We start from the raw sequence: 62,879 nt of genomic DNA on the forward strand, positions 1-62,879 counted from the left end.
GCCCCATAGTGCCAATAAATGGTGAGGAAAGGGCTCACAGACAGGGACAGAAAAGCTACTTGAATACTGCCCAACCTCTTCACCCCTTAGAGTAACTTTCCTTTCTCCACATAGGCCATGATCTGCAAAACTCTGAAGTCCAGTTATTTCCAACCATCTCTCTTCTTAACATCCAATACAAGTTACTTGAGTACAAGCCATGTGCAAGACACAATACTGAAGGCAATAAGAGCAGTGAAGGGGCTACGGGAACTAGTATTATACAAGTATAACACTAGTATAATGTATTATAATGTAGAGTATACTGATATTATATCTCACGGTGCCTACAAACTGGTTGACGTGATTAAAACATCCCAGAAAAAAATGAGTGATCAATACAAGACAGACTTGGCACCATGCGATTTAACATCCTAACATTCCATCATATATTGAGTATGGTGGGTGCTCAGAGAAGAAGGACCTGTGAGGAGGAGGAAATCCCAGTGGCCTGATTTTGGAGCCACGTTACACATAAGACACCAACACAAACTCTAGCACACACATCCCGAGGCCAATACCTGCACACTCTGACACTGATAGACATCCATGCCCACACACAGACGCCCATCCACACCCTGAAAAGAGTTATGCTCCTGGCACACCAGTTCGGGGGTACATTTTTTTAAGTTCCTCTCCTAAACGAAATGAGAAAGAGGCAAAAACCCAGGGCTTCCTAAAGAAATTTGATGGCCCAAGAGGTAACCTGTGGCTAAATTTATAGTATGTCATCATCCTTTTGCCCCTTTCCAAACAGATTTTTGTGTGCACTCCATAAGAAAATGCACCCCCAGTTCCTGCAAGGGTTGGGTTTTTGAAAGAGTAATTTAGTGTTCACAGGAGGCGGTCGTGGAAATCTCAGGTGAAAGAAGAGAAGAGGCAGCACGGGGTGTTTATCCCAGAATTCCGAGTGCTCTCTGTAGACATATTTGTTCCTGTAAACAGATGATGGTCTTTCTTTTTATGTACTCTGGCTTGTTTTCAGCACAGGTCAAGTTCAAATGCTTCATACTGCCTGGAAAGTGACTGGGCCGTGAGGCAGTCCAGGTGGTTCTGATTAGGTCTAGAAGCACATGACTTATCCAATATAGAACCCAATCGATTCCAAAGGTCTATGCTCCTGTCCTCTCCGTCCAAGTTTCATTCCCGATGGAATGCAACTCCTGGTTCAAAGGCAAAAACTGATTTCTTCTTCCCACCTACCCTGCTCAGAAAAAGCCATAAGAAAAAGAAAAAAAAAAAAAAGGCTGGCTTGGAAGAGGCCCTAGAGGTTTGTTTGGACATCACTCGCCCTTTGTAAATCAACATTTTAGTGAGTTAAGTGCACATGAATCAGAAACACAAGGGTCACATTTCCTCTGAAATACTTGGGGTGGGGGTACAAAACGCACTCCAATTTTAGCCTAATCCAAAATCAGGAGGCAGGCCAGGTTCTTGTCAAATCTCCCTTGTCCTGATATTTGGCCCAGCAACCAGGAATGGAACCCCAGCTGGTTGGAAGGGAGCTGGAGCTCACAGCCCTGAATTCCTGAGGCCGTTCCTGACAGCCCAGCCGCCTGAGGGCATAGCTGCCCGAGGGCCTGTATGAGAGGGGAACCCCATCGGGCCCCATAATTGGTACCAACCATACCAAAGGCGTTGTGATGAGACCTCTCTGGCAAGCAGAATATGAGGCAAGCGATAATGATAACAATAAATGGGTCTGACATGGAAATTTCAGAAGGAAACAAGCAATTACATGAGAACAAACATGCCCAACGCCACTCACGATCATCCAAACACACAACAGTGATTATGAAAACGAGAGCAACAAATGCAAACTTGGAGCAGTCTCCCCCTTGGAAAAAGAGTCCCCCTGGGGCGGAGCCGTGACCTTCCCTGAGCACGTATATGTGTGTGCGTGTGTGTGCGCGCACGCGTGTGCATTCATGTGTTTGTGTGTGTGTGTGCGCGCACACGCGCATGTGCCTTTTGAAACACATGAATTTCATTTGACTTGATTTAAAAGCTGGATCTCTTTCCCCTGCATTTGAAACCACTTCTCCTGAACAAACACATTTCCATCCACCAGGCAGGGAGGAAAGAGTGAGTCAGAGAAGAAAGGACTTTCTCTGGACCTGCTGTAGATTCAGCCTGAGGCTTGCTGAGAAATGCCCTGGAGAAAACAGTTCCTCCCGTGGAGAGCTGGGCTTTTCAGCTCAGGGCGAGAGGTAAGATGGATATAAGGAGGGTCTAGAATGCAAAAATTTTGCTAGGAGCCAAACCAACCAAGACACAACAGCTGTCCTTTTTCGTCAGGATTTATGGCACAGTCAAGCCTTTTCCGAGGGTTTTAAAGGTGAGCTCTTTCTTTCCAACCCATTGAATGGAAATAAACGCAAGTCTGGGTTCTGGTGTACCTCTATGCTGTCTCTACCTTGTCTCCATCGTGAGATGCCTTCATCACTCTAGTCTCCATATCATAAGAAAGCTGTCAGTCCTGGCACTGCAAGGGAGAGGCATTTGAAATAAGGAGGTGGCTTGGAAGAATAATGAGAGGACAAGGAGAGTCTACATATGGTGGTAGCTGGCAAGTCGGGGCAGAACTAGTAAGGCTTCATGCTGACATTAATTTCAATTTGCAGGCTGGTGCTTATTTTTTCTCTTGCCATTGATAAGCTGCCTCCTCCTCCTGTGTCCTCTGCACGAGCCTTGGGGCCTCCCCGAGGCCTGGCCAAGGTCAGGGCCTGATTTGCCATGCCGGAGGGATGTACTGATTCTGGAAGTCACTGGGTAAGCAGCCAAGACCGACAGCCAAAACTTAGATTCCCGGTGGCCTCCGCTGCCAGCCTTGGGAGGCAGTGCTGACCCTGGAGGAATCCAGTAAATTCTGCAGAACCCACCCTCGCTGTCCCTGCGCCACATTGTGAAATAGGCACGTGGATTTTGGCCTGTGATGCCTTTATTCCTTCAGATTATGGGCTTCATCTTCTAGGCAGAGGCAAAATTACCCAGATCTGCATAAACTCTGCAGAGAACTAGAGAGCAAAACTGGAAACTGAGGCCCTTAAAACACCTCCTACTCCCAATACATTCCCAGGTCCAAACAGTAATGGTGGATGAGAATAAAAAGCACAACAGAGATGGGTTCATGCACATAGCATTTCAGCAGGTTCCCCTCTTTTCTTCCAATTCTTTTCTCTCTCTCTCTCTCTCTCTCTCTCTCTCTCTCTTTTATTTATTTATTTTTTTTTTTTTTATATTAAGGAAATCTAATGTGCAGTTCTGGGTTTTGATTGCTATAAGTCCTGACATCTACAGAATCTCAGAGAAGCCCTGGCCAAGGGCCCCACCTGCCTAGCCAATGAACAGGCTTCCTGAGAGTGCACAGTTCTAGGGCCCAGGCCACAGGCACCCCAGGGAAAGGAGAGGTAAGAACCTCTTCTTGGTGCTCACAGTTGCCCACAGCAGAGCCTAGCCGAAACCCCAAGGAAGAAGCATGAGAATTCTGAGTCCTTCACCCTGGCTCCCACCCAGTGATTCTCATGCTCAGGTGATGGGAAGGTCATCCTAATTAAAACCACGTGGTGGGGTTTCAGCCATGGAAAATTGCTGGATCCTTTCTTCTTCCTCCCACCTCTTTTTCTCCTTAAACACACACATGCAACTTTCCCTTCGTGTATTTAAGCAAACAATTCTCTCCATGATTAAGTACAGCCCCTTCTTATCTAAATAGTCCACAGATGTATAAAGACACAGGAGCTTTCTGCTCCTATTTGGAGCTTGTTCTGGTACCCATCTTCTCCAAACCTACAAAAGGCAGCCTTCCTTGGCCTTCGCTGACAGAAATTCCTAACGCCTGTTCCTCCAGTAAATCAGCCCTGCTTGGCAGGCTGTCCACAATTTATCAAAGAGGTGGGATTTCCCCTCCAAGTGCTTCAGTTCCCCCCGCCCCTTTCTTGGCCTCTCCCATAACCTGTGCTTGAAACTGCCCAGATGTGAACAAATGGAACATGAAAAGTCCCAATTCTGTTGTCAAATTCTGGTATTACTTGAGCAGTTGAGGTAAATGCCACCAGTTGGTTAAGTCCAATGACCCCTGGTGGTCCAGGACGCGGGGCCGGAAAGTTTGGTGAAGGGCAGAGACCAGATTGCTAAAAGTTTGCTGAGGAAGAGGGATCTGTAAATTTCCAAAATAAATGGAGTTTGAGGGAGAAGAACCAACCCTGAAGGTCGGGACACAAGTGAAATCTAATGGACAGGTTGAGAGGATTAGCCCCAGCTGTGGTTCTTCTGATTTTTCTTTCCAACCCAAATCATGGTTAACATTTTGAGTCCCTAGAAGACAGGCTCTATATGGGAACCGCGGAGATGGCATTATTATAATAGGGAACTCGGTTGAATCTTGTCAGCACTTCTTGCTTGCCCTTTACAGCCCACTACTCAATGTTCTCCCTTCTCCTGGGAGCCTGCCCTAAATGCAGAACTGCAGCCCCCCCTCAGACCTACTGGGTGGAATTCTGCATTTTAACCAGGTCTCTAGGTTTGAGAAGCACTTCTGGGAGAGCCAGATATACCCAGCTATAAAGAAAAGAGGCTCAGTCCTTCCTTGGGTATCTAACTGACCTCTATTAACTAATACCTAGCAAGAATAGCTCACAGAACTTCAGAAAGGGCTGCAGCAATATGAAGTATGTGGACGGGGAAAAGGGAGATACCAGAATAATATCCTGCCTCATTCCCAAGCCACCTATGTCCTACTAGAATGTTTCGCAAAGTAAGATCTAGTGGATTGCTGGCATCTGGGAAACCTAGAATGCTAGTTCTAAGTTCAAATCCTAGGGCCCCATGGCAAACCTTCCGAATATGAATTTATAGGAATGAAAGCCAGAAAATGCACATGAGCAAGTTCGCCTTGGTGATACATACTAAGATTTAAGAATGATTCTCCCTATTTCCTTTGATTACTATTGGAAGATTTCTCTTTCTCAGGAATAGAAGTAAGACCAACCTAACTTGGATAATACAGTGACCCTTCGTCCCTTTCTGCCCCTGGGTAGAAAACCACCTATGTAATTCTTGGAAGAGGTGCGGATGTTACAGCGCTTGAAGGCAAAGCTGCCATTTTTTGGTGCTGCCGGCCTCTCTTAGGCGACATTCAAGTCGTGCTAACCCTTAGACACTTCAAACTCCAGGGCAACTCCGACAGCTGAAGCCAAAATGCCTTTGTACATACCTCATCAACCTTTTGCTGATTGGTTAAAAGAAAATTCCAAACAGCAATGGGAAAATATAGGTCATGGTGGTGGGGCTTCAGTGGTGGTGACAATGACATCTACACCCAGCCTAAAATAGATTTTTCTTCTTATTAACCTCAAGGGAACTAAAAGGAAATGCCAATATTTTCCTTGGCTGGGTTAGCATACCACTGGTTCACCAGTCAGGTACACTAATATGGGAAAATCTTTCCACACTGGAGCACAACTTTAATGGAATTTTTACAAGTCCTCATTCCATGCCTGAAAAATGGTGTCTCTGTGCTTAGGTGTGGTTTTGTGTGACTTGGGAGTATTTGCTCACTTCTAGGTAAAATTGCCAGTTGTCTGAGGTTTGGAAGTGCCTTGTTAATCAGGGAATGACATCAACTGAAGTTGTCATTGTAATTGCTTACAGAATTAAAAGTCACACTGAATAATTCCTTAGGCAAGAAGCACATAACCTAATAGGAAACAGCCTGGGCTTGGCAAGAGCCACACTCTGGGTCCAAAGGGAAGTTCAGTGGTAAGTCAGACATTGTTCCCACATGACTAGGACTTGGGAGCCTTGGATTCTAGTTCCAGCAATGCCATTGACCTGGGAGACCCAAACTCTGGGAACTCCTAGCTGTCTCACATCTTAAGTTCTTCTGTAAAGTAAAGGGGCAGGCCTACTCTTTTCTAAGGTCTCATGTGGGTCTAAGACTCCAGATACCAGAGAGTTTTCAAATTTTAGTTGGTAATTTTAACATTGAATTGGCCAGAGGGGAAACAGCATCTGAAACCAGGAAAAGAAACTCAGGCAGGGTTGAAAAATACATTCTTGTAGAGCAAGTATTTAACCTTCTCTCTGATCTGAAACACATACGGCCAGGAGAAACACTCCTGGAAGTTATTTGTGAGAGCAGATGGTAAACGTGGGATGGGGGTGAGGGTAGCCTGCAGTGCCTCCAGGTGCTTCTCTAGCCCACCCATGCCCAGTTACCCTTTGAAAGCTATTAAACTGAGACCAGAATACATCACTGGAAAAAATCAAGAGACGGGTATGTGTACAGTGGGACAAGGTGAATGGTGTACCATTGGGGGGGAGGGGGAAAAGTCACAACTCGCATTATCATTGATTAATTGAGTGATTTTAGTCAAGTGAATATTGATACATGGCAGGAGAAGCATGAAAATAAAATGAACACATACAGGAATTATTAACATAAGTGATAACATCAAAACATCTGGTAAAATGCAGTTAAAAAAAAACAACACAAATGAAATGGAATGTAAAACATTTTCACAGTATTCAAAGCTTTTGTAAAAGATTTAGACTCTAAAAGGAGTGCTACATGAAGGAACTAGAGGAAACAGGAATTTTGTCTGTGTCCTATGTATCTGCTGGTGACAGATCAGAATGGCCAGTACGTTATTCCATGGGAGTTACCTAAAGTGTGCTTCTAAAACAGATCGTCTGAGCCCACCATACTTACAGAGTGACAGCAGAGAAATTAGTTACCAGAAGACTGATGAAAAACACATATTCTGGGCTTGGGCGAAGGTATTTCTGTAATTTACAGATGCAAATGAAAACTGGAGCTCTGATTGGATTCTACCTTAGAGAGACCTTGGTGCTAATTCAGTGGCACCAAGAGCCAAGTGTTATACGGGATATTCTAAAAGTTAAATGTTCTTGGAATTTTCACCTCTCTTTTTCTATTAGATAACCACTAATATTTTTCAAAGATTGAGCTGAGTTCTGCCAATGACCTCACAGGATTCTACCCAGAATGATTATTTTAAATCTTTGCATATATGACTTTTACACTAGCAATAATTACCAAATCACACACAGACCTCCTCTTTTGGAAACCAATGACCAAGCCAATGAGTCTGCACATTGGTTTTGTTGTATCCTTTGTTGAGAAAAACAAAGGTTTGTAATAAAAATGCAGCTTTGGTCCCTGAAATTGCCCACGTGTTGTAGACAAAGATGTCTCAAATCCACAGTAAAACTCAAAGCCTTAGAACTCTGTGCTCGGGATAAAACCTGTAGCTGCAATTCACATTTCCAATTTATTTTGAACTTTTTCTGAAACTGTCACCTTCTACCTGAGAATTCCCATTTAGAGAGCTGCACAGCATGGCCACCAATTCTTTCATAATCTGTCTGCAGTAACTGCTAATACCCCACTTAAACCCCTCTCCCAAGGCCCCTGCCATGGACACACAACCCTGTTGCATGACGCGCTCTGTCAAAACAAGCAGATACATCAGACACACACGATCACTGAACTCTTGAGTTAATCAACCAAAACTAAGACTCAGATCCATGCACTCATGAAATTGCTCTGAATTTCAGTTGACAATAGGAAAGTAGAATATTTCTAATTAACTAATATATATACACATTTAAAAAAAAAAAAAACATCCAAAATTACAGACAAATCACTTAAGTTCCCCAACACTTTATGATTAAAGGTCAGAGAGAACCAAAAAAAGTTAAAATGATGGGATCACTAATTGTGGGAGGTTAATTACATCAGTATAACCCTCAAGTAGGTAATGAAGTTGGCAGGCTGTTTTTTCAAACTGGAGTCTTGAAAAGTTAACAGAATCTTCCACTCCTTCTGTGTCAGGACAGGGCCACACTGCAGCATCCAGACTGGGTAAAACCATTCTCCCAGAGGTACACTCACTAAAGTCCTATAGGTGTTACAGAGAATTAAGAATCAGGCTTGGGGAAGAAATTAACATCGATCATTCAGAATTACTTCCTATACACCAAACAAGAAGGATAAAGTTGCTTAAGTGAACAGGGTTATATACACCACTTATGAAACACAAGAGCTTTGAGAAGTATCTTAGGGCACTCAGGGAAAACTGTACAGATGTGTTGTCATTGAAACTCCCTCCCTGGATGGGGACACTTGCAGCTTAACCTTCCCTCTACAGAAATAAAAATTTTTTAAATGCAGGAGGACAAGGAGGCTGGCTGTTCTGAATTTCTTTGACCTATAGTAATCAAGTTTAAAGGAACCCATTTCTTCACAGGAAAGAAAAGAATGGGAAGCACTGTGAGTTTTGATTAGTGTTGCTGCAGCCAGAACAATCCAGAACTCAGGAAGGAGGCCCATACGACTATGCTACCAGGCCAATCCGCCTCCCACCCAAAATGCCTAGCGACAGTACTGCTCTACTAGAAAGTAGCTTCAAATGCACCAAGAGACACTGGTCTTAGTACACCTTTCAAATGTTCACTGTAGACATTTTTTTAAGATCTTGAAAAGTAAATGGGCTTTTTGTTTTATAAAATAATATGAAATGAACAAACAGATGAAATTAGAATACTAAGCTCTTTACCCTGACTAGCAATTTGCTGCACTACTCTAAATTTATTTTTTCTTCTTTAAGTATGTTTTCGAAAACCACTAACCATGGCCTTCTCAGTCTGAAAATCATCGTCTCATGCCATGGGTCTGGTACCCACGATGTTTCCTTTTCCTCACACAAAGGTGGGCATGCAACACCCTCCATATGTCCAGAGGTTAGGTCATGCACTGAGGCCAATGTCAACTGCCACTCACATGGCATGTGAGACTGGGTGACTCATAGCAAAAGACAATCACACATTGTAACAACTTATGCTTTTCTCCCTGGACCTATTACTTTCTGGAAGTGATCTTAAGTTGTAAGTATGGTGTCTGTCTGTTTCTGTCTAAAGCAGACAGAAAGAGAAATTACTCTGGAATTGAAAGCAATGCATCTTACCAATAGTTAATTTTTTTTAGTTCTGAAGGCACAGATTAGCTGATTGACCTACAAGCAATTCGTAATGACACAAAGAAAGTTGCAGAATTTAGTCTTTGCTGCTGTCTCTTACTTTTTGCCTAATCCTTCTTTTTTACCAGCAAAATCTTTTTTAGTGACTATGTCTCTGTTTGAAAAGGTTTTGCATCTCCTTTTACTCAGTGACACACTGTTCCACACTATAGATCTTAAAAGGCGTCCTAATCTAAATGGTTTTCCTTACCTGGTGTGCGGCTTTAAATATTGGCTACATTGGGGTATGGAGTGTGGCTATGGAGGGGAATAGTGGGGATGCTGCAAGGGGAAAGCCAACTGGATTACGAGGTCCTCTACCCATAGAAGGAGCAGTGAGTTCCAGGGTTGTCTGCTCAGCCCCAACCCCTCACCCCAACCCACCGCTCCCTCTCCAACCTGCCCAGTAAGATTCACTTAAAAACCGACTGAAAAGTAGGACATTCATGATTTTTCATTTTCTTCATGAAGTTTTTGAATTCCTTGTTTTTCTTGTCCCACTTGTGGATGGCCGTCAGCAAATACTGGCTCTTCACTTTCCGGCCCATGATGAGAAAATGGTGGCTGAGGTTGTCCAGCTGGTGGCAGGGGCAGTCGGCCCCGTTCTTCAGGTATAGGACGAGCTTCTTCAGTTCCTTCTTCTTGATGGGCCCCAACTTCAAGGGCTTCTTCTTCTTGGGGACAATCTTTTTGTCACCATTTTCTTTTTTCACTTCTTTTATTTTCATCCTCAGTGCTAAAGATGACGAGGGCAGGGAAGGGAAAAGAAGAAAAGGAAGGAAAAAAAGCATTTTAGAACACAGCTTTCCATCTAAAATGATAACCCAAACTTATGGCTGAGAAGGAGGGCAAAATAAAAGGCAAATAACAACCAGAAGGAGGCAGTTTTATAAATAAGAATCAAGGTCTCCATAACTTTTTTGTGCTGATTCTGGCCCCCTCGTTTTGTGATGCCTAACAGTATCTCAGTAGTTACCACAGGGAACCATACGAGTCTCAAATACATTTTCAAAACCAAATCATATTTCTTTTTAAAATGCAGTGAGTCAGACTATAACACAATGCTTAAGAGAAGGGGATCATATAATCCAATATAATTCATATACTCTAATGCTATAGACCCCCCGCCTTCAAAGAAAAATTTACCCTGAGGGTTTTTAAGAGAAAGTTATTGGTTTAGTTTTTTAACATCCAAAAATCCTAAAATTCCTTGAAAATTGTGTCCTGTAAGCAAGACAAACAGACACTATCTGCGCACACCAAGCAAGGGAAAGTTACCGGATGCTTCAAATTGTCATGTTCAAGTGCATTAAACATCAACGTCTAACTTCAGCACTGGAAAATCAGAGCCCCCATCAACATGCCAGGCCCTGCTAATATTCTGTTTTGACAGCAGGTCCTGCTAATATTCTGTCAACCACTAATCAGCCTCTAGCCAGTGCCACGAATGTTCTACGCACTGAGTAGACTCACACAGAACCAAACTCTACTTTGACTTCCTCATACATTAGAGCAAGTCCTGGTGAAGTCTTGATAGTTAAAACCTGGTGACAATCTCCCCTAAAATCCAACACGGTGCACGGGCTTCTTCTGTTCTCGGCATGTCTCCCTGCAGGAAAGTCAGTGTGTCCACCAACTCTGCCTTCTCTTTTCTTTGTCTCTGTAGACCCTGAGTGAACATTGTTTAATGTTAATGTGAGGACCTGATACTATAGTGATGGCTATACAGGGTCTACTGGTGAAGATAAATCAGTGTGGAGGCATTCTATACTTTCTAAACATATTAACACACAGTATCAGTTACAATCAATTCTCCTTTAAGACCAGCCAGCCCCAGATATTTCTAAAGGAGTAAGATGTCATTTTCTAGATGCTAGTCACCATATAATTCATCCATCCTCTGAATCCTTCTGAATTCAAAATTACTAAGCCTCCTCTTTTAAACATCTCAAAGCTTCCACCCACACTCCATGGGGAAAGGCTTGAAACTGAACTCAATAACAATAGCTAACAATTATGAAAGCATACGGCATGCCAGGAAGTGTGCTGAGTATTTTCCATGCTTTTCCTCAATTAAACCTAACAATTCCATGAAGAAGGTACAATTATTTCCCTCATCTAACATATGAGAAAACCGAAGCATAGGGGTTAAGTTTACTTGCCCAAAGTCACTAATCCTAAATTGAGACCCATGTCTAAATGTGTACTTTTAATCACCATGCTGTCCATGCTTACTCTATGGTTACAAAATTCTTTATAATGAACCCAAGACTTAGAGTACTAAGTGGACCAAGAAAATAAGAAGGAGTTGCTCAGACTCTTCCCAGTTTCACTCACATCTCAAAATGATTTTACTTAGGAAATGGTAAAAGAGTTCCTCCTGGTTGAAAGAGACTATTCTAGTAAAGGAAAAACTATATTTGTAAAGGTTTTATTACCTAACATTTAGTTGATTAGAAAACACACTCGTGCCTAACCCAAGAATGAAGAGAAGGAAAAATCCTAGGAACAAATCTTTAATGAATGAGTCAAAGTCAATAAATTAAACATGCTCGCACTGCTTTTTTTCTTTTCCTTCCAAAAAGAGCTCTAGACTTTGCAGCCCACTTCACTCCATCTAATCCCTAGGCCTGGTGCCCAGTAAGAAATGCCTCACTCCCAAGGGTGGCAGGAAGTTCCAGGCACTAAGCAGCAGGTGCTCTCGCTGAGGGTTAACGCTGACTCATAGGCTGGTCCAGGCTTCCCGACACACATGGGAGTGAGCTGAGCATGGCTTCCCCCTGAGTTCCTTTCTTTAACTCTCCCCCAAGCCCAAACCAGCCGTTTCCCAGCACTCCTGATTATGCTTGACTCCCACCCACTGTGCACAGAGCATAGTGCAACCAGCAGTGGGGGTGCAGAATAGAAGGCCCTCACCCCAGACATGCCCTCACCCTAGACATGCCCTCACCCCAGACATGCCCTCACCCTAGACATGCCCAAACAGGCCCACACTGGTTTAGCTTCCTTTATTGGCTTACAAACCTTGTACATGGGGCTTACTTGAGAAAAGACTTCAACTATTCTAGTCTGTGGCTCACTGAATGAGAAAAGTTCTCAGTAAGGTTGAGTGAGGGACCAGGAGAGGGACTCACTGGCCAGGCCAAGGCAAAGTCAAGTCTCTATCTCTGCCTCTCCTCTTCCAAAGAGAGCAAACGGGACTGGGAGAAACCCCAAAGCAAAGCAGCAAAGCGTACTGCAGGGAAGCAGGGCAGTCAGAACAATTCTGCTCCTTTCACAGATCTTCTAAGAAGTGGCCCCATGCTCAGATGAGTCCCAAACTATTTCCCAAAGTCTAAGTCTGGGAACCAAGCTTTACTATAGGAGTGAACGATTACATCACCAAGAGAAGCGAATGTATGCCCCAGCTGACAATGGGGGCCGCCTCTTTTCTGCAGAAAACTGAGCCATCATATTTTGAGTACCCACCACGTATCAGGCTTTGTCTATGAGCGCAGAATAGTTGCCTGTAGGTATGGCTCCTGATTTAATTCTCAACAGCAACTATTGTGAAGAATCATCATTATTATTTACTACAACAAGGAGGACTCAAGTTAAATAATGACAACATGAGGCCACCATTTGTAAGAGAATCAGGATTAGAACCCACACCTAACCCCAAAGACCATGTTCTTTCCTAGTGTACCATGACTGGGTTTAAAATGATATTGATTTAGTGGAAATTACTTCACTCTTTTGATTATGTTACTTTTAATCACAACTCAAATCAAAAATTAATGGTCCTTTGCCATGACCGTGTAAAGGAATTTAGTTTACATAAGTGGGGGGACAGCAAGGAGAGAAGGGAAATCAAATGACGGAAATGTGTTCTGCATTAGACTCTTTATTTCTTGCCATTTGGCTCACTTTCTTTTTTGAGGTGGGGAAAGTAGGGAAGGAGGAGGCACATATGGCCAGAAATTACTAACATCTTTCCACCTTTCAAGGGTTTATTTTAGGGATGCAGATTACCAGCAATGTTTGGACAGGCGATTAGCCGTCAGAGGTTGATTTCATTGTGCCTGTGGATACGTGGGCAACCCCCCACCATGCCTCATCCAGGGGCTGCTGGGACGGGAGTGGATGCTGGCCCAGGAGCAGCCTGGGACTGATCACCACTTCCTCCCCACCCCCAGCTCCCACCGCACTAACAGGGCCTGGACCCCAGGGGTTTCCCCCCTGGACTGTGTTCACAGTTTGTAATGCACATGGCGGTGGTGGGCAATGAGGAAAAGCCCCAGGAGGCAGCAGCTGGTGCAATGGATGGAGTCCTGGGTCCTGAGTTCTAACCGTGTGACTACAAAATCTGGTTTTGAGCTCCCCGAGTGTCAATTTTCCATCTGTAAAGTGTAGAGGGCAGTCTGCAGACCTAGCAGTACTACCATCCAAAGGAACCATGTTGGGCAATACTGGGGAGCCAGCAAAGCTCATCTCCAGAACCCCCACCCTGTGCTCATTCTTCTCTTCCCTCACCACAAGCCACCATGGGAGAGAATGCCATAGCCTCAGGCCCTTGACATCAGCTACTGTAATAGCTGACCCTGAACTAAAACAAAACAAAACAACAAACAAAATATTTCTTTGGTTTTTCATGTTGTTTGTTTTGGTTTGGTTTGATTTGGTTTGAGGGGGCCAGTGTTTAGCAACAACTTATTCTCCAAGAGTAGAATATACATACTCCCACCTCTCACCTTACTGGTCACTGTCAGCAAGAATTCAGAGACCTAGAAACTTTGAAAACCCAAAAGTTAAGGTCACCATTAGGAGCTGTCTAGGTATTTCCCTAACAGTCTTAAAATAAATCATCCCTTATATTCAGGTAGATCCCTAAAGTTTCATTCCACTTTCAGTCACCTAAGCCATATTTTTGCTCACAAATTATACTTCCTTGGTAGCCTCCCCCACAAGGTTTGGCCATATTTCTGAGGCTAAAATAAGAATAGGTAACTCATTACACTGGTCCCAAACCCACGCTCTCTTTACAACCATCTCTTCCTCCTAACCTGCTTATACTAATGGTGCCACCATTCTTCCAGTTTACCTAGACAGGTGCTTGGATGTAGGGTAACCATTAGCTAAAGGCCAGTCATTTATACAACCAACAACATGGAACTGCTATAGAAATGCAAGAAGGATCTAATGGGAAAGGTAGGAATGGGGCCGAGTCAATAATCAGATCTGTGTTTCATCTGATTACAGATAATAGTTACAATAAAGAGTAAAAGTACAGAGAAGAGAAGAGAATGAGGGATCTGGAGATGACAAAAAGTCATCAGAGGCACAGATGGAAAACCAGGCAGTCCAGTGTCTCAGAAAGCAATAGAGGAAGGTATTTCAAATGGAGAAAATTCTCCTCAATCCCAGATGCTGTAGAATTTAAAAATGAGTGTAGAATAGATCACTCGACTTAACGACGAGGGGGTCACTGATGACCTGTGGGAAGCCAGGACCCAAAGGGGCGAGAGTGAATTCCAGAGAGCTAAAAATCAACAATAGGTGGAAAGAAAAGGTATGCCATACTGACAACCATCGAGCTCCAGGAATGTTTGTCAAGAATTGCCACTGGCCACTTCTAGCCAAACATATTAGACTGAACACACACAATCATTTCTACCCCATTCTGAAGTCAGTTTAAAACTGTAGTTAAAAACAAGAAGTTATAAACACATGCGAGAAAATGGTAAAGGAAACAAGAACATATCAACATTTAGTATAATAGAAAGCAAATGGATGGTGGAACCTGACTTGACGGGGAGAAGAAAAGCTAAAACCTAGCTGCCAGTAAGAAACAAGTAAATCCACACTGCAGGAAAGGCTCATGAATTAGGGCCACTGGGTGCTTTTGCACTCCATAACAGGGGATGTATTAAATATATAGGAATTGGTAAAAAGTCTGTATAAAGGCATTCAGATCCACTGCTCTGGGCCATAAATCCACGTGACTGTCCCTCACCAACTCCAGCAGCAGCCAAGAGCTTTATTCTCTACAGAAGGTTTGAATCAGACTGTGAGCTTCAGTCCACCAGACACTTAGAAGGACAGGATGGTGAGGTGCTGCACTGACACCAAAGGATAAGTGAAAGTCTACACAGTAAATAGTGAGACCCTCAGGCCTCAGAACACTACATTTATATCTCCCATTTAGAAGAGTGAAAGATTTCTATTTAAAGAAACCATAGCACAAAAGAAAAGACCTACAGTTCCCCACAACAAAACTCTAAAGTGAGGCCCAACAAATCACAAGCCATGCATATGCTCACAAGCTTCTAATTTAGTGCTCTGCTCTTAAATACAAATGGCCAGCCAAGGATCAGCAGGCATTTAAGGAAAGCTTCTAGATGTAAACCACAGAGACCAAAACATAAAAACAAAGGAAAAAAAGGAAGAATTTGGAGATAACAGAAACAATGTAGGGAATATAAAAAACTTTTTTAAGAAGATAATATTAGAAATTGTATTCATAAATCCGTAACAGAACGCTATTAAGAGGAATGTTTAAAGAACAGAAAGAGTATTTGGAAATTTAAAATATAAAAGCAGAAGTAAAGAATGCAATACAAGTGTTTTAAGATAAGATTGAAAAAATTTCCTGGAAAACTGAACAAAATGACACAGAGATGGGAAAAGGAGAAAGATAAGATAGAGGATCAAGCCGGAAAGTTTCAAGATGTGAATAAGTGTCATTATAGAAAGAAAATGAATGAGGAAAAAAATCAGAGAAATAATACAAGAAAATTTCCCAGAAATGAGGAACACGAGTTCTCATTAAATAGTGCCCAGAGCTCAATGAATCACGACATTTAGAAGCACCAGGGATAAAGAGAGCTTTTAAAATCCTCTGAAGAAAAAGAGAGTGTACATCTAATACAAAGGGTCGGGCACCAGAATGGCACTGGATTTATCAGTGGCAACACTACAAGCTGGAAGATAATGGATCAATGCCTTTAAAATTCCCACACTTGACAATGAATCTAACTATCAATCAAGGTGAGAGTAAAATAATGACATCTTCAGACATTCAATGATTAAAGAAAAATTAGCTCCTACGTATCTGTCCTTTTGTAGAATCCTACTCCAAAATGTATTCTACAAAAATGCAGAACAAGAAGACAAAGGATTCGGAAAACAAAAGATCTAACTTAAAATAAAGGCAATGGAAGTCTTAGAATGGTTTTTCCAGAACTGTGTGCAGGCCTATATCTCAACCAGTCTAGACAGAAACAGGAGGAGAGGGGGCTCAGGCAGATTGCCTGCAGGAAATTTGGGGCCGAATTCATAATACAAACATAGGAACTGGGAATGTAAAACGAGGCAATTACCAACTCAAGGGAAAACAAAAAGGTATACAAGAAAGGAAATACAAATGGAGTACACTACATGGCTCAGCTGCAAATAATATTTACATAACTAGAATAAATTAAACATTGAATATTAATGTTTAATGGGAAGAAGTGGGGAGATGGTGTAAAACAGAAAAATCTTCATCCTGAATAACAGAAAATAATGTCTAAAAATTAAAATTAAGAAATCAGATTATAACCATGTTATTTTGCTATATATCACAAGAAAGAGCTAAAATTATTACCTCAGGGTTGTGGAAGTTAGTAGTAAAAAGGCATGGGGCAGGGGAGTGCAGTTTTTCCTTAAAAGGCTTTTATTACTATTTGACTTTTTTACTGCATTTATTTTGAAGCAAAAAACTTAAATTTTTAAAAAACATTCTAGTAAAGAACTTGAATGTGTATGAAATATACATGAATCACAAAATGTGAGATCTTAAAAGAAACACAAAGTTTACATTTCCAGGTCGTCCACTGTCCCTCCTATTAGAATGGTCTGGCATTAGTTAGGACTCACGGGTTATATATGAGTAAGAATTCTGCTTTTTCAGTTGCTCTTTGGGGGACGGGGCATAGCCTACACATCTAGTCAATCTCCATTATTTTTCATATAAAAAATCAATTAGGTTAGAATTTGGATTATTTCTTTTGAAGTGGAAGGGATGTTAAACGTAATTCAACTGATGCTCAAAATTAACCCGCCCAAGGTCATACAACTGGAGGTTCCCACAGCTCTCCCGGGACCTGCTTCCCCCGCCTCTCCAGCAGAGCTCATTGCTCTATTCCACAGTTCCTCTGAAAAGCAAGAGGGACTGAATGGGGTTCTGGCAGATTCTAGGGACAACTGGACAAGCACGTGGATACATTTTCTCTAACAGGTGCTCATGAAAATTCATCACTCAGCAGATAACAGCACATACCCAGATTCCTAGTGGCTTGCCTTGTTCCTAAATTACTTTCTCTTGCACAGAGAGCTGAAGTTCCCAACAGATAATTTGAGGAGGAAGGTAGTAAGACTGGCAAAGTCTTCACAAAGTGGCTTGTTACTGGCCCTTTGGATCAGGAGGGGCCCACAGATGGGTGGCATCAGCCCTGTGGCCTCAGTTCATGCCTATCATCCCACAGCCTCCAGATGAAAAAGGCTATTTAGATAACAAGACCTCGCCAAGCAATGAAGACAGAGAGGACCCAATCTTCTGCCTCTCGCCCCATTTTCGCAAACCTCTTGGAGGGGCTTCCCCGAGGCAGAGAGCACCATCCCTAAATCTAACTGTGCAAATGAGACTTGGTAATAGCACTGGGTAAGGGCTGGATTGTGAGAAACTGCAGCTTCCTTCCAACACTGCGCAAAGGGTTTGGGCCCCATGGCGAGCTGGCTTTGAGGCATTAGGGCCAAGTGAGTCCTACTGACAAAGGGCTTGCAATGGTAGCTTAACAGACCTCTCTTTTCCCAGCAGGAGCCAGTGTTTGGCATCATTAATTCGTTTAGCAAAGAAAGGAGCTCGCACTTGGTCACAATAACTCAGACTCTCTCCCTTGACCACAAACCACATGCTGCATACTTACATGCATTTACTGACTACAGGACATATATTATGAGAGGAAAGAGAGGGAGAGGAAAAAGAAAAAGAGAAAGAAAAAGAAAAAGGAAGAAAGCAAAAACAAAACCATCAAAAAAAGATTAAAAGCAGCTTTTTCTCTCATTTACAAAAAACAAAAAAACAAACAAACAAAACAGCAGAAAATGCTCCTGAGTGACTTATTTGGGGCAAATTACTTATTGACATTGTTTTGTTTTCTGGATCCCAGACATCTTGGGGAGGTTGGGGGGTGGTCAAGCTGCAGAATGTCTTTGCCACTTTACAAGCCCCTCCCCAACACACTCACACATGCAGTACAGCAGCACTGATGTCAGCCAGCCCGGATCCCGCTGCCTAATTGCTTTATTTCACGGACGGTGTTAAGTCCCCACTGATTTAAGCTAACAGTGCAAAATGAAAACCCCACTTTGAGAGCGAAAAGCTGCCTGGTGTGGTTTTATTTAGGACGACGTGTGCATTGGCAGCCCTGGCAGTAGGGGCACGGGCCTCAGAGTGGGACAAAGAAGAGCTTCAGCCCCCACCTTCCCCGTAAGCACTGTATCCCTCCTCCCCAAGCAGGAGACAGAGGAAAAGAGAACTGCTTAAATAAAGTCAATCATTAGGATTGATTGAATCTTGGCTCCAAGTCCAGGCAAACCTGCCAAGGCAAACAGTTCTTCCTGCCGCGGGGTCACTGGTTTTCCATTCCTTTCCATCCCACCCCCCAGTGTTTGCCCAAATGGCAAGCTGGAGTGTGGAATGGCCTCTTGGAAGGAAAAAGGTGGGGTTTGGGTTTCACAGCCAATGAACCAGAAAAGCCATGAGCTATCCCTAGCTCTGAAAGATACTTTAAAAAGGGGTTCTCAAACTTTAGTGTCCTCAAAACCATGTGGAGGACTTGTTGAAAATTCATATTGCTGAGTCACCCCCAGAGTTTCTGATTCAGTAGCAATGGGATAGGGCCCAAGAATCTGCATTTCTAACAAGTTCCCAAGTGATGCTGCTGCTGCTGCTCTGGGGACCACACTTGAGAACCACCGGTTCAAAGAGTCTCAGGGTGGGAATAGGGTAGGCTTTTTGATTTGTCACCTTGGTTATTCAGAGTGGTGCATACTGAAGACTCTTCCTTGGGTGGTGTTTAAATGTCCTAGAGGCCCAAGACAGCCCTCCAAACTTGCTGAAGCTCAGGCTAAGTCAGCAAGATCAATATGGGCATGTCCAAGACCCAGCTGGCCTCGGGCGACCTGGTCCAGCACTGTCTTCAAAATCGTTAAGTTCTGTGGGCCCCTATCCCTCAGCAGTGCATTCTCGCAGTCAGGAAAACAAAGGCTTTGATAGCAAGAGGCACACATTTCAGAGGAAAGGACTCTAAGTTCAGAGTCAGCAGACTCCAGCTTCTGGTTCAGACTCCATCACTAAACATTTGTACAAACTTGGGTAAATCACTTTACTTCTCTGGGTCTCTGTATACCCTTTTCGACCAATGAATCTCAATGTCCATTTCAGCACAAGTGGTCTTTCGGAACCATCATATTTCCTTTCTATGTCTTAAAATCCAATATAGAATCCCTAATAATACAAGGGAAAGTATCCCTCATCTCGTGGTCACATCACCTAGGGACCTCGCTTACACTTACCACAGCCCAGGCTTAGTGAACACACTGGCACGAGAGTCCTGTCCTGGTTGCGAAGCTGTTTAAACTCAAAGACAGCCCCAGAAAAGCATCCAACACACTCCAAGCATAGAGGAGTGTGTCGGGAGCTATCCCATTTGACAGATGGGAGAAGAAGTGTGCCCCGGCCCCTTGGCTGGCTCTGGACTCTAGGCTGGACTATCCCTAAAGAAGCTGTAAGTCCAATGCCTGAGAAATGGCAGCAGAAGCACCTCCGCTCTTATCCCTTTATCGTTTCTTTAGTTGATCCCTCTGAAGACTGAAGGTACATGTCAGACAAAATGTATGTTTTTCCTACCCACTCTTCCGGCCAAGCTACAGACCAACTTCTCCCCAAAGTGTCCCTAGCCCCGTCCAGCCATGCCCAAGGAAAAGGGCATTCTAGGTATAAAAGGAGGCTGAGAGGGACGCACCTCCCTGAGTCATCATGGACTTCTCTAAAGCATCAAGCTAAGAAAGCACAGAGGAAGAAGCCTGTGTCCCAAATCGTTCATCCTAATCGTCACAGGATTCGCTCTGAAGCAGAAACAGAAGTCTCATCTCTGGACCTGAGCCAACACCACCCCCGATATTAAGGTTCTTCTCATTTGAATTTCTGACCTTACGTATCTATCCAACTTTCTGCACCTGCGTTTTCTGTTTTTCTTTTTTTCAGGCTTTCTGAGTCAAGGAGACTCAGAAAATGCAGTCGCCTTGGCAGTCTGCCCGACTATGGCCCTTGGCAGGCACCAAGGTCCAGCACGAGTCTGGGCTACAATGCACACCTTCCCTGTCCATTGGATTGAGCAGTGCCCAGTTTCACTACAAACTCCCAGGAAGAGGAGACAGAGAACATATGGTTCTCCAGGTGGGAGAACTTGGCCAAATCCCGCCAAAACAGACCTGTATCTGGTTAGATTACAATGTACACCAAACAGGATGGCAAGGAATGCTGGTCTTCCGAAGGTGACATTTGTCTTGGCCTGAGGTACTTTTGATTGATGCCGAAATCTAAAATAATGAATGGGAGTCAGCACTAAGTCCTAGCTTAAAGCTGGCCCGCTATTTCCTAGGGTTTGCCCTCTCTGCTGAGTTCAGTTGTCACACACTCATGGTGGCTGGATGGTAGTGGCCTCGAGCTAGATGTTCTGACTCCTGCTTCTAGGTCCTCTGATCTTCACTGACTTTTCTTTTTCTCCACCCATTTGGAGCCTCCCATACAATAATGGGGCAAAAGTTCTGAGAGCCTAAGGGGAGAGGTGGTACGAGGAATAGAAATGGAGTGGGAATGCCTACGTCCTCACTCTATGGTCCTGCTTTTTCGGGAAAGCCATTTATTAAAAAGAGACGAAAACAAAAATAAATTAATGAACAAGCAAAGAAACTTCCCCATGGCTATGGAGGCCAAGTTGGCCCCAGAGGAGAGACAAACAGCCCCAGCCCCAGAGGAGAGCCACATCAAGTCTGGTGGAAGAACAAAGACGCGGGGTACTGAAGAGACAGAGTTTGGCAGGAAACAGGTATCTGGACCACATTCTGGGGTGCTGCCCCCAACTCTCAAAGGCATTCCTGCCATGCAGGTGGCAAATGCTTTCTGCGTGTTTACCAAGTTCCTGACTCTAGAACTGGCAGGTTGTCTTTGAATATGCCCCAGTACTCTCCATGTACAGTGCATCCCTTCCCACTAAAGGCAGTCACAGTCCCAAGGGTTAGGGGTGATGGCTCTGGCTTGGTGTGCCACAGGCAGTCCTGTAAACATGCAGCTCTCCCAGCAGGTGTTCCCATTTCTGCAAGAGAGCCAGTGGATCCGATGCTCAGAGCAGACACTCACATTCCCCCCGTTCCTTTCTCCAGTTCTCCTGCTACCTGCCAGGTGCTCCTACTTCTCATTCATGGGCTTCTGCCCCACCCAGGGAGTGAGGGGATGTCCCTCTCCTGAAGCTCCTCTCCAATGCCTCAGTTATTGCAACAGAGGGCACTCATCACACCACCACTGCAAAGGCCTCACCAGCAAGCTTTGCCCCACTACGAACCTAGAGAAGTCCAGCAGGCTGAGCAGGTCTTTCCCAGATTTGCTAAAGAAATGGGGACAAAGCATCCCTCACTGTCTCAGCATAGGAGGATTGATGTGACAGCCACAGACAGGGGAAGATGGAAGATGAATGTCACTTTGCATATGACCATAGCTAGAGCAGCAGCACAGTCAGTTCAGAACAGAAAATGTTTGAGCTCATAGCTACCATCCGAAGATTTCAGAAAAACTGGTAAATGGGAAGGTAAGTGTCAATTGTCAGGTGCTATACAAACACCAGGACGAGTTTAGATCTTTCATGGACAGATGTGTATAGAGAGACACCATATAAATAACAGCCACAGTACCAATTTGTCAAAAATTGAGGGTTCGCTGTGAAACCACCCTTAATATGGCATTCACACCACGGCTAATTATGATCAGTAGCCTGAGGGGCTGTGCGCAGTGTTCAGAGGAAACTGACACACCCTCTGTGATACAGAATTTCATGTACATGTCCAGTCAAGAAAGATGCAGTCTCAAGATTTAGCATCACTGTGCAATGCTGCCGGCTCTTTTCTGGAGAGAGGCATGGAACAGACCCTCCCTTAGAGCTCCAGAAGGAAACAAGATTTTTCCCTTCTGACCTTCTCAAACTGTGAGGGAATAAAGTTCTGTTGTTTAAAGCCACATGGTTTGTGGTCATTTGTCATGGCAGCCCTAGGAAACCAATATAAGCCAAACTCAACCCCACTGCATTACTGCCTCTCAACAGGTACAGCCAGTCGGCTATGGCTACGGGAAACGGGAAACGTAGCCATAGTCGACTGGCTGTACCTGTTGAGGGGCAGTAATGCAGTGGGGTTGTAATGCAGTAATGCAGTTTGCTGACATGCCTGATTCCTGAGGCCTGCCCAGCCTGCCCTGGGTTTGACTCCCAGCTCTGCTGTGTGACTGTGGGGAAGTCATGTAACCTCTCTGAGCTTCATTTTCCTCAACCTAAAAGGAGGAATAATAATACTTTCCACACATCACAGGGTCTTCGGTAGGCTCAATATAAAAAATAAGCTCATGTAGGAAAAGCATTTTGAAAATGGCAAACTCCCCCTTACTTTTAAATCTTTACTATTTTGTACACTTTTTTATTTTATACCATATGAATATATTGCTTTTCGAAACTAAATTATATGTTCAAAATTAAATTATATATATGTATGTACATAAAGATTTATGTTTTTATTTACGTTTTATTCATTCATTTATTTTATTCATCTAAACTTCCATCCAATTTTTAAGTACCTCTCTGCCTTCAGGAGAAGTAGAAAAGTACAAATAAGGTTACTACTGTGTTTAAGCCAAAATAACTCTAGCTTTAGAATTTGGGTTCATTTCCCTATGGTCTTTCTAGAAGTTTTCTGTGACTACCTATGATCTCATTCTTCTTCATCCCATTCCCAAAAGAGTAAAGATTCCAACTATTTCACAGATAAGAACACTGCTGAATTTCAATCCTTGTTTTTTATTATGTGACCTCTGACAACACATAACCCTTGCCTTATTAATATCTCCCTTTCGTCACTTAGATTTCAATACCTTTATTTCTTGAGCTCCAGGACACAGCCACATCTTTGCTTTTTTCCTTTGCTATAACAAAAAGTACATTTCTCTGACATGTGTTAGAATTAGAGAGACTACTGGGTGGCGGTCACATGTATCTCCTCCTCGTGTCCCTCTTCAAAGCTTGTAGATTCTCCCTTTGAAATGGGAATGGAACAATCTAGGCCTTTTCCTGGGAATATATCAAGTCTTCCATATCAGACAGACCTGGTTGGTGATGGATAGAAAATCCAGTGAAACCGTTCTTGGAAAGACAAGGTGTTGGCACCAGGTTGCTTTGTAAGCCATTCTCAAGACTTACTAAAAGACAATCCAATGGAGGTTTTTAGTAGTTGAGCTAAAAACCTTCCAGATCAATATCATTCTAGACAGAAAAAAAAATTCATTCCTCCAATTTCCTTATATCTATTGATTACATCAAATAATAATGGAGCTGATTAGAGCTTATTCCTTTGCTCAGACTGACTGCTCTACCCAGCCTATCCCTGGATACAGGTGTCCTAGTGGGGTCACAGCACAACTGGTAGTGATGCCCACCCAGCCTCCAATGCCACCATTATTATCTATGAGTGCAGAATAACTTTAGGGAGAAAAACTTAACCCTAAGATTCTCAGTGATTGGGACCCATATATATGCAGGAACATCTAGAGGAACTGCCAAGAGCCACATCACTGAGAGGATATGAAGCCACTGGAGACATCCAGGAGGGATAAAAATCTGGCTCATTAGCCCAGATCCAAAAGCAGGACCTGAGGGAAGGAGAGAATCGTGGCTCCGGGTGCAGCACAGTGGTCGTTGTGGACTAGCCACACCATGGGGAGAATATGTGCTGTGGACAGACATTAAAGAGCTGTTTCACTTGAGGCTATAACACACTGGAACCCAGGTACCGTTGTGTAGAGCCCTTCCCCCAGAGAACCCCTTCAGGGCCGAGCAAAGCAGTCCTGGGGCTCTCTGAGTATTGGGAGCCCCAGCTCAAGCACAATCTCCCACAGAGACTGCCACCAAGCCTTGGGTGGGCAGAAGAAGAACTCAAGCAAGGGCAGGCTAGCTAGCTAGCACAGTTTGGATGGAAATATCATCATTTGTATCCACAGGCTGCCGGGCAGGGGCCATTTGGTAAAGGTCCCAATGTTCCATCCAGGAAGAAAGTACAAGTGAGTATCTCATTGGATAATTCAGCCCTTCTTCCCTAAGGTCACACACCCTTCCACATGTCCCAGCAACTTAAAAGAGTTAGTATCAGATGTGCCCTTAGAATAAAAAGTAGCCAAGCCAACCCAGCTACAGGTCCCCTCCTCTTCCAACCCAGTGGCCTATGTTGACCAGATTTCTATAACAGAGTTCAGGGTAAGATTTCCATTGAAGAAAGATTTTGCTTCATGGCACGTGTGTGTTCAAAGAACAGTAAGTTAGGTAGGGCACAGGAGCACAGATTCTTACAGAGGAATGGGATTTAAGAGGCCATCTAGCCAAAGTCTCATTTCAGAGATCAGAACACCAAGATGGGAGGAAATGAGCGCCACAGTCTCAGCTGTCAGCAGCTGATCAGGAGCTGGAGCCAGGACTCTGACTCCCCATGGCCACCGTGTTCCCCCTCATTCCCCAAGCATATCCCCCTCCTGTTTTTGTCCTTCAAACACACTCTGTCTCAGAAAGACAATTCCCCCAACCCTCAGGCTCCAGCCCATGTGATCACACAGCCTCCCTTCTTCCTTGTCCAAATGCAAGAAACCCTCTCCCTATTTCAAAGCCAGAACAAAATGCCCCAAACCAGGAAACTGAGCTCCATCTAGGCTGAAGAAGTACAACCCTAGTTTACTATCAGATAAGTCACTTCCTACAAAAAAATGTGGCTGTGGTGAAGGAGGAAAATTGGACCAGAAGACCCTCTGCCAGCTCCCCAGCCCCTTCAGGGAGAACCTGAGAAGTGCTGCCCGGCCCCTGGCCCCTCACTCTGGCCCAGAACCATGGATCAGATAAAAACAGTGGGCTGCAGCCCCATACTCAATCCCCTCCAATTCAGGGAAGTCTTACTGAGCAATCCTGGGGCCTGCCCAAGTGAGTCTTCAACTTATCTTCCTCTGAGGAGCACTCTGGAGTGCAATAGGGACGAGGACAGAAGGATATGCTCCTGTGAGCTCACTCATTAGAGAGCAGCCCCCAAAATAGGCTCATGGACCTCACACCACCACCAGATAATCAGACCTGGGGGATCCCAATCTTCCCTCTCAGACCACTTCAGAAGGAGCTCTCTGTCAGTGTCTTACGTCAACTTCTTGCGATGAGGGCCCCCAGGAAACTTCCTTGCTGAGGGCTCCAAGGAAGGAACGAGCAGCTTCTCAATTACAACCTGGGTTTCTCACTCTCAGGAACCGGGAGGGCAAGGCAGGAGCACAGAGAGTTTTCTGCTGGCCCAGACCATTCAGCTCACCAACCAACTCCTAAAGAGTATCAGGACAGGGGACTGGCATGAGACAATGAGCAAAAGAAAGGGAAAGCGCCAAGCTCTTTGCAAGGCTTGCCTGTTCTCCACTTTGAATAATCATTCAAAACAAGGAAACCTGCCAGAAGACACATTAAGTCTGTAAGAAAAGAAGGCTACAGGCAAAGAGCTGTCAGTCACGCAGAAAAATCAACACAATCTATTGATTCTTCTCCTTTTCCAGGGAAGGGGCAGCTTCATGCTCAACCTTCTCACCACCCTTCCCCCATCCTACACACAATTATACAACTGTGAAGGCAAAAAGAGATTTTTTTTTTAAGTCACCAAGAAAACTGATACCAAGGAGTGAGGGGTAGACCAGATGGTCTTACTTGTCCAAAGGAAAGGGCAGGAGAGGGAGGCAGGAAAAGAGGGAGGCCCAGTCTGAAGCCTGCACTTCATTCCAGGTCCATGGGGCCCCCTCTCTGGCAAGTGGAGGACCATTCCCCAAGAGTCATGACCACTAGGATGCTCTAAACCATCTGGTCTTCATCACAAAGACATACGACTGGGAATGAATTTGAGGTTCTGTTTTCGCATGCCCAGGAGCCAGCCCTTTCCTCACTGAAGAGTGGGTCTATACGGAGGTTGGAAATGAACAGGCAACACATTTCGAGGATGGCATTCCATGTTGCTGGGTGATCTAGGGAACCAGGGGCCTGTCAACCAATGGTTGTTGGTGCCACCTGAATGCCAATTTGGAGTGCAGTAAAGAAGGAAATTTTGTTCAGTGCAATCGGTTCAATTGTGATACAGCATGCTCTGAGAACAGCTCAGTAGTGTTAAGAGAACAGCTCAGTAGTGTTACTGCTCAATTAGGAAGCAGCAGGGCTGTGAGGCAGCCCTGGCGTGAGGCAGCCGCAGGGCCAGGCCCCTCTCCAGCTAGACAGCTCTGCTCTGCTCTGGTCTGCTCTACCTGCTCCAGTCTGTTCCGCTCTACCCTGAACTGGTCTGCTAAGCTCTGCTCTGCTCCAGGGATACATCCTTGGTGTTTTAGCTCCAGTGTTTCAGCTTCAGCCAGGGAAATCTTCAGTCTTTGGTGGGAAGGAAACGTGCACTCTCTGAGCTCGAGGGGAACTGACTTCTATAGACAGAAGTCCCCACCCAAGCCCCTGCTTGGTCCATGTTCATGCAAATGAGTGCTCCAAATCCTCTCAGTTGATTGGTCCAAAAGGCACTCTCTTGATTAGCCAGAACAGAGCAGTTCTCATTGGTCAGTGAAGATGCTGATATAGCTGTGTAGCTCCAATTGGACAGGGAAAGTCTCAGTCCGATTGGTTGAATTAGGATTCCAAGAACTCCTCTATAAGGGCTGGCTCAGAAGGCAGAAACATAGTGCAGGAGGCATACAGCTTAAGGCAGGCTTCTTCCTAAAGTACGGTTTGTGTGAGAGACCCCTGTATAGAAAAGGCTGCTAGGCTCTGTTTTTGTTTTTGTTTTTGTTTTTAATTTGAGCCCATTTAGCCAGTAGGAGCCCTTCTTAGTAGGTATTTTCTTTCTCAGGGTCCAGAGGCCCCAGTTTATTCCTCCACCTTCCTCAGGAAAATCATCTGACATCTTCATGAGAAGGAAGGTTCACCCACAAACAAAGCCACCTCCCAGGTGTAAGTCATCAGCAAGAAAACAGACAGCAGGTGCTCCATAAACCACTAAATCATGGAATCTGCAGGACTGGAAAAGACCATAGTGTTATGCCTCCTGGCTTTCTGCCAAACACAGGTCTTTCGTGTATCACAGGCAAAAAGCCAGCCAGCCAGCTCCTGTGGTGGGGACCCCGCGACCTTGTTGATCAAGGTTTTATTTCCTCACCAAGCCAGATACTACCGGATGGACTAGACAATCTCAGTTCTTTCGACTACTGGCACTTGTAGTCCTGAGAGGCAGAAGTCATCAAACACATAGGCTCATCCATTTGAAGGAGGATATGGGAGAACTGTCAGGCCCCTTAGAAATGGGAAATAGCCGACCTAACCCTGCAACATCTAGGTCTAGCAACAATGGCTGGGCAGCTCAGTGTCTGACACTTCACAGCTCCTGTACACAAAATATCTGCCATCAGCAACTATGGGCCAAAAAGATGCTGAATACTCATTCTACATGCTGGTATCAGAGCACAGGAACAGCACAGAGTGTCAGTGAAAGCACCAGGTCACTCCCAGATATGACACGTCTGCACCGGGGCCTGCCCTGGCCACTATGCCCTCTTTGGGGGCCAGGCTGGCACAAAGACTCAGGCCTCGATTTTCCAAGTTTCCTCTCCCACTCCATGCTTTGGACCTCACGTTTCAAGAACTATGTGTTCCCTTGTGAGTCCAGAGATGTTTAGGGCTTAGATCAGCCTGTATTTTAATATCCTCTAAAACTCTTTTTAAACTCCTCTAAGAGAAACATCACCATTACTACCCTGCTTCGGTTTTAGCATATCTGTTAAACACATTCACCCTTTATGTTTCCATGTTTAAGAAACGCCAAGTGTGTAGCTTATGTTATAAATGCTTTAGGGAAAAAATAGCATTCTGGGCATGCTAACAGCCCCTGCTTGGGCACAAAGCCTTTCCTGAGAATGCCAAGCAGAGCTGGGAGATGGCCTCTGTGACCGGCTGCCACAAGGTAACATGTTAGGTGTGAGTTTACATTTTGCCACTTCCAGGACACTTCAATACTATCTCACAAATCTATACACCAGTCCTGAGAGTATGCACAATTACCCCTATTTGGTAAGTGAGAAAACTGAGATTCAGAGAACTGAACCTAGCCAAAGTCTTATGGCTGGTAAATTGTGGAGCCGGAATTAAAACTCAATACTGAGGATTAGAGAGCGCTCCTTAAACGCCAGCTCCATGTTTCCAAACTGCTTTTCCATCAGTCTGTGTCTTCCCCGTGCAGGCAAAAAGGGTCCTATGCCCTCCATCCCTGGGTGTCTAAGTATGCCCAGAGAATAATAGCAAGAACCTTGGGAACGTGGTCAGAAGAGGGATTCCAAATGTGAAACCAGTCAGAGGAGAAGGCTGAAGTCGGGATGCCCAGCAGCCCCAGGCCCTGTCCGAGAACACTGACTTACAATGTAACAATGCATTGTGCTTTGTGGTTCTGCAACTCCAACTGCCCCATCCCCAACTCAACTTTTCATCTGTTGCACACTCTTAGACACTGGCTTCTCTTCCACAGGTGTCTACGATGAAGGCCAAGTATTCCCAGCGAACACGCCTGGGGAGCGGGGAGGTGCCAAAAAAATATTTTATCAAGAAACCAAGTCATAGAGTTTTTGCGGAACAAAACCATACAAGTTCAGAAAGAGCCTTGAAGATCACCTAGGGCAGCACTCTCCATCTTTTTGGCACCAGGGACCAGTGCTCCTATGAAAATCTAATGCCTGATGATCTGAGGTGGAGCTGAGACGATGATGTTAGTGCTGGGGAGCGGCTGCAGACACAGATGAAGCTTCGTTCACTCACCTGCCATTCACCTTATACTGTGGGGCCCGGTTCCTAACAGGCCACTGACTGGTACCAGTCAGTGGCCCAGAGTTTGTGGACTCCTGACCTAGGGTGACACCTTCAATTTGCTTAAGGAAACAGGCTCAGAGACTTTAATTGACTGGCCCAAGTCACAAAGCTATTTAGTGGCAGTACTGGAATCAGATTCCAGGACTCCAGAATTTGTGTTATTATCTATCAAATCACATGTTATCTATCTCCTTGCACAGAAGTTTTTATTTTTGTTTTGTGACAGATGGGTAAACTGGGTTATAGAGAGGTTAAGGAGCTTGCCTGAGCTAACACAGCATGTGGCTGAACCAGGCCTTGACCTCAGGTCTGTATGACTCTTAAGGCTATGCATGTTCTTTCCAATCTACTTTTAAATCCTTGGGATTACAGCATGCCCTGTATGACAATCCCCGCTAACCACTGGAATCTGCTAAGGAAGTGAATCCTGCCCAGGGAACCAGCGGTTCTAAATGGACTTGCTGCAAACACTAAAACCTAGACAAAATAGGCCAAGTTGGCATTTGGAGTAATAAACAAAACACTAAGACTGTAGAAGTGTTTCCCAGGCTTACAAAGATGGCCCTGGGTCTGCATAAAGGCACGTTGCAGGGAAATCCTTTTGGGCTTCGCTAAAGCCGCCCTGAACCAGGGGAAATCAATGGCATGTTTTAGAAGGCCTCTCTCTGAAGAGATGGGGGAAGGATTAAGCCTCTAATCTTGCCAGTGAAGAGGCCAGGGTGGCTGTAAGAGGCAGGCTGTCATTAACTGTGCAAGCAGCTGAATGCCGTGGTCAAGCTCACCAGGCATGCACACACAAGCACACGTAAGTGCACATGCACATGGCCCAATGTACCACTCACCTACACAAGTGTCTACACTCACATCTCAGACATACTCTTGCACATATATATTTAAACACACACACAAACCACGCATACACCACTTGTCCCTCATTGTAGCCACAGCCCCTCCTGCCTCCCTCCTCCAGAAAACCCTATACACCTGAGCTGACCCAGCCCCTCAGGCCTTAACTAATGTCATTACCAATCCAACGATTAAGAGGCTGGCTCCAGAAGCGCTGCGTTTGCTGCCTGCTAGGCCACTAACAAGGTCTGGGGAGAAAAGTCAGGGCAGTTTATGACAGCTCCTAATGACGACTACTCTTGGTAATGACCAGCTCTGCGGTGACCCAAGTATGAGTTGATTACAAGCTCTGGCTCCTGCTCCACACATCCAGAACAAAGGTTCCTCAGGGGTGCTGACCACAGCAGATGGCCCCTGTCCTGGCTGCCCAGGCTGCGTGCTGACCTCATCGGGCCAGCCTTCAGGAGCTCTTTCAAGCGGGTGGCCCAGACCTGATCCAGGCCTGGCCAGCACTGCCATGAGCCATGTCTTACGGGATCTGACTCGAGGGCTTCCTCTCTCCCCGCCCCCCAGCCTCACTCACAGGCTCCCCCATCCTCACCATCTCACCCTGATGCCTGAAGTGCTGCTGTTGGTACTCTGTCACATAGATTAACGAGTACCTTCTCTTTCAGGAGTCCTTCTCCTCCTCTCTCCCATTCTCCACCCAAGGTCTTCTCTGAAGATGGGAGTCACAGTAACATTTTAAAATAGGCTCCTGATGCCTCTCCACTGCCAAAAGACGAATGCTCCATTCCCTAACATGGCATTCGGGGCCCTTCAGGAGCTGACGTTTGCCAGCTTTGTTGATCTCATTTCTAGATCCACATGCCTCATATATAAGCTGACCCCAAAAAGATTCACCACGCCCCAATATACAGATGCCATGCCTCCATGTGTTGATCTCTGCTGGGCCCTCTACCTAGAATATTCTACCCATACCCATCTTTTCAAACTGGCAAACTCCTACCCATTCCTTGGAGGACAGCACAAGATATCCCCTCTCTGGAGCCTCCCTTAACCTCTCCCTAGGAAGAACTGTTCCCTTCCTTCTGAGCTCTCAATAGTTCTTACCTGTTAAAGGAATTTCAGCATTTGATGACATGATATTATATTCATTTGTTTTCTCCTCTATATCCCCTCTAGATGGTGAGGTCAGGCACCACATCCCAATCAGCCCACACAACCATTCTTAGGTACACTAACCAGCGCTGAGCCTGACACATGATACATCCTCAATTCAATTCCGTGGGCATTTATTCAATCTCTAACACTAACATATGGTCAGTTCGTTGAGGTACTTCCCTCTCAAGGGCAGGAAACACCATATTAAGTAGCACAAAAGTATTGGGGGCCAGGGCCCGTGAGGCAGAAAAGAAGCACCTTGGGAAGCCCATGACAAATGAAGCTTTGGCCTAAAGCTGGTCCCAGAAATAGGGAGAGCAAGGTGCCCTAGTCCTCCTATGAGCCCACCCAGATATACCCTCACCCCATCACCAAAACTCACCAGCTCCTATTCAGTCAGATGTAGGCATGATAAAGTGGGGTGCTCTCACCTTATCAAGGTGGCTTATAGGGATCTCACTCAGAATTCAACTTAAAAGGCATAACTCAACAGGATGGAATTGGACCTACTAAAAATCTCCCCTGCCTCTACTTATGTGCAGGGGACCTATCTTCTCGTCAGCTTTTACCTTCCTTGCCGAGGGCTCAGCTCAAAATTCAGAGAACCTGGGGACAAAGGCAGTTGCTCTCTTTGGCTTTGACTATGGGGACACCCCTCTTGCCAGGCCCTAGAAAAAAATGATACAAACACTGGTGTCTGCACAACTGAAATCTCTTTGGGTGTTGATCCCAAAGTCAGCATATAAAGTATAAGCAGGGCCACGTACACAGTAGAAGTCCCACAACTGTCTGTTGAATTATTGGGCAAGAGTGCACACCTTCTGCGGATGGTTAGATTTTCAAAAGAAGACGCACGCACACGTGTGCACATGCACATACACACATATATCATACACCTTTACTCTATGTGTTTAGAGTAAAGAAGCTGTAACCCAAGAACCTAGGAGTTGGCTGGCATTTGGCACCTTGCAGGTGTCCGAGCCCGTTTGCACCTCTGCATCTCAGAACGAAGGCCGTGACTCTTCCCAGGCAGCTCCCCTGCATGGAAGCGGCTGCACATTATAAAGTTAGAGGCCGCCACCCTCATCAGCTCAGTCTTACCCTTCCACTTCTCAGCACTTTGCCTAGAGCGGATACTTATCAACTGACCTTCTTACCTCCTGCAGTCATGTCCCACCAAGTGGTGTCTCTGCCTCGGGCCCATGGCCACACTGAATGGGTAACCACTGTAACGCACCTGCTCATTCCAACTGCTGCTCAACGGGGAGCAGGCCTGGTGCTACTAGGACCCCGCCACCCTCCCAGCAGGGTACACAGCCAGAGGTGAATCAGAAAGACCAACTCTCCCTCACACCTCCACTCAGCCTTTGAGACCCCACATTTTTGGCCAGAGCTAGCTAGCTCTTACACAGGATGCTGAGTTAGTTACCAGAAAGAACAAATGACATTCTTTACCTGCATTTATTTACCCGAAGTAGGTATTGTCATGTTAAGAATCACTATTTGTTTCGAGTCTTCACTCCCTTTTCCAGCACTCATCTCCTGACCCCAGGAATGCCTTTTTTCACTTTCTCCATCAATCCCAAGCCTAAAATTAGATTAATCCTCTCCTCTTGGAAACTTCCCTGAACTTGTCCAGCCCCCGAAGAAGCCCTCGTCTTCCTTCAGGCCTGGGAGTTGGAACTATACACTAAATCACCTGAAATTACTGGGGAACAGAGACAAACAAGCATGGCCAAGGCCTGCCTCATCCACCGGATTCTTAAATTTGTTGAGGACAGGGTACTCAAGTACAGAGCCGAGATCTCAGGAAGCCTGGAAGAAGCACAGGCTACCTCTGCCAGACACAAGTACCTGTATCCAAGAGCTGTGCCTGGCAACATGTCACCCTGCCCCATGTGGAGTGCTGCATGAGGGACTCATTCTTTAGGTGCCAGCTGTTTATGAGGGTTTAAAGTGCTTACTCCAGCCCCTGTTTCTAGCTCTGCTGCCAGATGCAAGAGGTAGGGATTTCCTTCAGCCATAAAACCATTTCCAGAAGCTGAATGGATCTGCTGTGGAAGACACACCAGTGTAAGCTAACTTTTAAAGGGCTCACAAAGAGAAGAGAGGCCATCCAAGGTATTCCCTGAAGGAAATGTCCTGGGGAGAACGCTGACAGAAATGCTAGAGAAAACAAGGGACAGAAAATCGCACTCATAATCCCGCCTGGAGTGAGAACAGAGTGTAAGGAAGCTGATTCCTAATTTCTCCCCACTGCCAAAGTGCCATTTTGGCATCTCTACAACTCACAGACATCCTATGAGAATTTATAAATGATTTCCCTTAATTCCTGCCCTAAAGAATATATTCCTTTATTTCTCTAAATATCTGCAAGCCAGTAGGCATCTATTATGCGTACCTTAAGCCCTAAGAGCGGTCAGAACAGCCTGGCCTCACATACCCACAGCCTTTCCAAGCCAGAAGGACCAACATCATTTATTCTCAAGACTCACACATGAGTATGGATGCTCTGCTCAATCCCCAAAGCCCTCATCAAAAGGATACAAATGTCACTCCTTCTCTGGGATCCTTGCTTCCCTTTCCTTAACCTCCTAGGAAGTCAGGATGAGAGAAACCCAGGGTAGGACCCAGGTCCCAGGCTCCAGCCTCTGGGATTGGGACTATGAGAATTAGTGATTTATAACTCAGTGATTCCCTCCCTGGAAAGCCACTGTGAACAACAACCACGGTAACTTCCTTTCAAAATGGGGAAGGCTTTATTTCCTCTCTTCTCCATCATCACCTTTCATTTATTCATTCGCTCATCACTCACACCTGTCCTGGACACTCACTGCAGCACTCACAGAGCTGGCTCTGCCCTCTTTATTCCCAAATGGATCTCTCATAACCACCAATGAGCCAAGCCAGAGATCCTGGGGCAACATCTCCGCACTTTCAGCCACTATGATTCCAGGTCAGCAGAATTCACAACATAATTTTGTCCCCTTCCACCATGCCCTGGCCCCAGCTCCCAAATCATTCAACATGCCCCAGCCCCCTGCCAATTTGGTTTAATAAATGTCTATTTTCATAGAAACCTAAAGTGGCTGCTTCTGGTTCACTTTCCTCATAACTCATCACAGGCCGTTTGCGGGATGCTGAGGGAAGCTGTCCTGAGGCTTGTCTCCTCTGAGCCAGGAAGTCCCCAGTGCCAACATTAAGTGGCACTCAAGCCCAGGAAGGCCCACACAGCAGGGGTGTCTCCTGTACATAGGGCCCTGCCAGTCCTTGCTCCTGGTGGCCCGGACAGCCACGCTGTAGTGCCAGCTCCTCCAGCACACAGAGAGAGTGACAGGGCTAGTGACAGGCCGAGCTTCTTACACAGCAAAGCTGTAGCTCATATATTTATTGTACGTGTCTGGCTTTCACACGGAATTTGCAACCTGCCAGTTACCAGTGTTTACCTTGGTAGAAATTCACGGGAAATCTTAGCCTGAACAGGCCCAGAGTTTATTTTACTGCCAGATAAACAACTTTCTTTGATAAATCATCCATGTGACGGTGTTCCTGAAAGACTAAACAAAGATTTCAAGCACAATCTATAGGCCGTTGAGAAGCCTTCCAAAGCTAATGCATGGTTAATTGGCTGCTCTAAGCAAGCCGAAGCAGGGCAAGGGCCTGAAATTTCTTTGGCTGTTTGTTCTCTTTAAAAAATAAAATAAAATACAGATTGGAGCTTCTGGCTCATTTCTGCACAACTAGACAAAATTTACCAATATTTAAATGTTCCGTTGCTTCTGAACATAGCCTGTCTTTTGGTTGACGGGAGTAGATATCACAAATATCACAAGGCGGCTATTGGAAAAGAAATTAAAAACTGCCCTGGGGATACTGCTCGAGAAAAAGGGGAGGGCAGAGTGAAGTACAATACACAAGACCTAAAATCTCTTACACAGACTCCAAAATTGTGAGTAGAAAAATTCACGTTAGGAGTAAGTAAGAATTATGAGTAGAAAAACTCATATTAGGAATAAGATTTCTACAAAACACACAAAAACTCAAAAGAAAAAACTTGAGTAAGCGTGTCCTGGAATTGGTCTTTACTCAGCCCAAGTTTCGAGTGTTCTGCAGCCTTTAATGATCCGATGATGACATCCAGTTTTACAACGACTTAAGGGTGCCATCTAAGTAAACCTACTAGTACGTAGGGTTGTTTTTTTGTTTGCTTTCATTTGCTTTGGTTTTTGCTTTGGTTTGGTTTTTTAATTATAGCACCTTGAATCTGCATAAAGTTTTAAAAGTTCTTCCGAATGGGCTATTAAAAAGGATTCTTCAGTTTAATTATCTTGTTAACCAGAGATTAACCAAGACATCTTTCTATTTCCTAAAATTCTTTTGTCAGACAAGCAATTTCATTAGTGCTAGCATCTTCTTCCTACCTAGGCTAATTTCCATGCTGAAACTATTCTTTCGAAAAAGAAGAGATAATTATTATGAATTGAGCAGCCGCCATATTCCAGGAACTGTACACACGTGATTAATTCAGTTCTCACCACAGTAACACAGGAAGCACCATCCACATTTTGCAAATGAGGTGACAGGCTCAGGGAGGTTAAGAGACTACCTCACGATTGCTCAGCTTATCAGGTTGAGATTTAATCCAAGCCTGTCTGGCCTTAAGGCTATGTTCTGTCCACTCTATCGCACTGCCTCCTTCTCTCCACAAAAAATATCAAAGACTGCTGATTTCTTTCTATGTGTTAGGCACAGGCATCAGTCCATTGATGTCCCACAAACTCTGAGATAGAGAGAAAAGTAGTGAAGGAGAACCCTACGCCCCCTTCCCAGAGGGCTTCCTCTAACCATTCCTGGCAGGATGGAAATGTGATGGGCATGAGAGAACATGAGAGAAGAAGCGTATGGAATCTGGACTGGCTACCCAGGTAAGTGCCAATGGGAATGAAAACTGCAAGGGATGCCAGGCAGAGTGGCCTTGGGCAATCAAGTGACTAACTCCTCTATCCGAGTCTTACTTTCCTCAATCTGTAATATGAGAGACCTAGACTAGCTGATCTTTGAGGTTCCACTAAGCTCAGCAGATCTTTAGAATGACAAAGGGGCACAGATGAGCAAGGCAACACCAAAGAAATGGGCCACTTGTGTGGGCTGTGAATAGCTCCTTGATCCCATCTCATCTCTTAAACTCTCTTTCTCCAACCACTCCCAGAAAAGCTTCAGAGAACAGGGGTGAACTTGAGGGTAAATCCTCCTTGCCCTCCTTCTCCATGATAGTTTATATATATGTCAAATGATAAGAAGGACATTTTGTTAAGTGAAATAAGCCAGACACCAAAGGACAAATATTGTAGGATTCCATTTATATGCAGTACCTAGAACGGTCAAATTCACAGAGACAGAAAGTAGAATGGTGGTTTCCGGAGTTGAGGGGAGGGGAGATTGGGAGGTGAGTGTTTGGGTACAGAGTTTCAGATTGGAATAATGAAAAATATCCAAAGATGGATGGTGGTGATGGTTGCACAACAATGTGATTGTACTTAATGCCACTGAAGTGTATATTTAAAAATGGTTAAAATGGTAAATTTTATGTTATATATATTTCATCACAATAATTTTTTTTTAAAGATAAGGAGGGCTACAGATTGGGGTGGGAGGTGCTCACAACCAGAGAATTACAGAATTGCAGGTTGGAGAGTGCATCAAAGAACCCCCAAACCACACCATTTGACAACTGACCATCCCAAGAAATACTCTAGTCAGAACTGAATCTAACCTCAAAGAAGTCATGTACCAGCCAACCTTGAACCAACCATGTCCACACTTAAATCTGTCTTAGGACAAAGAAAAGCAATCATTCCAGAGTGATATAAAGAGCGGAGAGGGCTGAAAACAGAATTCAGTTCAGGAAAGATTTCAATAAATACGCTGAGAGCAGAGGACAGAGAGTTTCTAAGATGCACCTCTTACTTGTTTGGTGAGAGCCATGAAGGGAGGCCTCATTGGCCCAGGACAGTTACCCAGGCTACTGCCAAGGGCACCTGTGAATGTTTAGTGAGTCCAGTCTGCAAGCCGGGCCAAGGGCTAGGTTCCTTATACACTATCTCAGCTACATCTATATCTCACCGAAACCTATATCTGGCTATCAGTTGCCATTTCATAGAGAAAAACTGGAGAGGTTAAGAGCTTTGCTCGGTGTTGCAAAGCACATACATAGTGGCAGAGAGAGGATTAAACTCAGTTCCAGAGAAAGCCATGCCCCATCCATGGATCCTGGGTTTCTGTGTCCTTTCTCATACTTCAACATACTTTCCCAGGTTCAAATATGCTAAAGACAATGCTTCTCATTGAAATTTGTCTTATCTATCTTCCTGCCACAGGTATAGCCAAGAAGGAATTAGAAATGGAGATAGAATGCACCATGTTCACCAGAAATCTGCTCTATTCCCAGCTTTCCCTCAGTTCCTCAATCAGGCTTCAGCATGCAAAGTGCTCCCCATGTTACCTCAAGCCAAACTGCCCAAGACCTGATTTCTCTGACCAGGTTTGGGGCCTGCTCAGGAACTTTCCAATCTGAAGCAGTGAGCGAGCAGGGAATTGACATCTCAACTCACCCGGACAACTTGAAGACCTCAAAAGCTCCTTGGTTCAGCTCCGGTCTCTGCACTGTCCAACCCAGCCCCACTCAGGGGAACACTACTGTAGACTGGTACCCAGACCATGAGCTGGGAGCTATACTTCCAGTGCCCTTAAAGTGCCCGGCCCCATGTTCTCCTACATGTGAGATGCCACAACTCCTTCCAAGTATATGTATTTTAGAGATCGTCAGTGATGATTAAAAACAGTTGTTTTCATTCTGTCAACTCCCCCAACCTGGGATAACAGTTCCTTCTCTCATGTCTATTTAATTTTACTTTGACTGAACTAGGTTTCTGAATGTTAGGGATTTTTTTTTTTTTTTTTTTACATAAACCATCAGTCACCTAAAACAGGGCATGCAATATTCCTTGAACTTAATAAACTAGTGGCACATATTCACTTAGAAAAGAGCTTTCTCCTTTTATGAAGAAGAAGAAAGAGGAAAAAGAAGGAAGAAGAAGAAGAAGAGGAGGAGGAGGAGGAGCAAGAGGAGGAGAAGTCATCCAATTTCCAGATCCCTGCCGTCCTCTGTCATTCGTATTCTCATCTGACAAACTATCATTTTATGTCTCCATGTGTAAGACACTGTGCCAGAGACTACTGAAGTACAATCTGGCCTTGTTTTGTTCATGCTTAGACACAGATTATCGATACATTTGAACATGAAGTATATTTTCTTTGTCAGTGGTACAAAATGAATAGCACATCTCACAACAACTGATGGGCATCTTACATTAGGTAAAATATGGTACAAGATACAGCCCCTGCTCTCAAGCAGCTTACAGGTGTTGCAATTACTGTGCTGGCAGCCAGTTCTCATCTGTGGGAGGAAACGCATGATTTAGTTTGGAAAGGCTGAACCTATTTTTTTTGCAAGAGATCAATCTGCCCTTCAGAGTAAAACACTGTGCCTCCAAACAGCAGCACTGCCAAGACACTTTGAAAAAGGAGTGAGAACAAATTTAGTGAAGGTGCAGGAAACTCCAAAAATATTTCTTTTAGAAAATACTCCCAAACGCTGAGAGCTGATTTTTCTTTCCTATGTGATTCATTTTAGTGTTGCAAAGTATGGTTTTGCTCTTTATGAGGAAACATATAAATGGGGGAGAAAATCCTTCCAGAAGGCAAGGAAAATTTCCGGGGGCAAAGAAATCTTTTTCCACAGAGAGAAAATACCAGGCTAAAGAAGCTGTCACCTGAACTCTCAAGCTTAAAAAACTGGAGAAGCCAGTACAAGAGAAAGCTCTGAACTATCTTTAGCAGAAGTATATCGTCATGAACATTTCTACCAAAAAAAGGCTTAAGGGTGTTTGTAGATACTGCAGAAGCAGCTACACAGAGTGGCCAGAGGTGGGGTCCTAACCTCACAGCAATTATAAATCAGAGCCTTACATCCCTGGGGTAAGCTTACCCCAAAGAAAGGCTGCTGTGGGCACTGAGTTGTTAACAGCAGGATTATGAGTGCAGCGGCTTGCAAATACTATATTGGTCTGTTTAAGAGAAGAGAGCGGCATCCTGTTGTCATATAGCAGGAAAAGCAGAGACAGAACATAAAGCAGATCAGTGCGACCTAAGTTCAGCAGGCAGGCTGACTGCCATGTTGAATTCAGAGACTTTGCACCACCTAACTTTTGGCTTTCCTACATCTGGTGCTTGATCCAGGCTGATCCAGCTGCATTCCTGAGCATCAGCACACAGGTGTTTCTACTGATGCTTTTCCCTGTTGGGGGAAAAAAATGTGTTCTGAACTGAGGGGGTACAGTGCAGGGGTGGAGAGACTAGTGGCCAGACCAGCCAGAGAGTTAAAAATGTACTGCCCGAGGAGGAGTAATGGTTCGGGCATGAAGGAATCCGAGGATGCATTGGCGGGAGGATGGGTGTGCAAGCTGACCCAGAAGGAATGCGCCCCTTGTTTCTGGAGCTCACAGAGCCTTCCAACAACCCGATGTCTTCCGGCCAGCGATGTCAGGGCCACTTAATGCAAAGTTTGATCCCTGGAGTAGGGTGTAAAACATTCTTTTTCTTTTCTGTAGTGTGTCAGTTTGCATTGCTGAATTTCTTTGTTTCCTAACTGAATCTCATCAGCGTGGCTGACTGCCTCCCTTACTTGAAATGAACTAAGCTAGGAAACAAGTTTCTCAACAAGGCTGCATTCCCCAGGGTGCTGAGAGGGCCAGAGCTAAACTCGGCCCCTGCAGAGAAAGGGAGGAAAAATCCTATTTATCGTCTTACAAGAACATTACAAACAAAAAAATTTGTGCCTCTCCTGCCTCCAGATCAAAGAAGCCTAGCATACACCATACCTATGCTGAGGAAATAAATGCCTCTATAGCATAGCAGCTGTTTATCTTAAGTGTAGAAGGCAGCATGACAGAAAGTAAAAGATCTCCAGTTGGGAAAGTCAGATTCCTTATTTACAAAATGAGTGGATTTGATCAGATGACCTGCAGGGTCCAGAAGGAACTCAAAAGTTCTATGAACCCAAGAAGAAAATAACCTCAGAGCTAAAAGAACACAGTCCCAAACAGCTAATCACTCAGATTCACCAAGACCTGATTGGTTATTAAAATAAGATATACCTCTCCCTCTCACAAGCAGTGAGCAAGTGCTTGCTGACTTAGGAGGTACGTACTGCAGTAGGCAAAGGATGTCCACCCGCCAGCTGAGTTCCCTGAGTACCCTCTGGTCCCTTGCTCTACACCACAAGGTCGACCTTCCACATTCAAATTATTTCCCAAGGCTTGCCTCTTCAGCTCACGTCTAGGAAATGTCTCTGGTTTAACTAGTCGCCACAATGCCCACGGCTATCAGAATTTTGATGAGCAACTCAAGGAGGAGGGAGGAACCTAATGACAAGTTCAGGTTAGTAAGCCTCAGACAATAACCTGAACATAAGCATGGATTCTCTTCTCACAGCTCCTTAAGCACTAACTTTGGCCTTGAGTTCCACAGCCCCCTCTGAGCCAATGAGCTATAAAGTGATTCTCTAAGAAATCAATGATTAGTGTTCGGCCAAGATTTTTTAAATTTTTAAATTAAATTTTAATTTATTCTAAGTATTTTGGGCTGTGGCATCTAGCACAGTGATTTGCACTCAAGAAATGTTGAATGGATACATGAATCAATGAATGATCAGATGCACTGAATCTGCATTCCCTAATTGGGAGGCATCACCTGCTAGTCAACTCCACACACTCAGTTCCAGGGTTTTCCATCATGCTTCCCTCAGGAGCTGAGCCTGATAAAAGTCATATGAGCATATACATTAGCTGATATATTACTTTTCAGAGTTTACTCTAACATGATTCCCTGGATTTGATGAAAATGTCAGGGGGCCAATTTGCAAAAGTGAGTGTGGTGATTTACAATATCTAAAGAGGATCAATGAAATCTCAAGAGCAGCCCCTTAGTTGTTCCTCATAAGGATCCTTCAGGAACACAGCTATACCTGAGCAGATTCTTCCTGACCCAGCCATGCAGCAAAACTCTTCCCATCAAGATTTCTGAGAGATTTTATTTGTCCCTTTTCTCTTCATCCAAATGTGTCTTTGGGAAGGAATCTCAACCCCATTCGTGGCAGAAAAGCTTATTGCTAAGGCAGTGTGGGGCTGTGCACCCACAAGCTTTACAGCAAGAGGACTGCCAGGCTCAGCCCGGCTTTCAGCACCCCCCAACGAAGCAAGAGTGTGAACATTGAGAAGCAAACATCGCCGTGGTCAGATGGAAGAGTAATCAGAGCCTTCTCCAATTTTATTTGAGTTCACTTAAAATGACAATAAGAAAAAGAGTGTGACAAACATAAACAGCAAAATGCAAAGCAGACCGAATCTTCCTAGAGGTCCCGCTGTCCCCTAAGAACGAAGGAGGCGGGCAGAGGTACCCAGTACAGAAACAAAGTGCACAAAATGCTCCCAGCCTCGAGAAGCTCTCTGTGGCAAAGGGTCTGAATTCTCCAACTTCTGTCTTCAGTCACAAGGATAAACACCTGAGAATATGTCTGTCACATATACAATTTCCTTTAATGCTCATGTGCACTCACATGTGTGTGTGTGTGGGGGCTCATTCAAATATGGCACTCTGCCAGTACAAGGCCCTTTCATGAACTTTATTATGGTTCATGAAGACATGGAGTAGGTAGTTCTGAATGGACACAGGACTCGCATTACCTACCGTTCTGCTTTTCCTGGTAAGAACGCTGTACGAAATCCAGCCTCAAGGACACAATGCAGGCAGCATGAGAAACACACTGTTCGGTGTCAAGCTGAACCTGTCCTTCAACAAAGCAGGCCTGGCCCTAGCTGCTTCTCAGCATCCATATAAAATACAGGCAGGCACGAGGACTAAGCCCTTCAAATGAATGTGGTATATGTTTACTTTTCCCGCCCCCAAAGTGTCTGGAACATGGGTCTTCTGCAGACCAGGCTCTAAGAGACCGTTCCTGATAAGCCACCTGAGATCTGCTCCCCAGGCCACATCCAGCCCTTCTCCTGGGGCTAAAAGTGCTGATTCAAAAATTCCTGTTTAACCAGGAGTGATTTGAAGAAAATGGAGAGAAATCTCTTTGCCGGGAAGGACTTGATTGGGGCCCTTCCTCTAAATGCCCTTATGTTGGCCTCTCCCATCCCCGGGAAGGCACCCCACCGTCAGCCACTCCAGATCCCTGGTAGAGTGGTGCTGACACCTAGAGGTGGATGCAGAAAGAGCCAGTGTGGGGAGAAGACCAGCCCAAGCCGCCCGCTGCATCTCCTGGTAGTGTCCCAGGAGTAGTGTTTTCCCATAGCTCTTGTCCACCTGTCCCCAAAGCTACCTCCCTACTCCTAGAAAAGGTCCCCAAAAACCCGTGCAGTGATCTTTCACACAGAAGGGCAAAAGCAAAATTTGACTTTAATAAAAAACCTGGGCAGTTCTCCCACCCTATCTAGTCTTCCATCTGCCTGAGAAGAGCAGCCATTGAGGAGCCTGGAGGTAGGAAATATAAAGGTCCAAAAAAGATGCATCAACAGGCTCTATTCAGCAGGAACATGAGCCAGAAGGAACCGGGGAACCGGGGAACACCAAACCTCCCCAAGGCGGCCAGGGACACTTTCTTACCAAACTCGCTCGCACAGAGATGTTCAATTATGGCTTCAGATTTCAACTCATTGTCACATGGAGGACACACGGTTGTGCCTAGGAATGGAAAGGGAGAAAAACAAGAGCTGTGAGTTATGGGGGTATGGGTACAGGAACCACCCCTTGGAAAAAGACCAGTCTACCACCAGGATGAATAAATAGTTAAAGATCTTCTGGAATTTCTGAAGGGCAACCCAAGAATCAAAAAGAAGAGTCCTGGAGCTAAAGCTATAAACAGGCATATGGTTTATTGGAAACTTAAGGGATAGAGCTGTTGAATATGGCACAACTATTTAAACCAAATTTCTCTGGAGCTGGATAGGAATTGTGGCTTGATGGGGTCCCTAGGAAAAGTTGACTTGTAAAGCAAACATATGTATTCCAGTTGTTTGTTTCCTATTCTTTCTCCCCTCTCCTCTGATTCCTGCCCATTTCCTATTCCCAAACTCCCAAGACAGCAGATCAATCTGACCAACTCTCTAAGAAAGAAACCTCTTCCAGATTCACAAACTCTAACCCCAGGCTCTGAACACCCTTCTACAAAAGGGCTGTTGCAATATGAGTTCCTAACAAAAGCTGCCAAATGGGAGGACAGAGCTGGATGGGAGAGATCCTCTCGAGCCATTTTCAGGGCACTGTGGAGTACTTTGAAGAGGAGATATGTGTGTGGCCGGTATGAGGGCCACTAGGAGATGGCTATGCCCAGGGGAGGAGGCTTCTGAGGCCAGGGCTAGAGGTCTCCTCTGAGCCAAAATGCTACTGATGCTGGAAGGATCCCTGGGAGGAAAAGTACCTTCGAGGACAGGGAGAAAGCCTACAGTGAAATCCTAAGCGGGGTGAGGTGGCTCATCACCACTACCACCCTCACCATCACCATCAACGCCACCACCATTATCATCATCATCACCCCACTACCACCACCATCGCCATCATCATCATCATCACTACCACCGCCATCACCATCACCATCGCCATCTTTCAAATTACTTGGAGTTTTATCCATGATCTAGGAAAGCATTAGCATGTTCTAAGGGCATTCCATCCCTGGCACAGCATTGGAAGCCAAACCAGGCTGGAGCTAAGGGGCACAAGAAAGTCACCACCAAGGTAACCAGGGAAGAATGATGTGCAGAGAGACCTCTGCTCAGATATAAGGGTCCTTGTCTTCCTCCTTCCCTTCCTTCTCCACAGCTTCTCAGTGATCTCTGTGACTCAGTGAAATGGGCAAAGCCTCTGAAGATGGAAGATAAGGAGGGATCTACACAGCCCTTCCAAACCAATGCTGCTCCCAGGACACAGCTGATCCAGAGTTGGCCACCCACCCCACCCCACCCTCACTTCCAAGCAGGGTCCCTTCATGGCCTTAGTCTTTGCTAACAGATTCCTCTCTCACCTTTATTCTATACCCAGGGCCAAACACCATCCAGATTCTCAGTGTAGCAAAAACCACAGACACACTCCAAGCAGAAAACTGTGACTGTCTTTTGGCCCAGATGCTAGAAATTTATTTTTCACCAAGAGCTTGAGATTGGTAGCATTTCTAACAAAGGGTATACCTTATCCAGAACTCTGCATATGGTTCCTGCTTCCATGGAGAGAAAAACAGGGAAAGGAAGTCCCATGATATGGGAAGGGCCACGTTACTTATACCAGAAAAGTCGACTGTGCTTTGGGGTTTCCTTGTTTAGGTTATTTTTTAAAAAGTGGAAGTTATCATGTCACGAGTTTCCACAAGTATAATCTTGACCAAACCAGTAGCAGAGCTAAGGCCATCAGACTATAGATGCCAGGTCACCATCCGCTGCACATACGTCATCTCATCTAGACACTCTGAGTTCCCCGATCCTGCTGGCAGCCGAGGGCTCTATACCACACAGGGGCTTTCTCCTCAGTCCTATCAGTTACGTTTGACCTTCCATGCCACTCAGGAGATCATTGAGGTGAGCTCTGTGTGTCCTCAATATGGTTTTCTCCCATCTTGCTTTTCTTATAGCAAACTGTGGAGCAGCTCAACCCAGAGAAGGGAGGAATGTGTAATGCAATATTAATCTGTGCTCCCTCCAATTAATTGTCCTTGGGGCCCTGCAGGCTGCCTCAGCGGGAAAAATCCACCCAATCATCCATCTGAGAGGTAGAACTAAATCACTGTTTTAAGGAGTATTCAAAATAATATTTAAAGCAAAGGAGCCAAAAAGTAAAATGTTTTGTGTCTTATTAATATTTAAGGGAGGGGGGAGTAGAGGAGAAAGTTCAATACTGGAATCAGGATTAAGTGTATTTTTAAAAATCAGTGCACACACATGCACACAGCACATTCTCCCCTCCCCTTCTCTCTCAATCTCTCTCTCTCTCTCTCTCTCACACACACACACACACACACACACACACAGCAGATCTCCCGGGGCCAGTTCCTGGATACATGGAGAAGGGACCCTATAGAAGGCTCTTGGGCATAATGAGGGTACTGTGGCCTCTGCAATCTGTGACTAAAATAGCCAGGCTGATTTAATGCACGATATACCTAAACAACAACAAAATTAAACTAAAAGTATACAACTTCAATCAGTAAAACCTGGCAGGAAGGAGAAATAATTTATCAGCCTGGGAGTGTACAGGTCTAATGTAAGTGAAAGCTGTAGAAATAACTTTCCTAGGAAAAAAACAATCACCTCTCCCATAACAAACGCTTGATGCAGTTTGTGCATCAATAGCCTTTTGCGGGGAAAAGTGTCTTTTACTCATTTCTCGTTATCAAGTTTATCTTTAATAACAAAGCTCTGCCCAATATCCCAAAACTGTACATGCCCAAGTATGTGAACAGAAACCAGCCAAATTATGCAGAGATATGACTCTGCTTTGAAAACTCAGTTTTAATTCTCAAGAATAAAAAGAATTAAGAATAAAAGTAGTGCATGTGTACTTACTGTCATCTAAAAGTATCAGTTTTTATTCCAAGCCACCAACCTTAAGGTTTGAGTACTAGTGTGGTTCATCTAAACCTGCCCCTACACACACACACACACACACACACACACACACACACACACACACAGCCCTCCCATCTCCACCTTCAGCTGACAGTGGCCAGTCAATCTCAGAGGAAGTCATGTGGGGCTCCCTCCCACTGAGTGGCTCTAGTCCTGGGGAGGACCAGATGCCCTCTCAGGACAGAGTCTCTCATCAAAAATGCTGAAGGGGAATCAGTTCCCAGATCCCACACCTGACTAGTCTTTTCACAGCCTTTCTCTCTGTTCAGCAGCTGGTTTGGGGATGGTGGCTACTGGGCACTCCTAGGACAAAGGGAAGGAGACAGGAGGATGGTACAAAGTTCCAGAATGAGGAAGCAGCAGACAAGTGGAACAGCAGCCAAGGAGTAAAAAGGCTTAGAGAAGATGGCAATTAGTTTTCCTAGCTTTTCACCCCAGCTTTTTTTGGGGGGATGGGGTTCAGCTGGGAGGATTCTTTCCCCTACATTAGTAGGCACCCCAGCCAGTCCCATCTCCCCCTCAGAAGGTGTTCCCACAAAGGTCTCCACTTCATGTCCAACCAACTGTCCCAGAAAGAGGCAACTGGGAGTGGACTCAGCTCCAGCAAAATTGGCCAAGGCCTCCCAGGGCAGGGTTGAACTAATCCCCCAGCGGTGGGCAGAGGAAGGGGAGAAGGAAAATAACTGGACTGCAGGGGATGGCTCCACACCGGCAGAACACAAAGTGCTTTGTTTGCTCTAGGTAATTGCTCAGCTCTCCATCTCAAAGGGCTGCACTTCTGGAGGTTAACCCTGTGCACACACCCAGGAATCGGAGAACAGAGGTGCCCAGATCGCAACAGTGCTGGCAGGCTGTTACCTTTCCCTCGGGCTGGGACCCATGCCACCCAACGTCAGTCACATTGGACTGATCTTCTCCCTCCCTAGAATAAGCAAGAGCATTCGAAATTCCGGGTGCCTCTTTTCCCATACCTACTCCCACCCACACTTGGGGGGAGCATGCCCTTCAGTGGGCATCTCTTTTAGGCATCACTTCAAGATGAGCTAAGTCAGCAAGCAGCTCCACCTGCCCCCATCCTAAGCCCCCTCCTCAAAAAGCCGGCGGGATGCCGACCCCTATGCTAAGAACACCTGAGTATATGGCTTCCCATCTCAGACTTATCTCCACATCTTTGAGTCTCAACTCTGCTTCCAAAGAATTAAGGGTTGAATTCACTCCTATAAAAGTTAGGCCACAGTGCCAGGGTTTTTTTGTTTGTTTGTTTTGTTTTGTTTTATTGCCTCAACAGGATTTTTTTTTCCTCCCACTCAAGAATTTAAGTGGGAGGGGGTTCTGAGAGGAAACTTAGGCCCTCCCTGAGGCTGTTTTAGGAAAATGTCCAATTTGCAAGCCCCACTCCCCAAGGAGAGACAAACAATGAACTAATTACACCTTTATCTTTCTAATTACCTGGGGATTTGTGTAAATGAGAAAAGCAGAGGGTAGGCAAGAATGAGATACTAGAGACTTTCCATCCTCAACCCTAGGAAGCTGTTACCTGAAAGGGGTGGAGAAACAGAAACTCCAGTTTCTAAACTTTTTTCCTCAGCCAGTTCTGCAGCAGTCCTGGGCTACTTGGCTGAAAGGCTAGTTAGGGAAAGAGTTGTTTGGTTTTTATTTTTAATCCTCATAGAACTTATGAAAATAAAGCTGCGCCTTAACACGTTGTCGGCCTTTCTGAGCTTTCCACACTTTAGGTTTTTGGATTTGTTTTTCCTTCTGGCGTATCCCTTCTAGGGTGTTAAACTCTTCGATGGGGACTCTGTTCCCTCCCGGAGGAGAGATGAGCTCCCTTTTTATTTGGAGCGTAAAGCTTTGTTTCAGGTATGGAAAAACGGAGACTGGACCCCAGGAAGAGCCGCTCCAGGAGCGGAACCGAGTTTGCATGGGGCCGAGGCGCAGCCGCCGCTACCGGGGAAACCCCGCCGTCCGTGCACGTGGGTCAGGAGTGGCGCTAAGCAACACCTCGCACGGACTGGAAGCTTTGAAAAATCATTCTGCACAGCTTGAGATCAATCTTAGGGAGCACGTCCGAACTCCGGAGCGGAGCGATGGCCAGAGATCGTAGTGACAATGGCTTTCCAGCAGCACCCTCTGCAGCCCGGCCCGGCCTGGGGCCCCCAGGGTTGGAGGGTGGGAGCTTACCTTGGGGCTTGGAGGCTTCAGTGGCGTTGGGCGGGGTCATAGCGATGCAGACGTCCCCCTCGGGGAACTTGTCACACTTGAGCATCTCGGGCCAGTAGAAGCCGAAGAACTGCATGACCGGCTCGCACGAGTCGCGCACGGCCTCGCACAGCCAGCGGCATGGGTAGATGGGCCGGTCCAGGCAGACGGGCGCGAAGAGCGAGCAGAGGAAGACCTGGGTGCCGATGTGGCAGTTCTTGTTAAGCAGGGGCACCCAGCTGCTGGCCTGCTGCTTCACCTCGGCCATGGTCTCGTGCTCCAGCAGGTTGGGCAGCACCATCTTCTTGTAGCCCACGTTGTGGCACAGTCGCAGGTCTGCCGGGATGTCCACGCACTGCGGGGGCTTGGTGTAGAAACGCCCGCTCTGGTACGAGCCGATGTCCGACTGGAAGCTCACGTAGTCGTACTCGCTGGCCGAACCCGCGGCCAGCAGCCCGGCGGCCAGAGCCAGCAGCACGCCCCCGGCGGCCCCGCGCCGGCCCCCAGCGCCGCGCCCGCTGCCCATGCTGGCTCTGCGCACTCGCTCGCGCGACGTCGGGGCTGCCTCGGCCACCTCCCCGCGCGCGTCCCGCCGCAAACTTCCCAGAGTCTCCGGGGACAAAAGGGGCCGTACCCACCCCGGCCCGGATCGGCGGCCGCGCGCTCCTGCCCAGTCCTCGGCGGGTGGCGGCCCTCGGCCTGCCGCGGGGAGGGAAGCGTGGCGGCCTGAGTGCTGCCCCGGCTCACGGGCGCGCGGCACCTACTCCCGAGGCTGCAGGACTCGAGTGCCCGGTGCTCCTGTTGCAAAGCCCTTGGAGTCTCCCCGCGCAGCCAATCAGCTCCAGGCTGAGGCCAGCCGCACTCATTTAGCCCGTCAGTCACCGGTGCAATTAGCCAATCACTTCACTTGCAAGAGGGTTCGGTTTACTAGAACTAAACACAGGTCGACACCCCTTAAAAAACCAAATCAAATAAATAAATAAATAAATAAAAGAAGAGGGAAAATAAAGAGAGAAAATAGGAAAAGAAAAGAAAGAAAATAGAAGTGCGGGGTGAATAAAGAGACTGTCTAACGCTGTTATTAACTTACATCGGATCGCAGAGAAGCAAGGAATTTAATAGTACTTGCAAATCCATGAGATAATGAAGACTCTTTTTTACACTTCTTAATTTCAAGCAGCAGCCCACCAGACAAGCAGCTCGTCTCCTCGGTTTTTCTCTCTGTAGCTGCAGTACAAAGACAGGCAGTTTCCCGACAAACCCGAGCTCAGAGAGGCAGGAGCGGCAGAGGTCTGCTTTTAAAACCCCGGCTAGCCAGACTCGGCCCTTGCAAAGACAAGAAGGTGTAGTTAGGGCTGTTTGCTGGTTTAAAAATTCAGCGTCTTTCCAGGTGGGACATCCGGATGGTGGCCCTCCAACAACACCAGAGGCGCTAGGTAAATGTTGCTCAATGTGGCAGGAAATTTTGCTAGAAAGGTGTTAGCTTTAGGAGGACAGCTTTAAAAAGTAAAAGAAAAGAGGAAAAAAAAAAAACCCCTACACAAGTCCCAGCCTGACAGCACGTCTGTGTGTGCATGCATATCCACATTGACATGTTTGTGGTGTAGAAAGCCAAAACATTAAAAACACATGTGCACTTATCAGCCTGGTGTGTGTAAATATCGAATCCATCACTCAAGCACACATGCTACATTCAGAGCTGGCCCAGGAACCTCAAGTCAAAACCAAGGGCTCCCATTAAGGCAAAAGGCAAGAGGAGAGTAGTAGCAGAAACACAGTCTGGCCTTCTCATTTAGCCCCTGCACCCCACCCCCCACCCGCTCCCTACCCTCCCCCACCCCAGAAACAGAGGTTTCCCTGCCACCTTCCACCTCAATTTCTGAGAATTCTTTCTATGTTCAACATTCTTCTGAGAGAGAGAGTTAAGCTCCAGAGAGCTGGAAGTGTGACCATGACTGACCCCAGGGACAGGAGACAACAGCAAGCAGTTCACAAAGTTCGATGGGTCTCCACATTGCATGTGTCATGAAATACGGAGGGAGGGAGGTGAAGAATGCTGAAAACCCTGCATCTGAACAGTGTGGTACCGCCCCATGTGGCAAATGGGCCACAGACCTTAGAACTGAAGGCAGACACTGTAGGAGGCGCTGCCTTGCCAGGCCAGCTTGTTTGTAAGACTCCAGGGAAGCTGGCTTTGGATTCTGCAGACCAAATTTCTTGATGGACAGACTCCAAGTAAAACTACTTGAGTTTGTGAAGAAGCAAGACTATTTTCTTAAAGCACTCGTGTCCATATGGAGATTGCGATTCCGCTGTGCACACAAGAAGCATCTGCAGATGGTCAACTTCTCTGTCATTTCTAAGCTAATGAAAGATCCACCAAAGCCAGAAAGGGGCAGAATGGAGGGAAAGCAATCCAAGAGAGATAAAGCAAGACTTTGGGTGCCAAAGGGTTAATTCCTAAACAATTGGTAATGCTCAGCTGGAGAAGCTGGAGAAGACATTCCTCACAGAGAATAGACCACAGGAGACCAAGCCACTATGTCTCAATTCAAAGGGGATTTAGAGAAAAATGTTCTTTGGTAGGGGGTCTTTTCTCTAGACAGGCCCTCAAGCCCAAGCCAAATGTGTCTGTTTACTCACTCCCCAGAAAGAGTTGTATTAGTAGATAACATTCTCTCACCTCTGAATCTGGGCTTGGCGGACCTCTCACTCATGTTTGCACAGTTTACCCAAATGGTGGGAGGACTCGGGTCTCTCCACTGTTAGAATTCTGGAAATTCGTCCAGGTAACTGTTCCTCTACCAGTCCTGGAGTCTCAAGTAGGGTGTAAATCTCACAAATCCATTCATAGGAGGATCTAGCCAATGTCTGGTTATTCCTCCCCTGACTGATCACCTCTAATCCCCAACTCCGGGATTCCTCCCTTGACTGATCAACTCCAACCCCAGATGGTCTTACTGCTTTAGAGAGAGGCCTCTTAGGCCATGCCACGGTCACAATTGTCTGAAGGACAAGCAGGAAGTGTGGGTGTATATAAGACCCCAAAATTCTAAACTCAGTACATTTCTGGCACCTTCCAAGGCCCAGCTGGAAAGGAAGGACTTTAGGTCTCAGTTCCACCGACAGACTTGAACCCACATGTAGGATTTTGGAGGATAACTGCCAGTCAGTTCACATACAGTGTAACAGAGCCTGACAGAAGAGCCTGAAGACTTCGTATTTAGTGTTGAGCACAGTTTTATTTTTCCTTTTACATACTCTCAAATCTTTGCACCTCAAAGCCCAGCCTCGCTTTTCCTAATGTCAGGAATGTGTGTGTGTAAAGAAGAAAGTTCTAGAACAAAGGTTCTTTAAACACGGTACTGACATGACAGAGCTCCCAGAAACCAGGGTTCTTGAATATAAGAACAGGGGCAAAATACAACTTTAAACCTGTGTTTTTTATTTCAAAAAAAATTCTGATTTTTCCACACTGCCGGATACCCGTACATGAAAATTGGAAGTATGTTCCCTGTTGCTTCATAACCCAGCTCAAGGAAACATTCTTCAGTCTCCCCATTGCCCAAAGCTGACTACGGAGCCAAGCAGAGTCACTGAGGGGCCTCCCAGGTGCCTACCTGGTGGCCTCTTCCCACACACAGAGCTTCTTTCTGCCCTCTCCTAGAAAAACTGGGGGTGGGAGGCGGGGAGACTTCCAGCCTGTTCCTCCTATTCTGTTCCATTATCATATCATCAGTGATTTTTCATGACGCTCTCCAAAGATACACTCAGAATCCTCTCCACCAGCCAGGAGTAGTACCGCAAGGCAGCTAGGTGGCGGTGCCTTTGGAGCAATGCAGAGAAAAGCATTCTGGCCCAGTCAGAAAACATGGAGTATGGTCTTGGTTGTGGTCCTTACAGGCTGAGGGACTTGCACTTTATCCTTTTGGCCTTAAAGTTCTCATCTATAAATCAAGAGCCAGAATTCCTGCCCTGTTACCCCGTAATATAAAATACATGAATTCTCAATAGCTGGTGTCAGTGAGGCACACAGCTAGATTTTCAGTACAGTCTGAAATGTTTAAAGTGGTATTCCATACATGACATCGTGAAGCACAGTAATGCTCTTACTTGGACAAGTTTCTTTCCCATTCTGCCTCTGCGAAGGTGCAAATATCATGCCCACATTGTTGATTCCAAGCCCCTCCGGCTCAAGAACTGGCCTGACCTGCTATCCGGGGTTTGGGAATGTCTAGGAAGACTCATAAAAAATTCGAGTTGAAGGCAACTGCACCCACTGTCTCCTCCTAGCACCCAGAGCACCTGTGCACACTTTATAGTTGCTCGCTTTGAGGTACCTACTACAGGACTGTGAACTCTTGGAGGACCAGCGCCTTCTCTTTATTTTGTCTCACCTATCCCTGCATCCCAGCATCTAGCATGGTGCCAGGCATACAGTGAGTGCTAAGTAAGGCCCTCCCCACCCCCCAACAAATGCATAAACATGTTGTAGAGGAAGGAGATATGTAAAATACCCAGGCTAAGAGGAGTTCTACTCTTGAGCATTGATTTTTGCATTGCGCTTCCTAAGAACCGAAGCAATAAGTAAGCATGAATCACTCAGGTCTCTTCGTCTGCAGGAAAGGAAAATCTTTCCTAGATCTGAATCCGAAGGGAACTGATCATTAGGGCCTTATACAAAGACTGTAAACAGAATGTGGGAATTTTGCATTGCCTCTTTGTGGAAAAATGCCACATCCAACTCATATATCTTCCCAGTAGACTGTTCAACAGAGGATGAGCAGTGGATGTTTTGGTGAATGTAGTGGCCAGTTCCAGGAGAAAAGAATTTCCTGTAAATCCTGCATAGACACTGACCTTCAGATCCTATTGCAATCCAGTGTAAAACGGGCTGGTGCCTGGAGAGTCAGGGTTTCTGGGGGCCTGTGACAGCACCTGGGAGTGGGGTGGAGGGCAAGAAAAGCTGGAAGGGTGCTCCACCTGGAACACCTTGTTCCAGGTCCTGGCTTCAGAGCTCGAGGCTTCACTGGGACACCACAGAGCTGGAAAAATGGGCCTTTGGGAACCCCCTCCCCTCCGGTAATCCCAGAGTGAAAGTGAAGTGGCACATGCTTCGGTGATGGGAGGCCTATAAATCCGCTGAGATTGCTGCAGGGAGGGCAGCGGCCCAGCAGCGCACACATTCCCCTAGGAGCCATGTGCTTATTTACCTAACCCTTCATGGCAGGCACGCCAGACAGCTCCACTGCCTTTCTCAAGGGTTGGAACTGAGAACAACTTGGATATAAATGAGGTGCTGGGGGAGGAGTGGGAGAGAGCCCATCATCACACTCCTTCTGACTTCAGTAGAGCCTCTCCCTCCCCTCTGGGTATGGTGACCTCACTCTCAGCTATGAAAGCACTCACCTCCAGGTCTCCATCTGCACCGCTGGGAGGTCTTCTCCTCCCAGTCTCCCTCCATCCCCCTCCATCTGAGAAGCACTGCTCAGCTAGGTTACGGCACACTGTCCTTTCGAAGAGTAAGCCGCCTTCCTGCAGTCTTTCCCATTTTGCTCTCTGCATGCATCATCGCATCGGGACCTCACAAAAAGCCTCTGAGCTGGCAGAGAGGTTGTTATTCCCATTTCACAGAAAAAGACACAGAAGCTCAGAGTGGTGGAACCCTCACCAGCAGTCCGGCCACCACAGCGCTCTGGTGCCCAATCAACACCAATCTTTGGATTCTAATCCTGTTGACTCTGCACTAGGCCTAATTGCCTTCGTTAAATGCCAGTTCCTGGGGAGAAAAACCCAGAGACCTTTTGGCTGTATTGACTCTTATCATTAATTCATTTATTAAACTCTTCCAAGAGGCCAGCAGGAAGGAAGAGATTGTCCTGAAAGAGGGGAGGAAGGAGAGATGGATTTGAAAATCTGGGCAAGTGCGTGAGGTATCTTCCTATGGGGTTCTGGGATGGAAGAAGAGTAGGATGAAGTAGCGAGTGTCTGAGGGGTCAAAAGTGGGGGATTTGAATCTGGGACTGCTGCAAGGAAGGGTGCTCAGGGCCAGACCTGGGTTGCAGAGGTAACCGCAGTGCTCTGTGCAGGCAGCTGCCAATAAACCACGTGTAGCTGACCTGCCATCGTGCGGATCCCCAGAAGAAACACTCTAGGGGAGAAGAAATTGGGAGCCCCACACAGAGGGAAGGCTCACTACATACACATGAGAGAAAGAAAAAGAAGACTATACAAGAGCTGGTCCAGGGTATAGGGCAGAAAGTCTAGTCTGTCTCTGGTCCTCTGCAGGCCCTGCACGTTTTGGGAGTTCCACAGTCTTTTCAGGAGTGACATTAAAAATATTTAAAACCTAGTATGTCATGACCAATCAGATTGTATGCCAGATGAAAACCACCTGTGCCACCCTGCAGGTGCATGAGGGCTGGATCCCAGCCCTGGGGCAGTTCCAGCAGGGGCATGAGTGGATATGCAGTTCCCAGGATGCACCAGGCTGCCTCCTGCCTCTGTGCTAAGCTCATGCTGCCCCCACAGCCCAGCTGTCCTTCCAATTCCTCTCCAAGGCTGGCCCAGGGTCTCCTAGCTAGAAGTGGCCAGGTGCACTGTCAATACCATGTACCTCAACTATCCAACACCTCTCCTCACTGCTTGTTTACATCTCTGAAGCTCCTCTATGACCTTCTTTTTTTTTTGCATGCCATAAGTTTATTTACAAACATATCTAGTATGTTAGTATGTTGAGTTCAACGGTTTGATCCATTTGTCAAAGAGACTATACCTCTTAAAGTGCTGCTCTTCACATCTGTTTCATGGAGTAACTAAAACATTCTTATTTCTTAAGCAGTTGCTGTCTTAGTATAAAGAAAGGTGCAGCAAACCCGGATCCAAAGTATACAGTTATCATAACTAGTAACCGGCACTTTTTTCCCCACTGAAAATGGCAATTTCTTCCCTGGCTCCTCCTCATGCCTCCTCTGTACCACTGAGGTTGTGAACCTCCAAATGCCCCTGTCCCGATATAGCACTGTTGGAAGCCCAGCAAAAGGCAAAAGGCACAAAGACTGAAAGCAGAGGAAATGACCCTCTGGAAGCTTCTCGAGGACAGAAACTATATCTTTTTTATCTTTTATCTCTAGTACTTAGCCCAGTGCCTGCCACTTAGTAGGTACACAGTCGACATGGAATCACCAGATGAGATTGGTCGGATGACCCAGCCCCGAGCGGTGAGAAGGAAGTACAAGTTGATGAGTGGGGCACAGACAGCCTTAAAAAGCATGTACCTTGACCCTCCCCTCTTCTTCCTGCCTGGAACTCAGATGTGATACCAAGAGGTACAACAGCTATCTCGTGACTGTGAGATCACAAGCGTGAGGAGAAATACCCGTGTACTAGGGCAGAGGAACAGGAAGACAGAAAGAACCTGTGTCATAAGGAATGACCTGAGCAGCCTACCCCAGGATTCTTGTTAGATGAGACCTACGCTCTCTCCCTCACTTGCTTAAATCTGAAGTCATTTGAGTTTTCTCTTTCATACAGTTAAAAACAAACCTAACTGGTATGGGTCTATAGTTTAGGGACTCTCATAGCAGACAGGAAACCCAAAGGCTGAAAGTTTTAATTTTTACTATCTCCCAGGACTTCACTGTTTAAAGTGTGGTCCCCAGACCAACAGCATCAGTATCTTCTGGGGACTTGTCAGAAATGCAGAATCTCAGACCCCACCCCAGATGTGTTCAATCATAACTTGCATTTTAACAAGATTCCTAGGTAAATCCTGTGTATATTGAAGACTAAGAAGCACCATCCTAAGAAACTCTTCCATGTGCCTAGAAGTGTTTATCTTTCTCCTGTTGTGATTCCTATAGCTGTGAAACACCCTATTTCTAAGTGTCAGTGGATTTGTCACACATATGCACCTGCATTGCTCTGTATCCTCTGACTTAGCATCCCACTATGAACCCCCACTTTTCAGAAGAGGAGACTGAGTCACAGAGAGGGTTATCAGCTATCCCATGTCCAGAAAGAGTAGACAGGCAAGTCTTAAGGAAGCAACGCCGAAGGAGTGTTACAAAGTCAGAGTAGGCAGCAAAGAAGCCTCGCCCTTTGGCCCCTTGGAGGCTGACTGCAGCAGCCAGAAAGAAAACAGATCCCGCTTTCTTCTCCACACGCTGTATCATAAACAGCTGTATATCTGGAGGCTTCTGTAATCTTCCAGCAGTTTCACATTCTATCATATTTAATATCTGTCACTCGCACTTTGTAATATACAAACAATGCTTTTTCTCAAACCCTTCTAAGACTAATAGTGTTACAAGTCCCCCCCGCCCACCAAGAAAAGCAGAATTTGCCCATCAAACCCTTTTGTTCTTTATTTTTAACTGTAGTCTAGACCACCAAATTGCTTAATACACAGTATAAAGCTCCATAAATAACAGCTTCCCAAGTACAGCCACTCAGCTTTGGCGTGCTTTCCAAGTTCTGCATTAACTCCTCGGGTGTGAAGGGGTTTTCAGCCATTTCAGTCCATGAATATATAACCGGCTGCTTACTAAATGGCCATATAATCCTTACCGCCATCACTTATATTTTCTTTTATTGCCATTATCCTTGGCGCCTTGACAGAAGAATAAAATATTCTTTCTGGAGGATAAAATGCTCTACATCCTGCATGATTTTCACTCACCCAAATTCCCTGATTTTGGGTTTTATTTCCATCCCCACCCCAAGGAAGTTGCCTCCTTACAATTAGGGGGGATTTCAGATTGGAATTTAATTCCATCTTGTCTTTTCTCTTGACATAACCTTTTCCTGGGGTTGGTTTGTGTGGGAAAGAGAGGACATCTAAGATGGATCCTAAAACTCCTAAAAGCGTAGAGGTAGGGAAGAAAGATACACATCAAAGATGGGGGAGCAGGGATGTGAATGCGTATAGAGCAAAAGGTTGGGGGAATGGTTGTGAGAAGAGCTTGGGTTGAGATGTCACAGTGAGTCAGGACACCATAATTCATTGTGAAGCATTCATCTGCCCACCCATTGTACAGCAATTCAGAGAAACCAATGGCCATGCTAGAGACAAGGCCCCAGAACAAGCCCGCCAAGACTACGTCTCACCCCAACTGTGGCACTGGGCACACGGAGAGCCCCATATTCCTCAGGTCTAACAATTCTGTCATACTGAGAGACAACTCTCTTCCCCATCACTTTGTTCATCCACCTGCCACCACCTTACCCAAACTGTCCTAAACAAGTAGGCTCTCAGCCTTCTAATAGCTCTCCCACAGGTTGGGTAGTTGTTGTCAATGAGAATAAGTACACTTGTAACATATAAAAGGGAGTGGTGGGTAGGAAAAGCCAGACAGTGCTAAACTACAAAAAAGAGAGAAAGCTCTGAAGCCCTGGGGCCTGGAAAGTCACACTTCTAAACCTCTGCCCTGTTAGGAAAGACACCCAAACCCCCTAGCCACACCCAGCCTTCCCACCTCCCGCCCCTGGCTGAGGTTCTCTTCAGCTGTCCCAGATGAAGGGAAGCCCTAGGTGAAGGCTTAGATTTGCAAAGCACAAGGAACCAGAGGTAGCGACCCAAGACTCACACAAACCCCTCGTGCTTAAAGGGCATGCATGATAAATGTGCAAGCCCAGGCTCCTAGTCTCCAAACCCCTCACCCTTATCTTTCACACATCATATTTCTCTTGGTGCAAGCACAACTGACCCTGAAACTAGAGATCTGCAGTCTACTCAAATCAAACACTGTGACCCTTCTTGTCCCCTGGAGGAGGACAGTTCCTGATGGAAATAGGTTGCAGAGGAGAAGGGGCACAGACGCACATTGCTTGATTGGTGGATGTGCCTTGCAGAGTGGAGGTATGGAGGTATGAGGGAGGCAGGGCAGAGGCAGTGTGCTTGGTTCCACAGAAACTCCCTACTGCCTCTTGCTCCTCTCAACAGCCAAGACTGCCTCTCCATTTCCATACTGACTTTCTTACTGGACTCACAACTACTCCCAACATTCTTTCTTCCCGCCCCAAGGGTTCTGGGTGAGGCAGCTTCCCCATAGCTGATTTTTAGGGGCTTTTCCTAGGAAGTAACACACCCATTGGCCCCTGGATTGGCTGAGCAGCTCCCTTCTGGGGCCCGGAGTAAGCAGGGCTAGAGTGTAGAGTGCTGGGGGAGGGAGCTTCTGTGGAATGCAGCCCTCTCTCCCCAATGCTCAGAGGCCAGCCTGAGGAGCATAATAGAATACATTAGTCCCACAGCGCATTCAGCTCTGCCTCTTTAAGAACAATGGTGGCAACTGAGCTGATTTTTGCCAAATGACTGGCTTTAGTCCATTCTGAGCAGAGTGAAGCCTGCCAGATAAAGTCCATATTCAGGGCTTTAAAAGGGGTTGGTTAATGGGCACAGGGGCACCAGCACCAGGCTACTCCCTGGGACCCACACTCAAAGAATGCCAGTGCCCAAAAAGAGTCTAAGGCTGACGCCAGCTGCAGGTGCCCACCCCTAGACAGGGCTCACACCCATCCTGAAGCAGGTGAAGAAGTTACTGCTCTAGATTTTGTTTTTAATTTGAGACCTGGTACCAGTGGTTGACTCCAGAACAATCTTTATTATTTGGAGATTTACACAGCAAAAACTAACTTGCCTGCTGGAAAGGAATGACTTTGTAGTAACATCAACCAATGTGAGACACCTGCTGTAGTGGACAGAGCACTGGGCTCAGAGTCTAGTTTTCCAACCTGAGGTAACTGAGTGACATTTGCAATCTCTTTACCTCTCTGAGACTTAAGTCCTTAACTTACGAGGAAGTTGGGCCAGATAGGATCTAGACCCCTTCAAACTTTGAAATTTTATGTAAAAAGAAAACTCTAACCATGCTTCCTTTAATTTACCATCTCAAACTATATCAGGAACTCCTAAAAACCAGGACTTGGAAAACTGAAAAGCCCAATGCAAATGTCAGTGATAACTATGACCTTTGACAAAGATCAATATGAACAAAGCAAAGTCAACACCAAAAACAGAGCTGTTCTGATGTGATTTTTTTAAATTTCTATAACATATATGTCAAAGTGGAGAGACAAGAGAGCCACCATTGGCGTTGCTGTGACGAGCAGGCACCTGTAATGTCGCCCCCAAGGGACTCTGCCTTCCTCCAACTCATTCTCTTTTATGCCATGGATGCACTCTGACCACCCTGAGGAAAGACCCAGGACTTGGTCATAATATTTGGCACTTTTCTTTGTACTTTTCTTCTTATCTGTTGCATTATTAACATGGCTGATAGAAGAATTTTACCTAGATTTTTTGCGCACCTGAGAAAGTCATTCTGAGCACCCAAAGAGTGGATATTGAAAATGGAGTATCTTAGCAGAGAATACTGCCCTGCCAGTTCAGACACAGACATCATCTACTCGGTGGGGTCTTTCCTATGTAAAACTGCACTCAGCCCTCTCCACCATTCGCTATCCTCTTCTACTTTGTTTTCCTACCTATTTCTTATGATCTTCTATCACACTACATATTTTGCTCATTTATTTTATTGTCTGTCACTCTCCACCGCCAAAATGTAAGCTTCCCCAGGGCAGAGATTTGTATGTTTTGTTCACAACTATATCCCATAGAACAGTGCCCTGGTACCTGGGAAGCACTCATTAAAGCCTTGCTGAATGAATGAATGAATGAATGGTCACATGGAAAATACAAAATACAAAACATATATATAGTGTGTGATTCAAATTTTGCAGAAATAGAAAAAAGAGAAAGAGAAAGGAGGAAGAGAAGAAAGGAAAGGAAAAAGCTAAAAAATCTGAAAATAGGTACACTGAAATGTTAAATATCTCTGGTTGTTGGAATCATAGGTGGTTTAAACTGTCTTCTTTGTGTTTATCCTCATTTTCTAAAATTTCTATGGTGACTATATATCATTTTTGAAAAAAGGTAAAAGTATAAACATTAATTTTAAAGAAAGGAAGATGGGCAAATTTAACAGCATAGAAGTTTTTCTCAGACAGAAAGAACAATGTGAGTCTCTAATACTAGCCTCAATTACACAGATTCTTAAAAATCCTGCTTCATTTGAAATGTCAGGTAATTATTTTAAAAGATTTAGTGTGTGTATGGGGGGAGGGGGAAGGCTCACATTTTCTAGATAATTGCCTCCATTGTCCAGGTCATGATGCCTGTGGAGTCATAGTCTACATCTTCCTTCCAGACCACACAGAAGTGAAGAATAGAGAGAGAACTCTTAGACCAGCAATCAATCAACAAATATTTAATGAGCTCCTACTACGTGCAGAGTTCTGTACTGGATATGCATCCTCACTCTCCTTCATACACACGCCCTCCTCAGCTGCTCCCTGTTACTTCTCACCACCCCAATTTGCTCTGCTCAGGCCTCCTGCGCAACACAGGCCCAGGCTGGGCCTCTATTCATTGCACCATGCACGCCTCTAAGAGAAGAGAGTCTGAGCCGCTTCCACCAAGGAGCATAGGAGGGTTTGAAACAGACTCAGAGAAGTTTAACAGCCTGCTCGAGGTCATTGGTGGACACAAGGCCTCTGAAATCCTTCCCAGCACACTTGCCTTGGGCCCCTCCACCCTCTCGGCCACACTGGGCATAGAACAAGTGCTGCCCGAGGTAATCCACTCATAAGATGGCAATGCCAGGAGGGGAAATTTGGAAGGTCATATACCTGTTGAACCAGGAATGCTCTTGGCAGCCACTCTTTCTGGGCTGCAGGAACTCATCCTGTAATAACTTGCCACACAGAACACATCATTCCTGTATGGACTGGACCCTGTCCCAGGGCGGGAGGGATGGTGAAAATGCTTCCTTGAGTGCCACAAAGAGCCTCTGAGTTGCCTGCACAGGTTTAAGACTGTTTGGTCTGAGGAAATGCTGGACAAGCTGTGTATCACCCAATGAGAGAGCTTGATGGTTCAAGCATCGGGGAGTGTGCCTGGGCATGTGGCAGAATCCAGCTAAGCTTGCAAGGATTTCCCGCCTAACTAATGAGGATCCTGGCAGAGTATAACAATCACTGGCAGGAATGCTTGCTCTAATTGGGATCCAGGCTTGGCTCCTCTGAAGGGCATCGACATGTGAATGCTGGGCCTTGCCGTCCACTCCCTGCCCCATCTACAGGCCCCACGGCAGGATACGGACCTGGGACACTCTGGTTAGCATACCACTGGCCTCCGTAACAGCTCCTCTTCCCTCCACTTCCTCCATGTTAAAATGCTTTTGATGTCCCCACAGGCATAAATCCAGGAAACCTCAGCCTAAACAGAGAAGGCCAGAAGAGAGCAGTTTCTCTCTCTTTTTTTGCAGCCCCAGCTGTGTGCTTTGGGCTCCAGTCCAATCTCCATGCAGCCCACCTCTTGGGGTTCCGATTAGCAGACCTGAGACCACATGTGCTGCTTAACCTTCTTCCTGCCCCCACATCCTCCATCCAAGTGGAGAATGTCAACCAGAAGTGGAATAGCCTGGCTGGTGGTCCCAGCTAGACCTTGCTGAGTGGGGGAACTGCTCGTGGGAGAGGGAAGGAACCGCAGGGTCGGTGGGAACTCCACACCGGGGAAATGTCCTCCAGAAGGAAGGACAATCCCCCGCCTTTCAGGACATGACCACCACTTGATTAGCATCTTGTCTTGATAAAGTTATTATAGTTCTGGCTTTTTAGTCATTCATTCAGCTACTCATTGGGCCCTGTGCAAAACCAGGAGAATTGAAGTGAACACAAGACAAATCCTCTCTCAAGACATTCCCAGCCTCCTGGAGAAGACCTCTTTTGCCTGTCCAGGAGCTGAAATAAGATTCAGACTCTGATTCAATTAAGATTTTCTGAATGCCTTCTTTGTGACAGACACTTTAATAATTGTTTGTACATAGATTAGCACAATATTATCTTCTCAGCAAGTCTAGGAAGTAAGTTCTGAAGAAACTGAGGGTGAGACATTAAGCAATTTGCTCAAAGCCACACAACTAACAAACAGAAGAACCGAGATACAGGGCTCAGAAAATCTTTAATTCAACATGGTGGGCGGCGGGAGATGTGGAGAAAGGAGCTTTCATTGAAAAGGTTAACGCATCATTTCGAGCCCCCATTTAAATTGGCTAGAGATCTTCACATTCACATTGGGCTACACTGCACCTAGGAATCAAAGGCTCTCACTCCTAGGGGTGCTGCTCCACCCACCACTCACCAGAAAAGTTACCCTGTCCCGCCCCACACACTGCGTGGCCAGCAGAGGACCATTGCACACTCCACATTTTTCAAACAGCTGTGGTTGCAGACCAGGGTGACACCTTCTACAAGGGGCACAGAGATGGACATTTCAGAACCGCTTTCCAATCTGCATGGCTTTTTCTTTTCCATGTGTCTCTCTCTCTCTCTCTTTCCTCCTTTTTAAAAAGAAAGCAAGGTCTCTATTGTATCCTATTGTGTGCTGACTGCCTGGCTGCTGGTTTTTTCCGCTTGTCTCATTAAGATGGATGGGGTTGCTGCCTTATTAATAATTGGGAAGGTTGCTCTTTGTTCCCCTTTCCTCTCCTCACTAACGATGCCTGCTCCAGTGGCTCCATAAAGAATCTTGCAGCCCCCGGGCACACTGGAGCACCTCCCCT

At 45.8% G+C, this 62,879-nt stretch overlaps 1 protein-coding gene across 1 annotated transcript; it reads right to left on the reverse strand.

Moving 5' to 3' along the window:
* Nucleotides 1-9,441: 9,441 nt before the first annotated feature.
* Nucleotides 9,442-49,054, reverse strand: SFRP1 (secreted frizzled related protein 1). The gene is made up of 3 exons (XM_011372673.2): nt 48,241-49,054; nt 43,049-43,126; nt 9,442-9,816 (listed from the first exon to the last, which is right to left on the reverse strand). Exons 1-3 carry the CDS (start codon nt 48,782-48,784, stop codon nt 9,494-9,496), a joined length of 945 nt encoding a protein of 314 aa, XP_011370975.1. The 5' UTR covers nt 48,785-49,054; the 3' UTR covers nt 9,442-9,493.
* Between the last annotated feature and the right edge of the window lie 13,825 nt (nt 49,055-62,879).

Source organism: Pteropus vampyrus, unplaced genomic scaffold, assembly GCF_000151845.1.
Source record: "Pteropus vampyrus isolate Shadow unplaced genomic scaffold, Pvam_2.0 Scaffold8, whole genome shotgun sequence".
Lineage (NCBI taxonomy): Eukaryota > Metazoa > Chordata > Mammalia > Chiroptera > Pteropodidae > Pteropus > Pteropus vampyrus.

Coding starts and splice junctions, on each gene's coding strand:
- SFRP1 (XM_011372673.2), bottom strand. CDS start 48,784: ATGGGCAGCGGGCGCGGCGCTGGGGGCCGGCGCGGGGCCGCCGGGGGC. Junction 43,127..48,240: donor TGAAGCCTCCAAGCCCCAAG/GTAAGCTCCCAC, acceptor TTCCATTCCTAG/GCACAACCGTGTGTCCTCCA. Junction 9,817..43,048: donor TCTCTGTGCGAGCGAGTTTG/GTAAGAAAGTGT, acceptor CGTCATCTTTAG/CACTGAGGATGAAAATAAAA.